Source organism: Peromyscus maniculatus, chromosome 21 (genome assembly GCF_049852395.1).
Source record: "Peromyscus maniculatus bairdii isolate BWxNUB_F1_BW_parent chromosome 21, HU_Pman_BW_mat_3.1, whole genome shotgun sequence".
NCBI classification, from domain to species: Eukaryota; Metazoa; Chordata; class Mammalia; order Rodentia; family Cricetidae; genus Peromyscus; species Peromyscus maniculatus.
Window position 1 is genome coordinate 11,188,816 of NC_134872.1, and position 57,537 is coordinate 11,246,352.

Sequence of the window (57,537 nt, forward strand, 5' to 3'; positions counted from 1 at the left end):
CGACAACCCAACTCTCCACGTGACCCTGGAGGCAAGCCCTGGTCTGCAGCTTTCCCCGAGAGATGCTCTGCTGGAGGCCCTCTCCCTGATCTGGACCCCTAATCCTCCTGCCCTGCTCAGCCCTCTGCTTCCAACACTGCCCCCCAGACAGCCCTTCTACACTCTGTCATTGGCCCCTCAGGCTCTTCCCCTGGACTCTGCCTTTACCTTCCTTTCCTTATTTATAGCCCCCCTCTGCCCCCCGCTGCCACCCCAAACCCAAGAGTGTTTGTTACCCTTGCACCAGGCACAGTGCCTGGCACCTGGTGAGGGATGTGCTAAAAGAATGAGAAAATGAGGAGTCTTCCATCTTCCCCATTTGATTGTTGCATGAAGGTGTGACGAGCTCCTGCATGCATCGAGGACATGGGCATTCACAAGGCTTAATAGTCACAACAGCCCTAACTTTCCCTGCGGCACCATGCAGGGGCTGGAACATGTGTGTGCACCTGTGCATATGGATGAGTGTGTAGTCAGCATGTATGTAAGGTCTGTGCATGCACATAAGTGCATACGCATGCTTGCGTATGTGCATGTCTGCAAGTGTGGGAGTGTGCCTATATATCTGTAAGTGGGCTCGCATGAGGTGTATACATGTATGAGTGTACGTGTATGTGTATAAGCCTACATGTGTGGGGGTATGTGTATGCATGAGTATAGGTGCAGGAGTGTGAATATATGTGGTATGTGTATGTACGTGTCTATATGTATAAGAGCATGTGTTGCATTTGTGTATGTGTATGGCTACATGCACACACTTATCTATATGTGTGAGTGTACATGTGTACATGTACATGTCTATATGTGTAAGAATATGTGTATGTGTGTGTACATGGCTGCATGTGGGGGGTATGTGTACAAGTCTATATATGTATGAATGTGTAGTGCATGTATACGTGTATGGTGTGTATGTACTTATGTACATATCTATATGTGACTGTGTATATGGGTATGTATGCATGACTGCATGTATGTTGCATGTGTACTTATACATGTCCACAAATACAAGTGTGTGGAGGTGGGGTGTCTGCACGTGTGTGGTATGTGTGCACAAACGTGGGCTGTTTAAGCAGCAGGGCAATGGCCTCATTAGACCCCGGGCCCCATGAGTCACCTCCCCACAGGTAATTAATTCGGGGAGCCCCCAAATGGGAAGATATGATCTCGCCAGATCAGTCAGTGATTGCATCTCCAGGTGGCTGAAGGGGAGGAAGCTGGAGAGGTTCCGAGTGTGACTCCTGGGTTTTCGAGTGTGCAACAGCGAGGTGACGCCAGTGGTGTGGTTGCTAATGAGGCAGCTGGTGACTGGTCTCAACCTGCATCTTGGCCCATAAAAGATGAAAGCAGAGATGGAGCGTTGCACCCTGTGCCTGGCTCCCCTGGGTGCTGCATCTGAGGCCGGGCCTGTGCACTCTGCAAAGAGGCTCATGCACCCCAACCGCAGGGCCTCCTGGGACAGCTGTAGGCTGGTAAAGATGAAGCTGCTAAACGGAGTATGCTACTGAGGGACGGTCCTGTGTCAAATCCGCCCATGTGACACATTCGGGGTCTCAGGCAGGTCTACCTGACCCCAAACCCCAAAGTGTTCAGCCAGCCCCCCAGCTACCCTGGTGCCAAGCGAGGGTCAGTACTTAGTCACCTATGTTTACCGTTGTCACTTCTGCAGCGGCTTCTAGGGGAATGAGTGCACGTGGAAACTGAAAGCCTGCCACCCTAGTAGAAGGACACAGCCTCTGCATGCCAGCGGGGCACTGAATCAGAGAGGCAACATGAACAATGTCCCTCTGGGTCTGAGCGCAGGCCAGTTATCCCCTGCCCACGGATTGGAAAGCACACTTCTGAAACTCATTAGCGTCATCAAAGCGAGCTGTAAGTGTGACAGAAGACAGAAGGTAAGGACCCGAGCAGCACTGGAAGCCACCTATGCCTGGAGGGGGTGGGCACCTGCCAGCCTGAGGGGTGTGCAGTAGCTGAGCCGAGTCTCCCCAGACCTGGCTGGCAGGAGCTAGCTAGGGTCTACCCCACAGAGGTGGGCATCCTGGACAGGATGCTTGGCATCAGACCCAGGCAGGATGAGCTCTAGGGGCAGGGTGGGAAGAGCCAGCAAGCTCTGTGCAGCCCCGCTGCAGCCCGCGAGCCAGACAGCCTGGAAGTTACTAAGAGCGGGGAATATCTCCAAATGCTAGTGCCCGCAGACCCTAGCAAAAGTGATTGTGCCGGGCGGGGGTGGCGCACGCCTTTAATCCCAGCACTCGGGAGGCAGAGATGGGCGGATCTCTGTGAGTTCGAGGCCAGCCTGGTCTACAGAGTGAGTTCCAGGACAGGCGCAAAGCTACACAGAGAAACCCTGTCTCAAAAAACAAAAAAACAAAACAAACAAAAAAAGTGATTGTTACTTCCTAACACTGCGATCCTTTAACACAGTTCCTCGTGCAACCATAAAATCTTTTTTGTTGCTGCTTAGTAACTATAATTTTGCTACTGAGATGAGTCATAATGTAAATATCTGGTATGTGACACCCCTCAAAGGGGTCACAACCTACAGGTTGAGAACCACTGCTCTACGGCCTCCAGGGCAGATGCCTAGCATACATAGGCTTTGCTGCTTTGATTCAGGTCTTGAGGAAGAACCAGCCCTTACCAGTTCCCATGTACTCTTGCGCTCCTTGGCTTCTGGTGTGTCTCTGAATCTCCTAGCAAAGGCGAGCCTCCCCATCCAGTGTCCCGATCACACCTGCAGAACGCTTTTTGCCACATGATGTAGCCTGACCCCAGAGTCCGGGTCAGGATGTGGACATCTTTGGGGGCCACTGTTCTGCCTGCTCTAACCACCATGGCTGATGGATTTAATAGACCTAAGCCAAAGCTAATAAAGAGACGCGATGCCATGGGGAAGATGAGAACTGAACATCTATGTCCAGAAAGGCGCAAGAGTGAGAAAGGAACGGGACACACAGGAGAAAGAGGGACAAGCCCAGAGGACACCGTGAGAGAGTCCTGGAGGGAGAGGGACAGAGAAGCAGGGATCGGGTTAGAGGACCTGTCTCCTGGGCCTTTCCTCAAACTGTTCCAAAGTGTCAATACACAGGTTCAAGACCAGCAAAGACAAGCGGGATGGATCAACAGAAACACCCAGGGGAACGAACACACAGGGGACCCACAGAACCTCCATGAAGGGAAGACAGTGGGTGTTGCCCTTGGGGGTCCCAGAGTCCAGTACAGCCACGAGTCAGCTCTTTGGTTCACAGCAAAAGATCTGCCATCCCAGTGCCCATTGCACACGCCCTTAGGTGCCCTTCAGGGGTTAGCACATAAAGGAACCCTGAGTCCTGCACCAGAAGGTCCTGTGAACCCCACAGTTGTCCAAGGCGGGCCAGTTGGCACTAGGTTGAATCTCTCTGTGGGCAGAAAGACAGAAGGACTTGAGGAGGGTCTGGTTCAGGAGCAGATATTAGGCCCAGCGGTGAGTGTTAGTACAGTGCTTGCCTAGCGTGTTCTAGACTGGAGGTTCAATGGTCAGCATCCCAAGTGGACCCTGGAGAGGCCTGAAAGAGACAAGGGAAGGAGCCATCGAGTATTTGAAGAGAAGACAACCAGTGCAAAGGTCCTGGGGCATGAAGGCCCCTGAGGAGGATGCTGAGAAACTTGGAAGGCCCCTCAATCAAAATTCAAATTATGTTGAAGTTTTTAAATGTACTGAAGAAGTAGTGGAGGAGGGGGCCTGCCTACTAAGGCTCAGGAATGTGAGAAGGTTCTGGAAGACCGATAATGAGAACACTGAATCTAGACCTTTTCTTTGTTCTATTATTATTATTATTATTATTATTATTATTATTATTATCATTGTTGTTGTTGTTGTTATTATTAGTTTTTCAAGACAGGGTTTCTCTGTGTAGCTTTGGTGCCTGTCCTGGATCTCACTCTGTAGACCAGGCTGGCCTCGAACTCACAGTGATCCCCCTGGCTTTGCCTCCCAAGTGCTGGGATTAAATGCGTGTGCCACCACCACCCTCATTCTATTACTTATGTATGTGCTGTTTGCATGTTATATGTGTGTCTTAGTTTGAGTTCCTACTGCTTGAAGAGACACCATGACCCCAGCAACTCTTATAAAGGAAAACATTTCATTGGGGTGGCTTACAGCTTCAGAAGTTTAGTCCATTACCATCATGGTGGGACCTGGTGGTGTGCAGGCAGACCTGGTGCTAGAGAAGGAGCTGAGGCAACTGTGTCACGGAGCATAGCTTGAGCACAGGAGACCTCAAAGCCCACCCCCACAGTGACACACTTCCTCCAACAAGGCCACACCTCTTAACAGTGTCACTCCCTATGGGGGCCATTTTCTTTCAAACCATCACATTGTGAGTGGTGCTGCATGTATGTAGGTCCGTACACTCTTACGCAGAAGCTAGAGGAGGCTGTCGGGTGTCTTGCTCTATCACACTTCACTTTATTCCTTTGAGTCAGAGGCTCTCGCTGGACCTGGAGCAAGGCTGGTTGACGGCCAGCAAGCCCCAGCAATCCTCTTCCCCACACAGTGCTGGTGTCATAGGCATGCACAGCCACAGCCAGCATTTTGCATAGGTACTGAGGATTTGAACTCAGATCCTCATGCTTACAAAGAAAGCGCATGGCACTACCTCCCCAATCCCTAATCTTGATCCTTTCTGATTCTCCCAAAATGATCACAACCTAATGTTTGCACTAAGGTTTGAATAACTTTCATATTTTTTTTCTTAGTGGCCATCGATATGATCCAGGCAAAAGCAAGCTGGGATGGGGGGGGGCAATGAGTCTCAGTGGAACATGGGGCACATGCTCAGGAGATGACCTATAGATGGCACGGTTACCCCAGATCTGATGGTGTGTCTGGACTACCAGCATAAGGAATTAGAGGTCTATCCACAGCAACAGCTGAGCCCACAGGTCTTGAACAGGATGTGGGTGCAGAGTCCATGGAGGCAGATGCCCTGGAGAAAGCCATAGGAGGATTAAGCCCAAGAGAGGGCTAACAAAACAGATTCCTAAAGGTGCTTCACACCTAAGAGACAGCTGGGTCAGACATCCAAGGAAGAGACAAAAAAAAAAAAAAAAATCACAGAAAACTAGTTCTGTAGTAGAATCACAGGCCTCTAGATGGGCTGGTGGGAGACTGGATACAACCTGAAAAAAATCTGCCCACAAAGCAACAGCCACCCACCCTGGCCAGGTCCTCCAAGTACCACCTGCAGGTAGCTGACAGAAACACCTTGGACAGCCCCTAGGTGATGGCTGTGGTCTGATGGGTAGCACCCACACACCATGTCTTCAGCCTCCAGGGCTGGTAGAATAGATAGAGACAAATCTGCAGGGCTCTGCTCTCTGCTTCAAGTGTGCTGGCAACGGCTTCAGCCACCAAGGACAGCTGGCTGCCGCTGGCTGACAAAGTTACTTCCCATATCATGGGCACTGAACCGGACCATGCAAGCCCATGAAGATGCTGCTGCCCCCTGATGTGCAATCCAGGGACCCCAGAGCTCCCCTGGGGGACGTTCACCTGGTAGCCAAACGTGTGTAGGCTGGCAGATCACAGGTGATTCATGCGGCTAATTTATTTATGACAATCAGGCTAAATTTAGGTTAATTACTTTTTAATCATTGTCTCGAGGGTACATGAAAATACTTGAAGCTAGCCCACGAACATGGAGCTGCTGGGTAAGCGAAACACTATCTGATAGACCAGCTGCCAACCCTGCTGGGAGAGGCTTGGGGCGGGCGGCTCAGGGGCTGGGGGTTGTGAGCCCGCACTGAGGACCCAGCAGGAGGGCTCAGCTGTTCTAACTCCACCATCTGCAAGCTGAGGGCCACCTTGTATGGCCTGCTGTCCTGCATTGGTCACTTAGGCTGGACTAAGGTAGCTCCTTCTCAATCTCCCCACATGCACTGTTCTTTCCCCCATAATAGGACGATGAACTTTCCAGAAGGTAAATTGGAACTCTGGGCGGCAGGGCCCTCCCCAGCCCTATCCTTGGAATCCTGTCCTACTCCCAGAAGCCTCTGCACCCTACCCCAGAAACCCACCTGCTCTTCTGCTAAGATCCAGAGTTCTCTGCATCATCTAGCCTGGTACTCGCCCCCCAGGACACCCTATTCATTTGGTCATCATATTGGTGGCAGGTCCTCCACTAGGAATGTTCCTGATGCCACATCAGCCCTGCTGCCCCTTGTGTACCATAGTAGTCAGGGGTCCCTGAAAACCCCACCAGGCTCTACAGGATTGTGGCTCCCGGGTGGGCTTGTCCCCAGGGACAGTGCATACCCAGTAGCCATCCTCAGCTTCAGATCCAGCATGGAGGCTCCTATTCTCCTGATGCTTTAAAGGCTGAGTGCTAAGTCTACATATGCAAACAAGGCTCCCAGCCCCAGTGAGACCTAGAACAGAGCACAGCTGGACCAGGTGGTGCCACAGCTGTCTGCAAAGGCGAAGACCTGAAGTATTTGTTTTCACATCCCCTTCCTACAGCTCCACCTTGCCATCACAAGGGTCCGAGCTGGAAGAATACTTTCCACTTGGCAGGCTGAGTGAGGACCATCGGCTCAATGCCCTAAGCAAGGTTTGCTTCTTATCTGCAAAGGCCAGGGTCTGACCTTGGTTTCACAATATAAAACATAACACATGTTGGTTTCACAAGGGGATCTGTGCAAAAGACAAAGGGCAGTTACTCCTGGTTTCTACCAGTCCGGGAACTCAGTATCTGGATGCACACAGGCTTGTGTCCACAGGAAGCTAAGGATTGCTAGAGATAACGCAGCTGGAAGAACATGGCAAGAAGATGTCCCAAGAACCCAGCTCCCTGCTCGGGGAGATTCCCACTTTTGGGCAGTGCAAGAGAGCAGGACCCTATGCCTAGAGTTGGAGACCAGGGCCAGACAGCTGAAGCCCCTGCACAGGGCAGCCTCAGAAGCTCAGAGATAGGGCCCCATGTCCCAGGTTAGGGCTGTCTGCACTCGCCCCATGGGAGTATGTGGGAAATGATGGGGAGAAGCTGCCCTGGACACAGGGGGAACAAACGGACATGGGGCTTCCCGCTGAGCAAGTGTGGAAGCTCCTACAGGCACCAGCTGAGGATACCGATGGAAGAGGTGATGGTGGCCCCTTAAGAGGGGTCTGGCTGGATCCATGTGGCCAAGCCACACCCCCACCCCCAGTCAGGTCCCGACAGGAGCGATCACGATGGGAACTCCAGCTGCAGGGGCCTGAGAGGCACTGCTGACATCTCTCAGCTCCAACCTGAGAGCCCGAAACAAGAGGTTCTGTTCAGAATGGCTGGTTCAACTCTTGATAGCCAGCTGGACGAAAAACAGATATTCCAGCCACGAGTTTAATGTACACTAAAGAACTGCTCAGTCTGAGCCAAGAGAGGGAAACCAGCTCCCCTCGGACAAAGGTAAGAAAGAGACAATCCCCCAGTGGCCCTGATGTTAGATTTATCAAGGACCCTGATGCAGAAACTGCAACAGGATAAATGAAGGAAGGGGAATACAAGGATTAAAAACAAACATGGGGACTAGCGGCAGGGATGAGCTAGGGATGCAGCTCCGTGTCAGTGTTTACTCGGTGTGCACGAGGTCCCAGGCTCAAGCCCCCAGAACTGCAAAAAGAAAAAAAACGGAAACAGACGGAGCATCAGATAATCAGTCGCAACCAGGGGAATCCCAACCACAACCTGATGCCACCTGCAGCGCACGGCCCATCAGATGTGTTCACCTTGTAAACTGATCAATAGAAACTAATATATCTGAAGGGGGACTGGGGAGGACAATGGCACCCGGGGACAGTTATCTGCTCTGACTCACATGCAGCTGGTGTCCTTGACAGACGATCAATGAGGGGGGACAGACAGAAGACTTCGCACCCAAACCTCATACAAGGACACCACGTGTCCTTGTTAAACTGCAGAGAACCCAGCAGAGAAAATCCTAAAAGCAAACAGAGCTACACAGCTCTGTGCAAAGAGATAGAAGCCAGACGCCGGGGTAAGACACCAGCTTCTCTAAAAGAAAAGGACAGCTTTCCATGTATCACACTATGGACTGTGAGTGTGAACATGTAGAATACATGTGCAACCATATAGCCAGGGGGAGGTGTGAGCACATGCAGGTACATGAGCGTGTGTGTGTGTGTGTGTGTGTGTGTGTGTGTGTGTGTGTTTGGGCTGGTGTGTGGACACGCCGTTGTGTGAAGTACGTTATTGTGCAGAATGTCACCACTTGCAAGTGTGGAAACCCAGCTAGCCTAGAAAAGTGGGGGGAGGGAGCCACATCACAAGGAGCTCCTGGACCCCTCTAGGCTTCATTGTCCCCAAAGCACCCGAGTCTCACATAAAGCCCAGCTCTGGCTCTCCTGGAGCAACATAACAGGGGACCCTGAGTTAGCACAGAGGAGGCCTGCTATGGGGGTGCTATGGCCCGGAGGTGACTGGCCCGCGCACCGCAGACAGCAGCGCACATACACCCTCCTGTCAGTGGACAGTGCCCAGTCTGGGGCAGGGTAGCCTTGGGGTGAGGACAGTTGAGATACATACAGTTCTGAGGCTGGACTGGGGGCAGGAACTCTAAGAGAGGTACAGGCGCTGGCCAAGCTGACTCGAGATTCCTGACTAGAATTCCATCCCGGCCCTGCCACACGGCACTATCAACCTTAACCAGGCCTCGACCTGTTGTCAAGGGCCAGTTTCAGGTTCCCTTGCCAAGCTTCTCGGATGTTAGCAAAAGCCCTCTTGCACAGACTGTCACGGAGGGGCCACACAGTGGGCAGGGGGCAGGGAGGAATGCCCAGAGCTGCGGAGGCAGAGCTGCTAACCACCGTTCTGCGACTCACTGGGGACCTAGCTCCAAGGACAGGCACCCCAACCAGGCCCTGGAGGCTTTAGAGGCTCGCTCAGGAGTGACCTGCTTAGGCCATGCCTGTCTTGGCCCGATCCCCATTGTTTACAGTGGTTGGGGTCATACCACACACACACACACACACACACACACACACACACACACACACACACACACATCCCAGCAGCCCTTGAGGGAGGAAAGAGCTGCATGCTCCCACAGTGGGCTCTGCACATGCTATGGGGAAGGGGGTCAGAGGAGGGTGCGCCGCACTCGCCAGAGCACCTGCTGGCCCTGCTTTGGTCACATCTCTGCCATTGACACTTGTGAGCCAGGCCCTGGGCCCCAGGCTGAGGGTGAGGATGACTCCATTGCTTCCTCTGGATTCCACCTCCAGAGTGGAATCGGAACGTGCAGCTGGGTCCCTGGAGTAGCCCAGATGTATGAGGAGATGGAGCCAGAAGAGACAGAGCAAGCTGCACACAACAGGCTCTTTTCCTGGGACATCCCACCAAACATCCCCACAGCACACGTTCACATATGCAAGTGCTCGCTCACACGTGTGCTCACACGCCACACTTGGGTACTCAGTGCTCAGAGGACCCGTGTTGATGCTTGGCGAGGAGAGCCTGGGCTGGAGCAGGAAGGGCCAGTGGAGCATCTGGGATCAGGCTGCTGCCAGAAGCTCTACCAGCTGGGAACCAGTCCAAGAGGGAGAACCCATGAGAACCCCAAGTCGGCTCTGTCGGAGCTGCAGCCGTTTCATGTGGTTCCAACTCGCTGGTGTGATCCAGGATTTCAAAGGTGCACTAGCAAAGGACGGTCCTGCGTGTCTCTGCCTCCACCTGAGCCAGCTCCAATGTCAGGTCCTCTGCCAGAAAGCTAAAGGCGCATGCACACACACAACTTGAAAGGAGCTGCCACTACTGTTTCTCACCAGCCCTCAGCAAGACAGAGGAGTTCTAGGGCCACAGAGAATGCCATCCTACCCCCTAAGCACAGCTGGGCTGTGCCCATTGTGGGTTGTCCAGGTTATCCCAGGAGTTCCATGGGCCCCACCCCTGAGGGGCTTTTGGACAGGCCCTAGGAGGATACACAGGAACCTCACGGCTGACTGCTGCCCACAAGCCTCAGGTGGCCGGGGGATGGAATGCCATGAGATGCCCTTATGCCCCTTGGAGACATGCACAGGTCCACTGCCACCCAGGGTGTTCAGAGAATAAGACAGTGGAAGGTTCAGGCCCAGAATAGGCCCAGAAAGTCCTGAGCCAGGAGATGGTTCTTGATCAGAGGAGATGGCCTCTTGATCTGAGGAAGGCAGCTGCTAGCCCCTTCCTCCTGACCAGACAGTGAGTGGCCACTGAGTACTGGATGGCACAGCTGTCCCAGAAAGGCTGCCCTCCAGCAGCTAGAGTCTGAGCCAGGCCAAGTGCCAGAGCCACCCCAGCCACCCTGCACTGGGCCAGCAGCATGGGACTTGACGTCTCATCTACAGCCACTGAAAAGCAGGGGACCCCAACAAGAGGCTACACCTTGGCATCTGCCCAGCAGAGGCAGATCACAAAGGTGTGCCTGTCCTTCCTCCTGTCTTCCCTGAGGCCCTCCTCATGACCATAAGCAGGTTCCATGTGCTCCCACGGAGTAAGGCTTTGTAGGACTGTCTGGAAGTGTCCAGATCCGTGGTATCCGCACAACAGGGCCCCCGGCCCCAAACCTTTGTCCTTAGGCAGCACCTTGGTGGGGCTTCCAGCTTCAAGCATGTCGTCCCCTCTACCACTTGCCTTGCCTGAACCCAATGCAAGCCAAGCAGCGGCAGTGAGAGCCATTCAATATGATGTCTGTACCAACCTTTGCTTGGAGTGTGCCAACTTGTCAACCAACGTTTGCTTGGAGTGTGCCAACTTGTCAGGCATGCCAGCAGCCAGACACAGCAGGCCCATCACACCTCCCATCTGGCTGGTGCCGCCATCATCCTTCCTACCCTCTGCAAAAATGTTCCTTTTCAGGCACCCTGCCCTCAGGTGGTGACGCTCCGCCCTCCCACCGTCATGGAGCCCGGCGAGGGAGTTGCACAGACTGGAGCCTGAGCAGAGATGAGGACCGTGCCCTCACCACCGCTCTGGACACCCCTCTCCATACCTATCTATTGCTCTGTCACCGTCCACGCTGCAGAAGCTCCCAGCCAGAGGCCTTCACCTTTGTGAGCTAAGGATCCGGGTGGGCGCCCACAGCAGAGCCACAGTGGTGCTGACCCCCAGGCTCCTCCTGCAGTCTTCACCCCGACTCTGTTCCAGGGCAGAGGATGCCATGGCAGACCTGACTCAGGGACTGGTCTGCCACACCCATCCACTGACGGTCACCTGGCACTGGGAATCCATATAGCTGGTTCTTTAGCCTGGTGGTCCTCACTGCCCTGGGTCAGTTCAGCCAGAGGAAACAATGGCAGAAGAGATCTGCTGTGTATGTCCAAGCTCCTCCAAGGAAACAATTCAGGATTAGGTGTGGTAAATCACACTTCTGATCCCAGCAATCAGGAGGCTGAAGCAGGATTGCTGAGAGTTCAAGGCTAGCCAGGAATATACAGGAAAATCGTGTCTCAGAAAAAAAAAAATTTTTTTTTTTTTTTTTGGTTTTTTGAGACAGTGTTTCTCTGTGTAATGGCCCTGGTTGTCCTGGAACTCACTCTGTAGATCAGGCTAGCTTCAAACTCACAGAAAATCCATCTGCCTCTGCCTCCCAATTGCTGGTATTAAAGGCGTGCGCCACCACCATCTCCCAAAAAGAGCAAAGTAACTTTCAACAGCCACCACCCACAAGCTGTTATCCCCAGAATTCACAGGTGGGAATCCTGACAGCCCACACCGGAAGGCGGCATCACAGCCACCCAGTCACCCAGATGAGAAAACAGGAATGGAGTGGAACGGGTGAGCAGGCCCCTTCCGACCTGGTGACAGAGCTATCTGGGAAGACAGGCCCGGGCAGGCAGAGGAAGGTCCCAGAATCAATGATCAGGCCCTGCACATAGTACTCTTCCCCAAGCCACTAGAAGGGAGCTGGCAGCCTCAGACTCCCAGGTACAGAAGGGAGGTAGCAGAGGCTAGACACTGGCCCTATCCCAGACACATGGTAGGCTAGCCTTTGCCAAGAGCAGCCAGTCACCTAAGCTGCCGAGGCTGGGGTCAGGGGGCCTAGCAGGGTCCGTGTGGGCCGTGCTGTGTGGGGAACGGGGAAGGATCATACAGTGTGGATGAGCGTCAGCACATGGAAAGGTATGCATCCCCTGGGCAGCGGCCCAGATGTCAAGCACATGGGAAATAAGCAAACAAGTGACAGACAGCCTCCAAAGGGGGACATAACAGAGGGCCTGGGGGCTGTAGCTTCTCTCATATGGGGTGAGCTTGCAGGGTTTTCTTCCTCTTGACATATGCTGGCCCCTCCTGATACCACCAGATAGCCAGCACAGGACAACAGTGGTGCAAGGTCTGGGTGGTGGATGGGTGGAGATGTGACTGCATAGGTTCCTGCCTCTGTAAGGGGGCCCACAGTGTGTGAACCCTTGATGAGTGTGAACCCTGCCCAGTGTCTGGACACAGTGGCCTCTGGCTCCACACCACTCAGCCAGAACCACATCTAACACCTGTCCATGTGACGGGGCTACCATCCTGCCAGCACAAAGGGCCCACCTTCTAAGAACAAGTCCAGGCTGCCAGACCACATCACCACAACCATGCTAATTCATGTGCCCCACCCCACCAGACAGGGTTTCCAGAACTGTACCGTCTCAGCCCTTTTAGGCAGCCTCCAAGGCCTCTGATGCATAGATGTGGGCATCTACGGGCCAGTTATGTACTGCAGGTAGCCTGTGTCTGTGACAGGTTCTGACCACATCACCAATGAGCACTCACGTCTCCACAAACATCACTCTGGAATATGACATATCTGCTGTTGGTGGCCCTGCCTGGGGAGCTCAGTAGGAATACCTGAAGCCACTGGGAGTCATGGGGGTGTGCAGGGCAGATGGAGAAGGGATAAGGACACCCCAACCACCCAGGAAAGGGATGGCAGCGCCACCTGGAGCCAAACCCAGGCTCAGTCAGTGGTTGGGAGCTACCTCCCCCAGGTAGCAACAGGGTGCAAGCCTCTACCCACAGCATCACTGTCCCAGGAACCAGAGCAACAGGGAAATGAAGGCTGCCCCTTAGCGGGGTTACCAGAGAACCAAGGCTCATTGCATAGCTTGATTCTGAGGCAGGTTCACAGCGACTGCACCTTGGCAGCACTGCTTCTAGAATAAGCTCAACGCCAGGTGTAGTGACGAGGGGTGGAGGGACGAGTGCCTTCAACCCCAGTATTTAAGAGGCAGATCTAGTTCACGGCCAGCCTGCTAGTGACCACTGTGGACCCCTTGCTCTCAAGACTGCTCACACAGTTGAGATTAGCACACACTCAAATCCCTCAGATCCAAGTTTGCAGGCTCCTGAACGCTCCCCCTCCCCCCCCCCCCCCCGGCCCAGACCCGAGCGAAGAACCTCCAGTCCTGGAGAGGAGCAGAGAGAGGAGGAAAGGGCACAGGAGACAGGAGGAAGCGGGAGCCTGAAGAGAGCACGTGGTACCCACAGAGCTGCCTCCAACCAACTCGGGAAGGTGACCCAGGCTCAGGTTCCCAAATTCTATGAGAACACCACAGGACAATGCTGTGGACATGGGATATACAGTTTTATTTAACAGCAATTAAAGTCCACCACACAAGAGGGACACCAGAGGATTCTTTTTTTCATTTAATAAATACAAATGAATAAAAATACTTTTGTTTTGTAAAGAGACTGCCTGTCTTCCCCCACTTGCCAGGGAAGCCTGAGGGTGGTGACATGCCCTGGGGACACTCTGCGGGGGTTCATGTCCCCACACAGGCCACTTCTTTGCAGAAAGGGCTTCATCTCAATGGCCTACAAATACTATTTCGGTACAATTCCCTTCTCCTGCACCTCCCAACACCAGACTCTGCTGCACTTCAAATAGAAACGGACTCCCTTGGGAGAAGGAAAGTATGAGGTTCCCATAGGTACCCAGTCGGAGCCCCAGAGCTGGGAACTACTAACACCATGAAACATGCACAGCGCTGGCCGCTGACATGTGAGCAAGGAAAAGCAGATCCTATGCAGCGAGATCTGCTGCACCCCCCACAGATGAGCTGCACTTTAAAAATAGAAACTCATGTTCAAATGGAACCTGGTTAGAAAAGGCCAAGCATCCGCTTACACTGAAGATCTGTTATTGCTTGTGGGGTCTGCTCGGGCACTGCTGCTCAGCATGGTCCTGCTGTTTGAGACCCTCCACCCCCGGCCTGCACCACAGCCACTTCCCAGCTGTCCGGATCAAAGTGGGCACCTCTGCTGAGCACCTAGTGGCAGATTCCCTTCCAACTCTGACAGTGAAGAACAATTTGATCCTAGAGCTAAACCCGGTGCGACCACATGTATATATACAGAACCCCCGGGCGAGACCCCCGCTAAAGCCCTGGCCATCCCCACCTGCTCTAGTGTGCACCAGTAACTCAGACATGGATGTAACCAGGAAGAGCAGCAGCCTTGGTGACCCATGTCCCCTCTTCTCATGAACCCATTTACCAGACAGCCCCTGGAGGGGGCTACGGTGACATCTGTGATGCACACAGCAAGCCTCTGTCACCACGCCAAAGGCAGCCCAGGCTGGTAAGTGCAGAGTGTCAAAAGAAGCTCAGAAGGCCTCCTGGGACACCTAGGAACTGAGAGGCGGGGACACCAGGCCCACACTGCTTTCTCCAAGGCCCCACGTCCTCAGAAGGGGCAGCACTGGTACACCCAGCCCCTGTGGATGTCAGAGGCAGGTCCTCAGCACTGCAGGAGGGAGCCGAGCTGAGGACCCCGTGGCTGGGAGAGGTAGTGAGGACAGCCTGGACCCTCCCTGAGGCGCAGCAGGAGGAGTCCTTTGGAGCACAGCAGCTGGCATTACTCCAGTCATGATTTCAGGGGAGCTGCCCGGCTGGGGTGGAAAGGAAGGAACCATAGGTGCTGTGGCTCTGCAGAGGCCTGTGTTGGTGTCGGCATGGCAGCTCTGTTGCCAAGTGTTCTGGAGGACGGCGCTGGACTGCGCAGTGTGCCCACGGTGTGGCCTCAGAGCCCCAGAGACTTCTGGACGATCTGCTTGGCGATCTTGTAGAACTGTTCCCGGTCATCCCTCCACATCTTGGAAGCATCTACATTCGCTCCACTCTCGTCATTGGGCTCTGTAGAGAAAGGGAGCTGTGAGTAAAGGGTGAGGAGCGCCTGGCCACAGCCTCCTTTTCCTCTCTAGAGCGCCACAGAGCTCTCGCGGGTCATTCTGGGTAGCAAGGGGACTTCCAACACAAACCAGGGCCTTCCGCCTGAGGAAGGGAGGCTGGAGGCTGGCACAAGCAGGGGACTGACCCTCAAGTCAGCAGCCCCTCACTTCCAGCAACCTGCAGCAGCTCCTTTAGGGGACAGGAACCCCCTTTCCCCACACACCCCAAACTCCCCTTGACGGGATCCTGCTCCCTTTGTACCTCCCTGGCCACTGCACCCTGGTGCCCAGGTAGCAACAGAAGTCCTCACAGCCCACCTGAGGGAGTCTGAGGGCCTGCCTCCTCCAGCCCCTCCAAATCCACCCATTCTCTTGGCCATGAGTGTCCACGTGTCTGAATACCAGACTGAGAAGTCAAACGCTCTGCTCCCATCCCAATCCCTCACCCGCCAGCTCCACACAGACAGACAGTCCTGCTAAGGTAAAACTGCAGGATGTGGCAACCAATGCAACTCCCAGGGCTCCCCACCAAGTTCAGTGTCAGGGCCCCTGCCCTGTCCAGCTGACCCTCAGCCCCCAATGTCTTTCCTTCCCACCTCCCTTGTCAACTCCTGGTGTCCCAACTCACTCCAAACAGGCCAGAGAAGTATTTCTGCAGTCGGGTTTACCACACTGGCCAGCAACTGCTGATAGGTTTGCAAGTTCCTTGAAAATACAGGGACCTCACACTGGGGTGTCTGTTGTACTAAGCATTAAACCACACAGTGGGGCCCCCAAAAATGAAAATGCCAAAGATCAGAGAATAGCAAACTGGTCAACAATCCGGCATGTCCTATATAATCTGTAATCATGGAAGTATGTGTGGTGATATTTTGTGTACCCTAATAAAATTTGGAGAACAGAACAAGCCACTAGATTAAACATAGAGGCCAGGCAGGGGTGGCCACACCTTTAATCCTCGCCCTCAGGAGGCAGAGATCGGTCTGGATCTCTGTGAGTTCAAAGCCCCTGGACTACATGAGATTGATTCAGTCACAGCGCCAGGCAGTGGTGGCACAGAGAAGGCTTTTCAGCTGGAGAGCTTTCGGCTGTGGACTGAAGAGACATTCAGTCACAGGATTCATGGAGCTGGCGAGGTGAGACGTGGCTGTGGCCTGTTCCTTTGTCTCTCTGGTCTTTCAGCATTTACCCCAATATCTGGTTCTGGGATTTTTATTAAAAGACCTTTTAAAAAAGTGAGCAACACCTGGCGCCCACCTTTGGGGACACGGATTCAGGAAAAGGCTGCTTGCCTGGGGTCTGGCAGCCACCAGCTCAGGCCGACACGCAGCCGGAGTCCCTACGCTGCCGGCTACCCTGCCTCTCTGCTGCAAACTCCATAGGTTTGGGGCTCTAGAGACCACAGGAGTCGGCCGCTTTCGCACACTTCCCTGTGAAGACAGCTAGGCCGTGTGCTGCAGACAGACAGCTAGGCCGTGTGCTGCTGCCCCCCTCTCCCGGTGGGTTCCGGCTTTCCTTGGCCCTCCTTGGGCTGCTGCCACGCCGTCATCTGAATTGTCACCATCAGCAGATGTGCTGAGTTAATTGGGATTTCTTTTCTTTTCTTTCTTTCTTTCTTTTTTCTTTCTTCGAAACAGGGTTTCTCTGTGTAGCTTTGGAGCCTGTCCTTGATCTTGCTCTGTAGACCAGGCTGGTCTCGAACTCACAGAGACCCACCTACCTCTGCCTCCTGAGTGCTGGGATTAAAGGCATGTGCTACCACTGCCCAGCTCAACTGGGACTTCTTAAAGGGAGGAATTAGTTAAAAGAAAGTTTTTTCCCACATTAAAATATGGGAAACATTTTTACAATGGAGGTAGTTTAGTCTCTGTTTGATAATACTATTGATGGCCTGAAAATGGAACAATTAAATGAGAGGATAATTAATGTTGATGGGATTTATGTAATTTCAATTATAAATATTATTTGATCTCTTCTGTTTCATCATTTAAAAAGCTGGTTAATATGAGTATCAAGATAAAAGTTTTTAGAAAAACCTGTTAAAACAGATCATAAAGACATTCAGACCCAGACAGAAGAATTTAAAGAAGAACCAATGTCAGCATTGCATTATAAGGTTACAGAGAAACAGCCTAAGGCTTTCAAACAGCCGATTTTAATTTATCCAGTAGCCTTACAGGAACTGCCAAATGATAGCTACCACCGACTGTGCAAGAGCTGAATGGACTCCTGTGCAAATGTTAGATTTGAGGAGATTCAAAGAAGCAATAGTCTCATATGGCACCCACTCATCTTTCATAAAGCAGATGTTAAACTCATGCTCAACTTGTAATAGGATTATTCCTCAAGACTGGACAGATTTGGTTACAACCATCTTAGATGGCTGGTCCCCAATTACAATGGAGGACCTAGTGGAAGGATGAGGCTAAGACCATTGAACAATTGAGTAGGGCTAGAGGTATCGAAATTCCCCAAGATAAACTTCTTGGAGAAGGCGATTATGCTGATATGCAAAGACAATCTTTATATGATGACCACACCCTGGCTTTATGCCACATGGCAGCCTTGAATGCTTGAGACAGAATTGAAGAAGTAGGAAAGAAAACTGAGTCATTTACTAAAGTTATACAGGGCCCAAAAGAAACTTTCACTGATTTTTTACAAAGATTGACTTCAGCAGTAAATAGAATGATACCAAATTCTGAATCTAGACAGATAATAATTGAATCTCTGGCTTTTGAAAATGCTAATGAACAATGCAAAAGGGTAATTAGGCCGTTAAAGGCAAGATCAGCACCCTTGGCAGAATGGATCTGAGATACAATAAATTTTGAATCTCATGACCATGACCATGGTTGGATAGGTAATTTCCAGAGGTCTGAAGAAAAATCATAATGTCAAATGTTTCAATTGTGGTAAACAAGGTCACCTAAAAAGGGACTATAAGCAAGATGTTCCTAGAAACAATGTTTTTTCAAGGAACAATAGCAACAGCACGCCCCTCCCTTCTGGATTATGTAGAAGGTGTGGCAAAGGCAGATATTGGACTGATAAATGTAGATCAACAAGGGACAGACAAGGTAATCCCTTGCCTTTGCCACCAGGAAACTCCCTGAGGGACCTCTCAAAGGCCCCCATGTCAATTCCATTCAGTCCTTTCCAGTCATCATGGAAGAAACTCCTTCCCAGAGCAATTAAAGAAACTAATGTCTATTGTAAAAACCATACTGCTCTGGATGATAGAACTATAGAAGAGAGAACAAAAAATTCAGGAGAAACCATAAATCACAATAGATAAAGGTTAGATTTGGAACCTTTCCAAAGTTAGGGTTGGGGAAGGGTTTTGTTTTTGTCTTTCCAGGAGAATAAAGGCATCCAGCTAAGGAATCTGAAGACCACTGGACAAATGAGACATCTGAAGAAAAAGGACAAATCATCCAGAAAACTTGTCCTACAAAAAAGATTTTCTGCAGTGAACCATGACCACACCTAACAGAGACTTTGAAGTCTCCAAAAAGAAGATGGGACCCTACAACTGCAATTCCATCAGGACAACGACAACACCATTAAGCTGACAAACACCACCCAAAGATCAGTTTGGACTACAAACTGCTCAGGACAATACAGAGATGGATAGCTGAGATGATATAGCCTCACAGACTACTCCAATCAGTACTTCACCATAATCCTAAATTTTCTTTGTGTCCCCATAAGACTACCAGTGCCCCCAATCAGCAGGAAGTAGCCTAGAAAACTATGCCCACATTCCCAAAAAATGGATTATGGATGTTTGTTTTGTTTAGAGGTTGGTTAAAAATTGTTATTGGTCATAGTCAATCTCTTTCTAAATGAAGAAAGAGGGATATGATATAGAAATGTATTATATAGAAATGACAGGATAAAAAGGTAGATTATTGAATCTACTCTTAAAAAAGAGAGAGATTTAGAAATGACAGGATAAAAGGGTAGATTATTGAATCTATTCTGAAAAGAAAAAAGGGAGAATATGGATATGGTAAGATAAAAAGGTAATTGCTGAATCTACTTTTAAGAAGTAACTACTTGTTTTAAATATTTTACATTGGATTGGATTTTTGTATATTATATACAAATTATGTATATTGATACAAATTTGAGGTTAATTTTGTTAGAATATACTGTACATATATTTCTACTCTTGTTCAAGGTATTGTACCTATACAGTAATTTAGCAATGTAATGTAAATTGCTAGTCCTTGAAAATTATCATTACCAACTATTTAGGATAATAAAGAAATGCAGATTAGCAGTTAGTCACATATTACAATGGAACTTGTCAGGTTAGGTATGTTTTCAAAGTCAAACAGATATATTTTAGATAGATCGTCTTCAGACACTTCAGAGATCTATAGAATATGGCATTTAAGATATTTTAATAACATAGTTTTTTTTTTTTTAATGACAATGAGACATGTCTGCTCCTGACAGTACCAATCTACTTCAGAGATGATGGATGTTGAAAAAACTCTTTATGGAGTTTACTTTCTTTGTGGCAAGTTAGCCACAGGGCAAGAAAATGTCGTTGCCTCGACTGCTGACAGTGTGCTGTCCAAATGGACAAGCAGGACACAAAAGAAAAAACTGCTGAATTTTGCCAAGATAAAGTAGGACAGCCCTTCAGAAAATCCTGCTTCACAGATAAGTCTGTCAGATATGCTAGGCCTGTAGGCAGAAGATGGATGCCCCAATATTGCAGAAGAACCTTGGGGGACTGTCCAGGTAGCCAGCTGTTTCTGTCATTTCTCACATTTTTTGGAAGTCGCTTGTTTGCACTTCCTGTTTACTTAGGTAATTGTATTTCCTTCTTGGGTCTCTGAGGGAGTTGAAGACTAGGTAGTTATAGTTTTTCTTGTTAACAAATTCAGAAAAGAAACTAACTGAAGAGGTATAAAGTGTATAAGTTCCAAAAACATCAAAAAATAGTTTTGGGTTGGTAATACAAGTTAGAATAGAATTTGAATTAGGTACAACATTTTGGACTCACCAAAATAGGATAAATAGTGGAATATTTTCTCTGAATCTGTCAAATGTTAATGGATTAGACATTATTAATGTAATTCTTGACTGTATATATTGTATATAGTTATTGTACTTACTGTATATTGTTTTTCTTATATTAGTTATAACCTTCTTTTATTATTTTAGACAAAAAAGGGGGAACGTGATAATATATTGTATATTCTAATAAAATGTGCCTGAAAGTATGCTCACACTCGGGAAAGTACAGACCTGATTCAGTAACAGAAAATGGAATGCACAAACTCACCTGCCAGCATGCTCACCACGGAAAGCAGGATCTTCTCTACACTCTGCACAGGGCTCCACCGCTCAGCACTGCTCTCATAGCCCATGGGATCATCGCCTGGGGCATGCAAGATGGAGATGCAGACTCTCCCGTCGGGATAGACTGCAAAATTCAGAGGCAGCCATGTGAGCCCAGACACGGTGCCACTGTGCTGGGGAAGCTCTTCAGAGGCCCAGCTGTTTGTACAGCAGTAACAGGACACTTCCTGTTGGCACAAATCCCAGAGAGGCCTACCAGCAGCAGGCCAGACCTTCTGGGGACTGATCAGGTCCTGTGGTCACTGGCTGACAAGGGCGCTTGGGACCAGGTCTACCTAGCACTAACTAGTCACAAATGGACTCCACCTTGTTATAGATTTCTCTGAGCATTATCACCAAAAGGAGTAAGTGAAAAGTGAGTGGATAAATATTCCAAAATTCAAGTACCCAGAAATCAAGATTCTTCACAGGGCTCTGCAGCACAGGTTTCAGACATCCCTAACTCAGCTGGCAGGACCACCCCCACCCCACCCCAAATCGATGTCCATGTAGCCAGAGTAGAGGCAAGGCACTGAATTACTTAAGTGCAGAGAAGGGGTGGGCATTTAACAACACACCCAGTTCAAAATTATTTTTTACAAAATAAAAAGACATCAATTTGGGTTGGAGAAGCAGTTCAGTGGTTAAGAGGGTTGACTGCTTTTCCAAAGGACCAGGGTTCGACCAGCACCCACATAATGGCTCAGAACCATCCTTAACTCTAATTCCAGCGGATTAAAGTCTTCTGGCTTCTGTGAGTACCATGAACATGTAAAACAGATATACATGCAGCTAAAATACCCGTACACATAAAATAAAATTGAAATCAATTTTAAAAAACTAGTGACAAATAAGTAAATGTCTTATTTTTACAAAATAGAATATCCTACTTGAATTTCTGTCCCAGGATCGGATTTTTAATATCAGGATTGTTAGTGGCAATAAAAATCCTTTATAAGCAGAAGCATTGCTCTAAATACCATCATTCAAAATACAACACACTGTCCCATTTCTCCTGTGTCTGCCGGGCATGTTGACATATGTGTGGACTCTAGCACCTGGGAGATGTAGTCAGGAAAATCAGGAGTTCAAGACCATCCTGGGCAATATGAACCCTATATCAAACACTTCACCCCTCAAATTTCTCTTATCTATAATACCTACTTGTAAAAGGAAGAAGTTAAATAAATAAATAATCCCAATCAGAGAAGAGTCACTGGCAGTATTATTATACCCATTTCCAGACACTTGCACAGATTGTTTTCTGAAGATAAAACTCAGAGCACTATTGAGTACTGGCTTACTTCCCAGTCAACACTAAACTTGAGTGCATCACCATGCCACTTCTATGGATTCTTAACATCCCGTCTAACTAGAGCATTCCTTAACTCTGCTGTAGGAAGGCTGGGCTGACTCCAGTTTACCATGCATGAGTGTTTTGCTGTATGTATGTCTGTGCAAACACAAGAGAGTCTGGTTACAGAGAGGCCAGCAGAGGGTATCAGATTCCCTGGAGCCTTGGTTGTGAGCAACTATGTGTGTACTGGGAACCAAATCTGAGTCCTCTGCAAGAGCAGCAAGTGCTTTTAACCACTAAAATAATTCCAATTTTCCACCATTAAAAATATATTGCGACAAAGGCCAATGCAGGCCACAAAGCACTCAAGGCCTGAAAGTTCTAGTAAGCCCATTAATGCAGGATGGCTGGGCCAAATAGCTAGTGTTAAGTTCATACATTTTTTTTTCCTCCTCTACATTAAGCTGATCTTCAAAATAGAAATCCTGGTGCTCACACCATAACCGATTTGCCCCAGTTTAAGAGCTGGCAGCCATTGGAGACATGTGCGTACAGTACTGGTGTGCTGCATCCCATGTACCTGCAGGACCCCCTGCCTCTTATTAACAACGCAGCATCCTGCTGCCTTGTCAACCACATTTGGACTCACTTACTGTTGGGATGGAACATCTCGCAGGTGAATCTCATCTTTGGAGGACTCAAGGGGTAGTCAAGTGGGAAACTCAGGATGGCAGGAAAAACACCAAACTCAAAGCAAGTGTCTTCAGGGCCCCTGCAAATTAGGAGATAGACGTCGTCATCACAGTGCCTGCCCCGACTCAGACATGGGAGAAGGAACCAGGAGCTCTGTTCCAGCTGTTTTAGACCCGAGGCACCGGCGGCAGAGCTCTGCACAGTAACTGCACCAGAGAGACACTCCAGCATACTGCGGCCCTCGGGAGGTGGCTGTCGCTGAGGTCCAGCTCCCGTGAGGATTGAGGTGTGAACTGTAGCAGAGAATAATCAAGAGCCTCTGCAGAGGCGGGTGAGGAGCTAAGGAATGTATTTCAAAGGATATTTTGACTTTTTCAGTGTGCCTAAGATGTGATTTTATACCCATCAAACAGAAAGGGTACACATGTGATCCTCAACTCATGCTCAGTGTGAAAGAAGCCTAGGCCACTGGGCGGTGGTGGCACACTCCTTTAACCCCAGCACTTGGGAGGCAGAGGCAGGCTGATCTCTGAGTTCAAGACCGGCCTGGTCTACAGAGTAAGTTCCAGGACAGCCAGGGAGACACAGAGAAACCCTGTCTCAAAAGAACAAAAATCAATAAATAAAAAATAAACAGCTCTGCCTCCCTGTGACAGCAGGTCTAACACAGAAAGAACCCTCTTAACACAGGGATAAGGACCTGGACTTCCACAGACAGGGGGAGAATTAGGAGATGTAAAAGCCGTCTTTACTTACTAGAAAAGAATTTCTCAAAATCCAAACTTAGCTGGGTGTAGTGGTGCCTGATGTCTAGGGCAACTGGTCTACACAAGCTCTTGTCTCAAGACAACAACAAGGGGCGGGTGGGAAGGGGTGGCTCCGCAGTTAAGAACACATACTGCTCCTCCAAAGGACCCGAGTTTGATTCTCAGCACTACAAGGGGCAGCTCGCAATCACCTCTAACTCCAGCTACAGGGGGATCCAACTCCTCTGATTTCTGTGGGCACTTGTACTTATGACTCAAGCACCACCACCACCACCACCCCACACACACACACACACTTAAAATAACAAAAATCAATCTGGGGGTAAAAAGCTCAGTCTGTAAAGTCTCATGCAAGCCTGAGAGCCAGGGTTCAAGCTCCAGAGCTCATGTAAACAGGCAGGTGTGAAGGTACACGCTTTTGACCCAAGCACCGGGGAGGTGGAGCTAGGGGAACCCCCTAGGCTCACTGGTCAGTTATCCTCACCAAATCAGCAAATCCCAGGCCAATAGGAGACCCTGTCTCAAAAAGCAAGTGGTCCTGATGAACATCTGAGGTTGATTTCATCCCCACACACATGTGGCACAGATAACCATCTGCATGCACATATGTATGCATCACACATACATATTGTTCCCGGATAAAACACCACAAAAAACCAACAACATGAATATGTTTAAAGTTTTGATAAAGTTATTTTCGATCAGTGATACATAGATCTGTAAAATACTTGCTGCACTATTTATCTCCACAATTAAGAGAGCAAAGAAAAAATTTTAATTTCGTTCACAGTCACACCCAGGGCTTCGAAAGAACAATGCAGTGTCTTGTTAAGCCAAGTTTTTTTCTCAGTGACAAGCCTTGACTCTGGAAAGCGATCCTGTGCTACTTCAAAAACAAGATGAATAGCTTTTCTGCTTGGAGGGATGACATGCTGCCTGACAGTGCCCTGGGGTCCTGGCACCAGGCCGAGGCAGAGGATGCCCTGAGAAGCAGCAGCACAGTCACCTTCACAGGTGTGGTCCAGCTGAGTTTTCCTCTCTCCCCCACAGGGGCCTGGATGGAGCCCTGAGCCCCCCGTTCTCTCCTAAGTCCATCTGTCCAGCACTGTGGAGGTAACTCCCCTATCAGCACTTCCCATCCTCCTGAACTAAGGAGGTCAAGGGGACTGCTGCTATTTTACTACTGGCCAAAGCTGGGAGATGCACAATGCAGTCTTTAAAACTGCAGTCAGAAGGTTGGACAAACAAAGACACTGCCTCAGAAGTAATCCTGCTGGCCAGGCCTGGTGGTACATGCTATTAGTCCCAGCACTTGGGAGGCAGAGGCAGGTGGATCTCTGTGAGCTCAAGCCCAGCCTGATCTATATGGAGAGTTCCAGGCCAGTCAAGGGTACATAACAGAGATTAATCTTGTCTCAAAAGGAGAGAGACAGACAGACAGACACAGACAGAAAAGACTGAGACAAAACACCCTGTAGGGCCTCACTACGGCTGGCACCAATGAGTCTAGAGTGAGAAAAAAATGGGTAGTGTCCTTGGAATGAGCTACATGGCATTTGCTCAATGCTTTGATAACAGGTCTTTGTTTCTCATAATGGGGCTTTCTTTAAAAAAAAAAAAAAAAAAGTCTACTGGGTTGTTCATAGCATCAGAAGCATGACCCAACATTTCCTCAAGTGCGCCCACATCTTAAATAGCAAAGCTGTTTGCGCATACTCAGGCTCACTGCCGGTTTAAACTGGGGTTTCCTTCTCTCTTCCAGCACGCCTGCCCCTTGAGCAGGTATGCAGGTGGCAAACTGCAGGGACGTGCCTGCCAAGGTGGGAAACGCCACAGAGAAGCTTCCTGCCCGGGACGGGGAAACAAACAATAGCTTTAGACAAGTTTCACTCCCCACTTCTGGAAGTGAGGACCCTCACCTCACAGAACAGGAAAGGAAATGAAACAGCCAAGGCACACACAATCTCTTGCGCCAACAAACAACCTTCCATCGACTGATTGCAAACACTGCCTAACTTCCTATTCCCCAGCACACCATTAGAGTATTGTGTTATAACTGCTGTCTTTGGGGAATGCCTCCTTAAAGGCCTCCCTGGCTTCTCGTCTGCAAGAGAACAGACGTGGAAGAATGACCAACGGCTGCCATTCCTGCCCCGGCTGACTGCCTAACTCAGCCTGTCCTCCAGAGCTGCCTCAGACCACATCAGCAGCACACCTGTAACCACGGAACTCCAGCCAGAAGCTTGCCTTTCATTTTTGGATGCTGCAAGGTGGAGAAGCCAACCTGTGCCTGGAAGGCAGAGGGTCAGAGCAGCTCCCGAAGCCACAGTTGTTTGGCCCCGCCTGCCACTGATCCCAGGGAGGCGAATGTTCGAGAAGCCACTTTGCTGTTCTCTTTAGGAAGTGTCTAAATGGATGAAAGACTGTCTTACACCACTGTAATTGATGAGGTGTTAAAATAACAGACTGCCCCTCTCTTTGGAACTCAGAACCAGAGATGAATTACTAGGGATTGCTAATCTCCGCAGTAAGGCTGGCTAGAATACACAGCATACAAACAAAGTGGGCAAACGCACAAACACCCTCCCTACAGCCCGAAGGTCCCTCAGCAACACCCAGCAGGAGTGTTCCACTCCAGACTTCAATGAAGTTTTCTCCAGCAGCTCCTACCTCACCAGGGCCCAGATCTGGCCACACTCTGGGCTGATGGGAGTTGCTGGCTAGGCAGCAGAGATCACCAGAGACTTGTCTACTCCCAGGATATAACACCTTGTTGGCAACAGGACACCATGGTAGGAAGCTGTACCTTGGAAAAGGGTCCACATGCACCTTTGCTGTCCCAGCAACTTGGATAGACAGGGATACCCTGATTCTTCTGTGTTATTCAAAAAGATCCTTCCACTGCCAGAACCAGGGTAGTAACACAAGGGTTTGTTCCACGTTGTAATTTCAGGTCAACTCTGTCCAAAGGAGTCACAGCCACATCCTAATGTGTTTGCATTAGAGACACTGCTAGGAAACTTAAATACACCCCCCCATCTTGAAGGGCACAGAGTGCTCCGAGAACTGCATGGTGAATTCTAACACAGAGGATCCCTTGTCTACATAAATGCTAACCTTACTCATGTTGGAAAATATCCAAATACAGAAATGTGTAAGCAAAAACGCTAACACTCCTCCTTCACCCTGCCTGTGTCCTTCCCTGAGAAGACAGCAGCGAGGGTCTGCGGGCTGTCCTGTGTGTGTGTAGGGACACACACCCTAGCAACGAGAGCGGACTACTTTAGAGTTAAAATTGTATCATGGTAATGAGCGATGGGAATGACGTTCTCAAGGATGAGAGTTTGAAAACCCTGAATAAAGGAACACCCCACACTTCCAGACTGGAGCACTGTAAAACTAAAGCTCCACCAGCCAGACAGTGTGGTGTGCGGCAGACGGACGAAGCCCCTGAATGACGGTTTGTGTTATTTTGACAGATGCTGAGAGTACTCAATGGGCAAGTGGGTGGCCACAGGCAGAGCGAAGGCCGACTCCTACACTTCATTCCTTACATAAAACTAACCGAAAAGAACCAAGGGTGGAAGTGTAGAGAGCTACAAGCTACTGGGATACTACCACTGCTGGCCAACCACCAGGCAGGGCGATGGCAAAGCCAGCAGTATCAGGCTGCCAGGAGACAAGCAGTGGCCAAAAGTACCAGGGACAGAAGAGGCCCTAGAAACCAGCTATCTGAGGGAGGAGAGGCCCCCAGTCACCAAGGAATAAAAGCCCAGCCTGCTCTCTGCCAAAACAGCAGGGTGAGACAAAGCCACAGGAGGACAGTTAATTCCTTGATAGATGTTTTAAGAACATTTGTAAACGGCCTCTTGTTTGTGAAGGGTCTGGAACAAGACCAAAACCCACAAAGTCACTAGATCTTGGAGCAGGGGAATTCCACACTAACGCAAAAGCCTTATTCAAACACAAACGTGCTCTCCTGAAAATCAGTTGTAATTACTTTTTAAGACAGGTTTTCAAAATATTTGTTTAACTTTATACTGTTTATCTAAAATTAGTAATAGTTAATTCAACAGACTTTTAACAATGCACTTTTTAAAATCCACACTAGAGAGCTCAACTGTTCTTTAATGAGCTTCTCAACCCATCTGTGGACACATACGAGCCAACATCTTCCAAATATGACAGGCTCATCAGGTGCCCTGACCTCTGCAGGCTTCCTAACAACCGCTGCTCCTACAGCTGGCGAGCTGCTGTGATGGCATGTGAGCGAGTGCAGGTGTGTCTGTGTTGACACAGGACATGGCAGATGAAACAAACAGGTCACACATCAGTTCACACACATGATCATCTGCTTCTTTAAAAGCAAACAATGCCTGGGGAAATGGCTGCAGGCCAGGAGTTTGATCCCCCAGCTCTGTAAAGTGAGTGAAAGAAAAGTAAACAGAGCTCCACCTGACATGGCCCCCAGCAATGACCTGGCTAGGGGCAGCAATGGTCACAGGCCTGTATCATCTCACCGAAAAGCAAGAGAACCCTCCCTCTTATGCCGATTCACCAATGTCTGATGCTAACAATCAGCAAGTTCCAGAAATGATTCCTAAGTTTTAAATAACTTGCATTATAGAATACTGTCAATTTTTCTGTTTTGTTTGTTTGGTTTTGGTTATTGTCTGGTTGGTATTTCAAGATGAGGTTTCTCTATATAACAACCCTGGCTGTCCTGGAACTCATTCTGTAGATTGTAGTTGTTTTTTTTTTTTTTTTTACTCTTTGGGGGCCCACCCAGCCCCCAAATAAATACACAGAGACTTATTCTTACTTATGAATGCCCAGCATTAGCTTGGCTCGTTTCTAGCCAGCTTTTCTAACTTAAATATCCTGTTTCTCTTTAACCGCCTCTTGCCTCTGGGCTCTTACCTTTCTTTATTCTGTATCTCTTGCTTTCCTTCTTACTCCACAGTTGACTGTGTGGCTGGGCAGCTGACCCCTGGCATCCTCCTCTTCTCCTTTTCTTGTTCCTCCCTCTTCTCTACTCTTCTAGATTTCTCCTTTTTGTCTTTCTGCCTGTTTCTCTCTCCTGCCTAGCTATTGGCCATTCAGCTCTTTATTGACCAATCAGGTGTTTTAGGCAGGCTTTACACACAGCTTTACAGAGTTAAACAAATGCAACATACAAGAATGCAACACATCTTTGCATCATTAAACAAATATTACCCAGCATAAATGAATGTAACACATCTTAATCTAATATTCCACAACAGTAGACCAGGCTGGCTTTGAACTCAGAGATCTGCCTGCCTCTGCCTCCTAAGTGCTGGGATTAAAGGCATGTGCCACCACCATGCCGGTCAATTTCTTTTACTAGCTCTTGTTATTATGGTTACAGCCCAAAGTTTCCAGCATCCACCAGAAACTCAGAATAGATCCCTCAAGTACGCAAGGCTCAAGTGTACCACAGTACACACAGACTCCAGAAAACTTAGAAAAAAATGTGATGCAGCTCAAGCAATGAAGGTCTGATAAACATCAGGTCTGGGGCACTTTCTCTAGACAGTGTTTATGGGTGACTTAAAAAATAAAATCAAAACCCCTCACTTTCACTCAGCCTTCATGCATGGCCTAACCTTCACAGGCAAAACTTACCAGTAATTTTCCCAGGCCAACTTGTAGATCTTTAGGAACTAATGTGCCAGGCCTATAATACTAGCAACTCAGCAAGCTGAGGAAAAGGGTTCAAAAGTTCAAGGCCTTTTCTGAGCCACAAGAGTGAGTTCAAGACCAACCTGGTGAATTTAGCAAAACCTTGTCTCAAACTTAAAAATAAAAAGGGCTTGGGCATAGGTGATGCAGTGTTCTGACAGCATGTACAAGGCTCTGGGTATTGAGGGTGGGGTGGGGATGAACACACGGGTAGGGATGGACACATGGATAGGACACAGCACCAATGTGCTGTAAGCACAGACATAAACAAATCCTGCCTTGCTCAGAGCTCACACCTGGATGGGTAGCCAAACCTCTTTCCCTACCTTGCCCCCCAGAGAACTTCTCAACCAACAAAATCCAGCCTGAAACACAGGAGTTAATTGAAATTTTTTATTGACTGAGAAACTGACCACAGAGTGCAGCTTACTCAGTTCAACATAACCTCATTTTCTTGCACATCGAAGGTAGAAAGAAGAATGCTAAACAGGCTGAGTATGGACTAGAGAAGAGGACACTCCAGACTCAGGGTCCCCTGTTTCTCTTCTAAGCAACATGACTGTAAGTTAAATATCACAAAATCCAGACTGGGGTTAGGAGCCTCAAGCTCACTCTGGAATAAACCGCATCATATTCAGAGCCACCAACAGTGAAGGGCTGTATGCCAGAGAAGGCAAACAGAGAAACAGGAAGCAGAATTGGGGTGGGGAGGAGAAAAGGGGAAGAAACAGAGGCCCTGGCTTTTCCGGTCTAATGCTGCTCCAGGAGGTCTGTTTGGTCACCTACTACTTTATTCCTACTAGAAAAGCCACCCACACTATTTGAGGCAAATCCACCAGAACTACTGCATATTATGGGATATAAATATTGAAGGGACACTACCACACTGAGCATGTGGCTCTGGCAGGCCTCGCCCTTCTGCCCCATTCCCTCGGCCTTGGTAAAAACCGTTAGATTACACTCCTAAAGCTAGCCACCAAGGTCCGTTTCCTTATTTGGCCACTTCCTCCTCCTGAGGCTGACTACCAAGGTCCAGCTGTCAAAGTATTGAAGTCCAGCATCAAAAGCCCCTAACTTAATTTAGCTCCCCTAATTAACATGCCAATTAAAATGAAGCACTCATCCTAACATGGAGTTTCCCCTTGTACCTTCATAAACCGCCATTTGCCTATGGGCCATGTCTGTCTCCTCTCTATCCAGAGGCCGTCCTCTGTCCTCCAGGACAAATACCCTGCCCTTTCCTCGCTCCCTTCCCTTCTCCCTCGTCCTCTATCTCCTATCTTTGTCCCTTATCCCTGCCCTCTGTCCCTCTGGTAAAATAAATCTCCTTTGTGCTGAGAACTTGGTCTTGGGGGCCCTGAGCCAACACTTTCCTTTCAGATATATATTGATAAATACACTCACACGTTGTTTTCTTTAGCTTCTGGCCATGGCTCCTGGTTTCTAAGTCATTCCTCCGAGTCAAGCCTTTACACAGACTGCCCAACCGTGCCACAAGGAAATTCTCTGACTGAACTTTCCCCATGACAAATGCCAAGACCTTCCTCCTTCCAGAAGGGGCTGGGCTCACGACCTTGAGGAAGTAATGCACACAGAGAGGTCAAGAAACTGACTAGACAGGCCCAGCTGGGCTTCCATGCTGGGTATCAGGGTTACATGTGCCGTGAGTCGGCACCAGAGAAAGGAGACAGGGGCATTACAGGATGGGGTTGGAGCCTGTTGCCAGCCCACGTGTGGCAGCTCACAGGAGCAACAAGAACTCACCACGTGCTACAAAGTACCTGTGCTCACAACTGTCTAAACTCTAGTTCCAGAGACTCTGAGACACCAGGCACACATGTAGGCAAAACACTCACACTTCAAAAGCACCCTACAAGAAACTGTAAATGTGAGTCAAGTGTTTCCCTTTCAGGGAGCGGCCACAATGCTGGAGTCATATGAACCCCAACTTCTAGCTAGTCACAAGTTCCAGAGACTCAGACTTAAGACTAGGCCTGCAGAAAGATTGTCCTGGAGACAGAAACCTCAGCCTGTGGGACCTGCCGCTCTCCAGACAGACAGTGTCCTGACTGCATTGGATCAGAGCACACTGGATACTCAAGAGCTGGATGGAGCTCTGGTGAGGAGACCCCACAGCTCAGGGGACACAGAAGCTTTCTGTGTTGTCTGTGATGTAAAAGCAAAGGACTAAGTAAGGTATTGTTTCTTCCTAACATAACCACACATTAAAAACCGCCACTGAAACTACCCAGAGCTGCTCATATTCACAACTAAATCTTTACTGGGTCTAAGGCACCACTGTCATCTCCTTTGGATCCACGTTCACCTGGATTCTGCCCAGAGAACAGCTGAAAGCTACAAGTCCACTTGGGCCCAGTCAACATTTCAGAGTAGAGATTCTTAGACCTAGTTTCCAGTAAAGCATGGGGAAAAAAATAGTAACCCACACAATTAACTTACATGATCAATGCCTCCCATTCAAAAAAATTCTCTTCATTCATGGGGCCTGCAGGGAAAGAAAAGATTCCACATCTTACTTAGAAGGCAGCTTTGGCAACTGGAAGAAAATGATAATGAAGTCACTCAAGCCCCTTACCTGCCACAATTCCTTCTGGAGGATTCAGGGTTAATTCTGTAAAGGTAAAGAACAGAGCCATTACCAGACAGAACGTGTTACACTGTCATCGCTTAGCAAAGCACTTTCATGAGTCATATGAACTAGATTACAGTGTACATTTCTCCCGAGAGGGCAGCTCTCTGTGTCCAAAGGAAGGCCCAGCCCCGAAACCAACACTGGCTCTGAGCAGCCCTTTACATCAGTAAGAGGTGAAAACAAAGGGGGACAGACTACGCCTGCCATGTCCCCCCATGTCCCCCCTAGTCCCCATGTGCCCTGTCCATGCTCCCGCCAGCTCCTCTGACAAACGCTCACCATCTAAAATGGGCTATTTTCTAATTAAATGCCATTTCCTATCAATTTAAGAGTTAGCACAAACCTTTCTGAATGTGACAGAAAGATGAGGCCAAGCTGAGGTTGCAGGGAGTGACCTAATCAGACCGACCACTCTCTGGGTCAGCGATCTCGGCCACCACCCTGCAGAAGCCCAGATGGTCACCCTTATGACAAATGGCAGCGGGTAAGCCTACTGCAGAGTCTCAGCTACTCAAGGCCGGTAGCTGCCGAAGACCAGGTGTCCAGCTCTGCCACCAGGTGGTGGGTCAACTCTTGCATTATGATTTTTATCTAGGTCATGTTCCGGTCTGGGGTGTGTCCCTAAGAGTCAAGTGTTGGAAGCAGAGTAGGGGTGCTGGGGTGGGGAAGAACGTGACCGTTAGGAGGTGGGGGCATGAGGTAGTGTATGTGACACTGGGCATACGACACCAGAGTGGTTCCAGAAGCGGCCAGCTGTGAGCACTGTCTCATGTACAATCCTGCACTCAGGTCACTACAGTCGCCACAATGTTGGCCACCCATCGTCATCCCACAGACCCTCATCTTCTACTCTGAACTCCAAAAACGTGAGCTAAAAAAAATAAATTTAGGACAAGAGTGTCCCTGTGTAAAACCTGGACTGTGTCCAAGGTTGGCCTCAAACCTGCAGTCACCTTCTGGCCTCTGCCTCACAAGTGAGAGATTTATATGTGCCCCACTGGGCTCAGATGAACACTTTTGCTCAATAAAGCTACTCATATTAGGTACTACTGTGGTAACGACCAACAGATGACTATAACCTGTGTGAACAAACACCGCACCTGTGGACACACTTGGAAAAATGGTGACTGGCAAGAGAAGGCAGCAGCCATAGGACAAGGCAAACCCAGTAAGAAAGTCAGGACAGGGCGTTCTCTGCCATCTGAGGGCCAGGGAGGTCAAGATGACCAACGGCAAGTACACCCAAGACTTACAGGGCCAAATGGTGGACTCGGGAAAACACAGAAGTTAATAAATCTCTGCCAAACAAATACGGCAAAAGGGCCAGACACAAAGAATGGAAACCGATCATCCAAAGAAATCTACAGCCAGTAAGAAAGGGAGACCTGCTCCAAGTTGCTCTGAGGTCAACATCTACAGGTGAACGGGCTTCCTTCCTTCTGCACACGTGCAGTTAAGGAAGTGAGTCCCGTGAGAGAACCCATGGACAGAGACCCGGAACTCCCGGGATCACAGCAGACAGTGAGGGGTCTTTGTTCTCACAGAACCAACCTCACTTTCCCTCTGAAAAGCTTCAGGGCAGGGAACACTGTTACTGCCTGCCCTGCTGCCCTCGAGGCGGCCCCTGCCACCACCGCCGCCGTCTATTACACCTAAGAAGCCGACGGAAGGGGAGAGGAAGGAGGAGAAAGAGGAAAGAGAAAAGGACGGGGAGGGGAGGGAGGAATGCCCAGTATCACACGCACAGCCTGTCGTGGACACATTCCCCACATGGACAGCACAGCAGACCCTGCCAAAGCTTCCTTTGGTCAGGGCCGTACGCAATCTCCAAAGGGACCTGAGGCCCCACAGCACGGACCTCTCCTGTCCACCCAGGACTGCACACCGTGCAGACTGTGTTTTTTGTGCAGACTGTGTTCACGCAGCGGTAAGCAATCCCGGTTGGGATGGCCTCGTTTCCTACAGGCTGTACTGTAGGAAACCCTACAAAGGTAAAGCTCAACACTAGACCATCTTGAGGGCCTCTGGCTATCACCCCAGGAAAGGAAAAGGGGCTAAGTTGAAAGACACACAACAGAGGACATTATTAAGGAGACGTTCAGCTGGTGACACCTCTAGCTGCCAAGTCTGAGGACCTGAGTTTGAAGGCAAGGACCCACATGATAGAAAGAGAGAACGGATTCCCACAAGTTGTCCCCTGACATCCACATGAATGTCAGAGTATGTGCACACCCACCCCCAACACACACAAGTAAATGTAATTAAAAATATTGGTGGGGGAAGCGGATGGGGACTGAAGAGATGGCTCAGTGGTTACGAGAATTCACTACTCAGCCGGGCGGTGGTGGCGCACGCCTTTAATCCCAGCACTCGGGAGGCAGAGCCAGGCGGATCTCTGTGAGTTCGAGGCCAGCCTGGGCTACCAAGTGAGTTCCAGGAAAGGCGCAAAGCTACACAGAGAAACCCTGTCTCGAAAAACCAAAAAAAAAAAAAAAAAAAAAAGAGAATTCACTACTCTTACAGGGACACAGGAATGGTTCCGGACCCACCAGAACTGTCAGTAACTCCAGTTTCAGGGGATTCAACACCCTCTTTGTAGCGTCTGCAGCACTGTATATATGTGGTGCACTTTAATACATACAGGCAAACACTCATGAGCATGGGGTAACAATAAGGGTTTTTGTTTTTTTTACAGTGAATGAGAGAGACAGGGAGATAATAAGAAGAGGCCAAGCAAGAAGAAGGAATGGGAGGCTGTGCAGTCAGATGTGTGCACACAAGGAAGGAAGGAGGCAGACATGAAGAGGCCAAGTACCAGGAAGGCAGGAGCACACCGGGGCCACATACCTCTACAGTCTCTCTCTGTATCTCCTCACAGGAACGAAGTGGGATCCGTAACAGAACCAGCCTGCCAAGCCTTTACATGCTAAGTCATCTGAAATCTAGTCCAGTCACCCCCGATTATAAGAAAACACTTAACAAAGCAGGCAGATGACTGTGAGCTGCTAAAGTCTGGGGCTAAGGAATGCTGTGAGACGTACAAATTGCAGCAGAGCTGTATTCTGTATAGGAGTCCCCTATGGAACGTCCCTGGGACACCACCTTTCCCTGCCAGAGAGAAGGGGAGGTCAAGCCTGGGCTGGGGACCAGCTCTGCCGAGACCCAGGCTCTGCGCAGCCAGCACCATCCCACCCACTTCGCTATCCAGCACTGCCACCTGCTGGTCAGTGATGAACTGCAGTCAATGGCAGAAAGGCTTCAAGACAGGTAACACATACAAAACCACACAGTTCCATGTTTACTGATAAGGAAATCCCAGAAGAGAAACAACTACTAATCATATCAGAAATTTTCAAAGACTATTCCCTGAAAATGATAATTTGTTAAAAACTACTTTAGTAGCTTAAGAAATAGCCACTTCACCAATGAAATACAAATTTGTTCTCGAATTCAATGACTCCATTTCTAGAAGCCAATCACACTGATACACTGGTAAAAACAAGGAAGGTGGCTGCAGAGGCCACTCCTTCAAGAAACTGAGGAGATACAAAAGCCCCAAAGTCGACAACAGAAAACCAGGGAAATCCAGGGGTCACATGGGCAGGTTCTACACACTACACAGGACATGCTGAACAGAGACAATCAGGTGGAGTGTTACTACAGTTCAAGTGAGGTCACTGTAGTTAGACCAGGTCCTAATCCAACCTGCCTGTGTCCTCGCTGAGGCCTCAGGTAAACAGGCCTGTCCCACACCCTAACTCTGGGGAGCTTGCCTTCAGGGTTGCAAGAAAATCAGTTTCTCTTGCCTACCTAGTCGAAGGCACAGCCACTCCAGCAACTAACACAGCTGGAACACTCCCAGATAATGTGTAAAGGAACCCTGGCTTCTCCCACAAAACTCTGAAATGGATTACAGATATTAACTGTGGAACACCTAGAAGAAATCCTAAGAGAAATCCTCAACAGTTTCTCAAACAGACACAAAAGCAAGAATGTTTTCAAAGTCTTTTTTTTTTTTTTTAAATCTGCCATTTAAAAGGCAGGATTAGGAGCTGGATAGACAGCTATGCAGTTCAGAGCATTTGCTGCCCTTTCAGAAGACTAAAGCAGTGCCCAGCACCAACATCCCAGCTCCAAGGGGATCCCACGCCCTCTTCTGGCCTCCATGGGGTCTGCACACACGTGCACATACACACTGAGATTTGCATGTAAATAAACATAAAATAAACCTAAAAAAGTTTTAAATTAAGGGAACCCCTGGACTGGGGAAATGACACATGGAGTCAAGCCAAGAAGGAAAAATATTTGCAAGGCAAATAGCCAATAAAAGGCAATGTTAAAGAAATGTACATCCTAAGGAAACAACACAATTTAAAAATAAGCACTCTATACATTTCATCAACACAGACAGGTCGCTAAGCTTGCAGTGACTCAACACTGTCAGTTACAAGAGAATTTCATGTTAAGCCACCGGAGACACAAACACAGCCGAACAGGAAGGAGGAACAGCTACAAAGTCAGCAGAGCTGTGGAGCCTCTGTGCCAGTGAGGGCAGACGGTGACGTCAGACCACTGGGCAGTGCTTTCGGAAAGTAAACAGGCGTTTATGTAAGAGGAATGAAGACAAGCACACGATGTTCACAGCGGTCTCCTTGCAGCCCAGAGCTGGGCACATCCCAATGACCACCAGGAAGCAAATGTTTAAACAGCGGGCCATGCAATGGATTACCACTCTACATTAAAAGGGAACAGCATCGGGCTAGGAAATGACTCAGCAGTTAAAAGCACTGGCTGCTCTTCCAGAGGACCCAGGTTCAGTTCCCAACACTCACATGGCAGCTCACAACTGTCTGTAACTCCAGTTCCAGGAGCTCCAACTCCCTCTTCTGGCTTCTGCAGACACCAGGCATGCACCTGGTACACAGACATACATACAGGCAAAAGACTACACACATAGAATAAAAATCAAACCGTTAAAAAAAGAAAAGAAACAATCACTGCTCCCTTATGAGTGGATGGATATTCAGGTCAACAGTGGTGTCTGAAAATATCAAAATATCAGTGGAAACTCCCAGAAATAAACGAGTCCTACACAGTTTAAGTGGCTGTTCAGAGAACTCCAGTACAATCTCACTCCACCCTGGCAAGCCCTGCCAGGGCTTCTACTCAACAGCTGAACCGCCTGCCCCACTTCATCACTTGCTTCTGTAAGGGTGAGGGGACACTGCCCCAAGCCCAGCAGCACGGATAAATCTCCACACAAGTGTGCTGAGTGCAGAGAAGCACCAACACTGCAGTGAGCGAAAGAAGACCAGTGCTGTCTGGGAGGGGCAGACCGGATCCAGCGCAGGGCAGTCTGAGGATGCGATTATTCACAGCTTAGATGTGACACACACACACACACACACACACACACACACACACACACACACACACGCGCGCGCGCAGGAGCAAGCCAGAAAAAGACAGCCCTGTGTAAAGTCTGCCAGAGACAGACATTCACCAAAAGAGGCAGAGAGGGCTTGTGTACATGAAGGAATGCTGCCACCTCTCTCATAATCATTGATATACCAATTAAAGCCCCAGGGTACCATGCAACACCTGCCAGACAAGATGAAGACCCAAAAGGTAAAGTCTAAGTGAAAAGCCTAAGCAGCAGGCCTCTGCTGTGGCGGACCAGGACACACACTGGAAAGGCCACCGTGAAACAGTTTAGTACAGCCAGAAAAACTGGCTGGTCATTCAAATGCTCCCTGGGTCTGAATTATCCTCCAATTGCAAACCTGCACATGGGCACCAAGAGATTTTCAAAACTGCTGCTCACGGCTGCAGTGCTTACAAAATCAAATGCAAATTAACTTCAGTGTTCTGTAGCAGAACAGATGGATTCCGGTTTATTCACAAAAAGAAATCCACTCAGCAAGGAGAGTGAACCACAGCCACAAGCTCCAAGAGAAAGGAAACTGAGACACAATGCTGGGCAAGAAGTTCCAAAGCAAAAGCAAACAAACAAAAACATACACTGTATAATTTCTATTACGTTCACAGACAAAGAAAACCATCCATGTCTAGAGACAGAGTGACAAGCAGGAAGAAAAGGAAAAGAATGGGAATTCAGGTGGTGCTGGGAAGACACGTGAAGAATCTAAGTCACTGTTCATGCTCTTTTGCAAGCACGGTATCATGGACACCATGTTACTCAGCTGGCCATTACTATAACAAAACGCCTGAGACAATCACCTTACAAAGAGGAAAGTTTTAGCTCACAGTCTTGGGAATTCTGGTGTTGCTGTCTGAGTGCCTGAGTGAAAAGGCAGTAGTACATCACAGCAAGGAGCACCAGGCATGGCCAGGAAACAAAGAGGAGGGGAAGCCTAGTCTCTGAGAGCAGATCCTTAAGGGGTGTATAGGGACCCAGGCTTTCGGCTTCTTTTCTTTGTGTTCTGGCCTCTAGGTAAACAGCTTTGCTCTACTTCATGCTCCTACTATGATGTACTGCCTCACAGCCGAGCCCAGGGATGACTCATGGGTAGACACACTTGCTGCCAAGTATGACAACCCAAGCTCAAGCTTCCCAGGAGCCACACAGTCGAAGGGGAGAACCGACTCCGGCCAGCTGTCCTAACTTCTGCACACGCACAGGTACTCACGTGCCCACACATACATAAATCCATAAAAATAACTGCAATTTTAAAACAGTTTCAATTCTACCCAGAAGTGGGAACAGTGGCATTGTCTGGAAATGGGGTCTCAGCAGATGTACCAGAGTTAAATAGAGAGCCTACTAACTAGACTGGGTCCTAAACCAATGACTGCTAACTTGTCAAGTGGGAGATCTGAATACACATACCCAGGATAAGATGGCCACAGGGAGGGACAGGAGAGAAGGAATTATACTAACATCCTCAGGAACCCAAGGAAGCCAGCACCACAGAAGCTGAGAGGCTGAAAAGATCTTCCCCCAGAGCCTACCCTGCCAAGGATCACAGCCCAGCCCGCACCTGGATGTTTAATCCTAATGGCTTCTGTTATGGTAAGCCATCCAGGCGGACAATGTTACAGCAGCCCTGGGCCACTGCTCCCTGTGTCTGTCATGGAAGAAAAGCACTGGGAATACATAACACAAGAGCACACAATGCTCCTGCAGAGGGACCAAGTTTGAGTCCCAGCACCCATATGAAAAAGAGGCAGGCTTTATTTACTGTGTGTGCCTGTAACCCCAGATCTGGAGGCAAGGGTGGGAACAGGAGGATTTCTGGGGCTAACTGGCCAGCCGTTCTAGCTGAATTGATGAGCTCCAGGTTCAGGGACAGACCCGGTCTCAAGGGAAGAGGGTGGAGGAGCGTGACAAAGCAGGACGTTCAATATCCTCAGCACGCACAGCTGAGTGAATGCACTTGTACCAGAAAGAGGGCAGTCTAAGCTCTTTGCTTGGCTCTTTTTGGTAGTGAGCACAGGCAAATCATTTTGTATCTGTTATTCAACTTCTACAAATTTAAATTATAGTTACAAATTTAAATAATACAAAATTAGGGAGCCTAAAAAATGGGGGACTGGACAGATGACTCAGAGGTTAAGAGCACTTGTTGCTCTTTTTTTTTTTTAAAAAAGATTTATTTACTTATTATGTATACAGAAGAGGGTGCCAGATCTCATTACAGATGGTTGTGAGCCACCATGTGGGTGCTGGGAATTGAACTGAGGACCTTTCGAAGAGCAGTCAGTGCTCTTAACCTCTGAGCCATCTCTCCAGCCCAGCGCTTGTTGCTCTTACAGAAGACCCAGGTTCCAGTTCAGCACCCACACCAAGGCTCACAAGCAGCTGTTACTCCAGTCCCAGGGGATCTAATGTCCTCTTCTGACATCCACTGGCACAGGGCAAGCATGTGGTATACTTACATGCATGCAATCAAAACACTCAAACACATAAAGTAATAAAATTTAAACAATAAACTACACCCAGAGCCACATCACCTCTCAATCCACAGTACAATCAGGTACGTTGCAACACCTACCCAAATCTGACTACACTGGTCCACCCATAGCTGTTCCTGGGCCTCCCTGACACTGGAGTTCACGGTCTTAAACACGAGGACGAACCACATGCTAAGCCATCAAAGAAGGGACACACTCAGAGGAACTTTATAAAATTACACAGATGTCGTCACGCGCGCGGGGTGGGGGGGTATCCTCACTTCTCATGCTGGTACTGATGGATGCATTTCCTGCCACTGTTGCCCCAGTCTTAAACAATATCCATTGATGACCTCATGGTTTCCATGTGTCAGTGGGTCTGGGTCCAGCCAGGACAGCTGGGGTGTTTTCAGGGCTGCAACCCAAGTCCATTAGAGTCGCTGGCACAACTCAGTTCCATATGGCCGACGTCAGCCCGAGGCCACCTTAGCTCCCCGCCCTTTTTCCTCTCCCAGCAGCCACCGCGGGTGGAGTTGTCTCCCCTGTGAACCCCCTGACCTCCTCTCCAACCTTCCTGTTTTAGGGTCCACTCTCGTAAGCAAATTCTTTCCCTCTCCCAAACTTAGATGATCCATGACCTTAACTGCAAACTAATTGACAATATGGTTGAAATAATGGTTGAGGCTTTTTTGAGGACAGAAGATGAGGACTAAAAATTTCTCTAATGTGAACACCCTTGGGAAATTAAGTTCAACAAGCAGTACAAACTGCCGGAACTTGGATCCCTGTCCCAGAGCCTGACTGCTGTTTTCTTTTCTTTCTTTCTTTTTCTTTCTTTCTTTCTTTTATTTTTATTTTTTCATAAAAGATGATGTTTCTAAGCCTAGAAACGGGGTTGAAAAAGTAAAACAGAGAAACACAGATCCGGATGAAAGGACATGGTCTTCCCAAGTCCCCGAACCCTTGCCTGCGAAACTCTGGTTCGCTGCAGCCCAGCTGCTGCAACTCTCCCCGGCAGCGTGGCCGGAGGTTTCAGGCGTTCATTTGCTGACTTTCAACTTTCTCCCCAAACTCTCCTCCTCTACCTCATGACCACCTTACAGGGACTACCGGGTCCTCGCTGAGCACCGCCCCGCAGCATCAACTGTCGGGAGGGAGGACAGATGCGCAAGCCCACAGTGACTCGGGGACCAGGTCCGGGTCGCAGGGCTATGGCCGGGCTGGCCGAACCCGATCTGCGCCCAGGGCCTGCCCCGCTGCAGCCGGCCGGGGCGCGCAGGCGACAGCGACAGCCCGGCCCTCCGCGCGCGGGCTCCTTCAGGCCGGCCCGGCATGCCCACACCGCGCCCGGGCCGGCTCGGGCCGGGGGACATCGCGGTAGGCTACGGGGAAGCGGACGGGGAGGCGGGAGGCGCCCGACTCACGCTTATACTCGGCCATCAGCCTCTTCAGCGCTGTCCCCGCCATACCGCGGAACCTGGGTTCAGCAGCCTCGCCACATCCGCGCCGGTCCCGCCCGCCTGCTCCGACCTCCACGGCTGCTTCCGGGGCGCTGCCTCGGGCCAGAAGTGCGTCCGGGGCGCGCGCGGGTGACGTGGCGTGCCGACGTGGTGTCAGGCAGAGGCCCGAGGAGGTTCGCCTTGGGCTCGCCGCGTCAGGGCCCGGGATGGCGGAGCCCAGGTTCCGGAACCTTGTCGGCCGGCGTCACCCTCTGCGCCGCCCGCTCCGGCTGGCCTTTGGGAGCCTCTCCACGCCGCGTGGTGGCGCTCCAAAGCGCGCGGCTCATCCCGGGGTCCTTCTTTGAAAAGTCCTGCCAGGGCCAGGATGTGTTCCATGGATTGTTCCCGAAACACACACACACACACACACGTAACTCTTGACTGTCCTAGAACTCATTCTATAGACCAAGCTGGCCTCGAACTCACAGAGATCCGCCTGCCTCTGCCTCCCAAGTGCTGGGATTAAAGGCCTGTGCCACCACCACCCGGCTTTTCAAGTGGCCAGGGTGATTTGAAAAGATGACACTTTGCGAGAGTGTCATCCTCTCTTGGTTTCTCAAAGGGAGGATGAAGTCCCCATCCTGGGCTATATCCCACCCTTTCTGTGACCAAACCAATCGGACTCGCTGCCAAGAAATCTGTTCTTATCACACGCAGCTACCGGGTAGACGTTCAGCATCTTCTAGGTTGCACAACTGCTTTCCCATGAGGGGTTACAGCTCAAGACACGGGCTCCCCCGGAACAAAGGGGACATGTTCCTGCTGGGACCCTGAGTACAGATTTGTGGCTGTTATCTCCTCACATGTCCATTGAACTCAAAGATCTGAGGCATTAGGTTCATGTCATTTAACATTATAAAAAAGAATATCGAAGGATCTGCCATTCCAGTTACACATAGCATAAACAATCACATAAGCATAGCCACCACCACCCCCCCACACACACATAAAAGCTGGCCTCCAGGCCACACTGCCCTCCTGCTGTTGGGTGTGGGAGAAACAAGCTCTTCTGTTCTAACACATCCAAACATTCGAATGGCAGCTACGATTCCCTGGGACAGTTTACGCGTGAAATGTGTGCCCCAACAGTCCATGTTTGAACACTGGTCACAGTTTTGGAAGACTGGAACCTGTAGCAGATGAGGCCTAGCAGGAACAAGTGGGTCATTTGGGGATGGAGGGCTGAGAAACGCAGGTACTAAAGACTGCTCACAAAGTTTTATTTCGGGGGGAAGAAGAGGATCATTATCAGAAGCTGGGCTGGCAACCATTCATGACACTTTTGGTGACAGGGCGAGACAGTGGAGTTTCCTCCATCTTATAGTTTTGCTGAGGCCATTTTAGGGTTAACTAGAATCTGACCTCCCTGTTGGGAAGCCACATGGACAATTACTCAACTCTATTCTAGGAACTCAAGGTCAAGATGGCCCAGCTAACTTAGTTTCTGTTAACACCTGTGTAGAACCTCCTCCCAGCTAACTGCTTTTAAACTGCTTGCCTGCACAAAACTTTCCTCTGTAGCTGCTGGCTGAGATGCCAGGATGTGGTTTTTGTCTTTAAAAACATCTTACTCCACTCGGGAGGCACAAGCAGGTGAATCTCTGAGTTCGAGGCCAGCCTGGTCTATAAAATGATGAGTTTCAGAACAACAGCTAGAGCTGTTAAACAGAGAAATCCTGTTGTGGAATGTCTTTCTGTATGCTGTGAATATGTGTTGCTCCCATTGGCTAATAAATAAAGCAGCTTTGGCCTATGGCAAGGCAGCTTAGAGGCAAGCGAGGAAATCCAAGCGGAGATAGAGAAGGGCGGAGTCAGGGGAGACTCCAGCCTGCCATCCAATGAACAACATGTAATGGGACACAGGCAAAAGCCACGGAATACGTGGCGATACATAGATGAATAGAAATGGGTTAAGTTATAAGAGCTAGCTAGCAACAAGCTTGAGCCATAGGCCATACAGTTTGTAATTAATATTAAGTCTCTGAGTGATTATTCTCTAAGTGGCCGTGGGACCACGGGTGGGAGAGATTCGTCTGGACCATGGGGCCAGACAGGACTGAAGAAACTTCCAGCAACAAAATTATGTCCCCCAAAAGCAGAAAAACAAAACAAAAACACCCTAAACCAGTGGCTCTCAACCTTCCTAATGCTGAGACCCATTCATACAGTTCCTCATGTTGTGGTGGCCCCCAACCATAAAATTATTTTTGTTGATACTTCATTAACTATAATTTTGCTACTGTTCTGAGTCGTAATGTAAATATCTGATATGCAGGATACCTGATATATGACCCCTGTGAAAGAGTTTTTCAACCCCCAAAGGGGTCATGATTCACAGGTTGAGAACCACTGCTCTAAACACTCAGTACTACATCTGAGTCCCAAATACCTGAGTGTAGTCCCAGCCGGATGGAATAAAGGCCTTCAGTTGGCTATAGACCATGTCTGAGTGGTCTTCTCCAGTGGACTCCCGGTAACAATTCTAGCAGAGTTTTATCTGCATCCTGAAAACTTGAGTGAGGCTGAGTATCAAAATAAATGGGTTGTTAGGCCGAGGAAATCTCAAGGCAGCCTAACGTCCAGGCTGTGACGCAGTTATTGTTCACTGCATTCATCCACATTTACAATGAAAACAAGCAGAAGTGTACAAAGAAATGCGGGAAATGTCGTCTGGTGGGTAGAGATTGGACCAAGTTGAGGGCAGGGCAGATCTGGGATAAACTGGCTGTAGTTGTTAAAGGAATCTAGGGCCGTTGATGTCTGAGACCGTGCACTGGGATAATAGGTAAGGCTCCTAGAAGGCAATGCCTCACTGATTCAAATGAGAACTCCAGTATATAAAAATGCAAATTCCATTTGAAAGGAGAACGCTTAAAAAGATGGAAAACAGCACATAGGGAGATGTTTTCCCAGGTTCGGCCACAAGGGCACGCAGAGGTGGCTGCAACCATGGTGGAAGTGTGCCAGGCTTCATCTGGAGCTGGCAGCCAAATTTGGTGATGTGGCATCCACATTTGCCAGACGTACGAGGGAAGAAATAATGGAAATTTGTGCCAAGATTCCAGAAAGCCACTGAAACAAAGCAGTGAATGGCAATGTCATTCCCTGTACGGAGGCCTCGAGAAGCCACTGTGTGAAGCGAAGGCGGAGGCTACATTGTAAAAGACCCCCAGATATTAGAGATGCCAGCAAGGTGGGAGGCTGGATGCTCACCCAGGAAAGCTGCAGGAACCAAGTACTGGCCCAACAGAGACCACAGGCACCAGAGGCACCAGAACCGTGGGCTGGGACTACCTGAGGCCACCAGGGCCCAAATGATGTGAAGAACCTCAGACACCAGACGTGGAGCAGAGGGTTTGTTTTCTACTCTGCTGGATTTCATTCATCTTGCTTTGGCCTAATCTTTCTTTGCTATGCTCCAATTCCTCCCTTTTGAAATAGGTTTGTTAACTCTGTATGTTGGAAGTTTATTTTACAGGGGCTCACGAATCAGAAATTGTCTTGAGTCTCAGAGCAAACGTTGAACTTAAGACATTAAACTGTGAGGGCTGGGGGAGGGGGGACAAAGATGACATAGGGATAAACTAAATGCATTTTGTATCATGATGTAAATGATTTCAAATGCCAGATAGAATGTTATAAAGTGATGCCTTTGGGTGTTTAGTTGACAAGGAGTGGGTCTGTAATAGTTAACTGGAAAGAAGAAATAGCTAGGGTCTTAATGAGTTCACCCTTGAGATGCCTTAAGGATTGTTTTTGGGGGCAGGGGTGGGGGTCACGATACAACTCACCCTAAATACGGGCCACACTATTTCCAGGGCTGGAGTCTGGACTAAATAAAAAGTAGAACAGTGGAGGCCAAGTCCCAGTGCTCATCTCTCTGCTTCCTTCTTCAGGTTGCTTCTTGCCAGGGATTTTGTGACAGTATTGAGAAAGGAACTAACATGGCCCCCCAGATGTCGCCCTCCCCTTAGGAGCTCTTCTGCATTTTAACCACCCCTTCCTCTGGGCCATCTTAGGGACCTAGGAAACGTCTGACTCTGTACTATGCTTTATCTGCACACTCCTGCTGCTGGATGAATTAAGTGTGTGGTGTTTCTGCTCAACTGAAGGACAACTCTGGTTTTGTCTCAACTAAGTACTGAACCCCCTCACAGCCAAATTAGCATCAACTCATTTTCAAAACAGATTAGGAGGTCATCAACTTCACAAATGGATGACCTAGTCAAACAACAGAAAGACTGAGACACCCCAGAACTAACACCCTGCCCCTAAAGCCCACCTTGTCTTCACACAGGACACCTACTAGGGCAGGCAACATGGAGCAGCATGGGGCACATGCTGCAGAGTGAGCGATCAGGACCTACAAGTGTGCAGCAACTGGCTTCCCTGTCTGTGTCTGAGTGGCCCCACTGGACAGACTGTCAGTACTGAGTTGTGACATATGCAGTCTCCAAATACAGTGTTTAACAGAAGCCAAGAGACAGAATACCAAACTATATTTACTGTTTACAGTAGTAAAGGACAACAAATAATGTACAAACTGGTGAATAAACACAACAGAGCCAACAGACATCCCACCCAAGCCCACGCAGCAAAACAGGAAACAAGAACATTTTCCTCAGGATTTTAAGCAAGCGAGAGATGGTAGGTCAGTGTCAGGTGACTATAAAAGGCAGAGATGGCCATCAAGCAGCAATGGATCCTTACAGAAGGATGACAGGCAGAACTATGAACATTTAACTGGTCTAGACCCCACAATGCAGGACTGACGTCACCCACTGATGCATCATTTGAATACACATTTGTAAAGCGGCAGAGCACAGTCCATGAGAATGAGGCCACCTTCCCCTGGCTTTCTTTTGCAGCCACACTTTAGAGCAAGTCTCTTACACAACATCACTGTAAACTTGATACTTAACCAATTACCTTCTTAAACAGAAACCATAATTATGTATCAGAACCAAGTACTAGAAAGAATCTGAGGCCACATTCAATTTCCAAATGAGATAGGGCAAGTACTTTCTTCTACATCATGAAAAGGGAAGAGAGTGGGCTTCACTGTACCAGCCTTGCCCAGGTACCCACTCCCAGATACCAAGTAGAAAGGGGCGTGTGCAGGAATAGTTGGGTCACAGTACTTAAGGACTCCTTACATTTTTAAAAAGCATTGGTCTTTTCCCTTGAACTTCACCATATGTTTGACAAAGCTCAAATTTATAGTATTTCACATTTTTATATTCTTTGCCTACAACACATAGGTGGACTTCTGTCCCTCTCCCCCCTTTCAACATCCCATAGGCATGCCCACTGGGGAATGTGCCCACAAGCTCTCTATTTGATTAGGACAAGTCAAACTAGAGGTAACCACAGTTCTGGGGGGCAGAGTTGGGCCACAGGCTGAGAGTCTACATCCAGCCCCAAGTTTGGGGAGGAAAATATTTTAGGGATGGGAGGAAACAGAAACAAAAACAAAAACAAAAAACAAATCCCAAAACCTCACATCTCATTTCCCTAAACCAAACACTCTTGTTGGCCAAGTTACATAATACTCGCGTCCCTGCATTATGGTCTGTAGTTCACTCCAAGCGGTGACTCTGGCTTCTGCTGACTCTTCTGTGATTGGCGTGGCTGCATGGTCACCATTCAATAGCAAATGTCAGGACAATGGTTGGGTATGGGGGCGGTCCCTCGGGGAGCTGTTCCTCCTGTCTGCTGCTGGAATACGTCAATGGTGTCCTCATCCTCCATCTCCAGCTGTCCAAGTTGCCAAGGCAGGGCCAGGCAGAGGGGACAGGAAACGTCAGAGGTGAATACACAATGATACCATGCTCCCAAACAGCTTCCCTACAGTAGACACGGCCCAGTCACCTTGGCTGGAGTGCAGCATGCAGGGAAAAAGGGTCACTGGTGGGGTCACAGTAACTATTTATCCACCTGACTGCTGACAAATTCATAGAATTCACAGAAATTCAAAGAATAATCACAGCTAAGAACTGAAGGAAAAACAGGGTCATTAAAAACAGACTCATCAGCCCACAGAATGCACTATGTGTTCTTATCCCATCTACTGTATATATTGCAATGTCAGCACTTTAAAGTGTTTTTTATGCATTTTTAATGAGGGGCACTCACGTGAACTTAGATCACCAGGCTTGGTGACACATCTCACCCACTAAGCCATCTCGCCACCCCAGCATTTGTAGATAAACATTTGACATTCACAAAAACCTTGCCTATCATTCATTCATCTTTTATTTTTATGTGTCTGTTTGTGTGGTTGTGTGAGCTTATGTGCCCCACCCACATGCATGAAGGATTCTGCAGAGCAGAAGAGGATGTCAGATCTCCTGGCACTGGAGTTACAGCTGTGAGCTGCCCTGTGGGTGCTGGGAATTGAACCCAGGTCCTCTGGAAGACCAGCTGGTGCTCTTAACCCCTAAACTACCTCTCTGGCGCCCCCCCCAAAAGAAAAAAAATTTGGTCTTTTTTTTGAGACATGGCTCACTCTATAGCCCTGGCTGTCCTAGAACTGGCTAGCCTTGAACTCACGGATCTGCATGCCTCTGCCTCCTGAGTGCTAGGATTCAAGTCCTGCATCACTAATGCCAAGCCCGAAATTTTTCTTAAATTTATTTATTTTTATGTGCCTGTATATCTATGTACCACATGTGTGTCTGATGCCCAGAGTCCAGAAGAGGGTATCAGATTCCCTGGAACTAGAGTTACAGGCAGTTGTAAGCTGCCATGTGGGTGCTGGGAATCAAGCCCGGGTCTTCTGAAAGAGCAGCCTGTATTCGTAACTCTCTCCAGTCCCCACAAAAATATTTTTAATTAAAAATTTTAAAAATAAGACAAATACCTAGGTTCTGACTCCAGTTCCAACTCCAATAAAGAGCAAGTGGCTGGCACTAAGCCCTCAGGACCCCAGGAGCTGTGGATTCGTGGGCAGCCGTCAGCGATGGTCATGGCCCCCCGAGGGTATGGGTCCTACACCTGGACTCTCATCTCGATATGATGAGAGCACCAAACAGCCAAGGTATGTTTCCAGTCCCACTTCTTCAGCTGAGAAACTAATCTCCAAATGTCAGACCGTGAAGTCTAATCATCAAAATCATTGCAGAAACAAGTCCTTTTGTGTGCACCTATCTTATTCTCAAATGACAGTGTTCCAACTGCGCAGACCCTGGCACACACGGCTACATCATACCTGGGCTGGAGTGTCTGTTTCGTTGATTGGTTGTCCATCAAACCGGAATCGAATCTGCCTCATTGACAAGCCCTGGGGAAAAGGAAGGACGTGCATTAGATGTTCCCAGACAACACAGATGAACCTGAAGATATCCAGAACCAGCAACAATATGAGCATCTGCATATGCACACAACCCAGCTGAGTAGAAAGAGCCCTGGTGGCCCACAATCTACAGCATCTGCTGCCCCAAACCGACCCCTTCAGAAGTCTCCGTCCCATTCCGACACCTGGCCTGCCCTAATTCTGCCCCTCCCTTCCTCTCAGAAGCTAAACTAAGCCAAATCCCCCCAGAACTTCTGTACTGCGGTACCGTTTCCTCCTCCGGAAAGTTCCCGAGAGAAACAGGTCAGGTGACCACGAGGGCCACAGTCAGGAAGGCTGTGAGGAGCACAGCAGAGATGAAAGGCCGCTTCACTCCTGAAAGGAAGGCAGCGGCCACCTTGGCCTGTCTAGGGAGCAGGTGAACAACCCCCACAGAAACACACTCCTCTACCTCAGCAGCTCTGCTGTCCTGGAACAGGACAGATGGATAAACTGAGACTGTTTCCTCAATCCTGGAGCCTCCTTGAAACGCCATGAATGAAAAGGCAAGGCCTCAAGGAAGAGCCGGTGGACAGCTGGTCTCTGCAGCCAGAACTAGAACCCCCACCCCGCCCCCCAACTCCTCCCACCCTACCCCACCCCCAGGCCTGGGGAAGCTGGTGAACTTTTTGAAAGTTCACATGCAGGGGCCAAAGAAATAGCTCAAAGGTCAAGTGCATTTGATGTTCTTACAGAGGACCAGGTTCAATTCTCAGCACCCATATGCTGGCTTATAATCACCTGTAATTCCAGTTCCAGGGGATTCAATGTCCTCTTTTGGCCTTTGTAAACACTAATCATGCATATGGTACACAGACATACATGCAGGCAAAAACACCCATACACATAAAATTTTGAAAAAATGAAAAAAAAGTTCACATGTAAATCTCCAAGGATTCCAAGTCCCCTACAACCCTCAGAGGCCAAGTAAGTATCTCTCCCACATCAGGAATTTCTAGAGATATGGACTCAGAGCTCTGTCAAGACCCGTATGGTGCCAGATGGTGGTGGTGCATGCCTTTAATCCCAGCATTTGAAGGCAGAAGCAGGCAGATCGCTGTGAGTTTCAGGCCAGCCTGTTTTACAGAGTTCTAGGATAGCCAGAGCTACACAGAGAAACCCTGCCTCAAAAACAAAAAACAAAACAAAACAAAAACAAAAACAAAAAGACACATAAGCAAATGGGTGTTCAGGAAGGCTAATAAAAGCCAGCATCTCCCATGCGCCTCAGAGACCCCTCAGTCTTCCAGCTGCACCCCCGAGTGCTGGGTGGAGCCTAGAGGTATTCTTTCCTAGGAAACCTAGTGCCTTTCAGATCAGCATCTGGGACCCTCCAGAGCCCCTACTTCTAAATACCACCCTGTGCGCCCACCCAAACACACAGCACTTCTCTCTCCTGCGGTGGTTCATGCTTCTCTCCTAAATACAAGCAGGAAAGACTCAAATATGTGAAAACAGGCCAGGGGGAGAAGAAAGCACCGTGTGTGCTACAGAAATGACATGCCTCCCCAGTGAGAAATCACTCCACAGTGATAAGAGATAAGGAGAAAGCTCTTTAATAAGACAGTGTGTGTCGGGCTTACAGCCTCAGATAGATTTTACTAACTTATATACAGCCGAGGCTTATGGATTCCACATATGATGTCATCCTTAAATCTCTTCCAGGTCGCAGCCCCAGGTTCCACTTTGAACAATGTTAAAAGAGACAGGAGACTCAGGTCTGGCCATTTAGGCAGATGTGAGCTTTACACAGCAAAGGTATTGCATATTGCCAGAATTATTTTAAGTATGCCAGTGGGGTTCTCTTTCAAATAGTTGCTGCCTGGGGTAGTTTTGTCCACCTGACAGATTATACATTTCTCAGTGAGAGAACTGAGGGCTTTATGGCCGACTAAGACTTAACACTGGTTTTGAGCCTGCCCCGGCCCCTTGTGCTGCATGTCCGAAGCATGTCATTTGATATGGGGATGGGTCTCACAGCTGGTTGTAGGTCAGGGTTGTCTCCTTTGTTGTGGGAAGAGAGCCTAAGGTCAGTCCTGATGAATACACATTTACATCCTAGCTTCCTAACTCTGTCTTCTAACAGGCCTGGTTAGAGGTCCTCTTACCTTTGGGGATTGTGGAGGAGTGCTCCTCCACCTGAATTCTACTTTGTATGACTTCATGTCTCCTAAGCAAATCTATTAGTAAAGCTTCAAGCCTACTGTTTGAGCTTCTTCAATGCCATGAGGCAGAAAAAAGGAAGGGGACAGCGCAGTTAAAACACATGTACACACTTAAAGCTTCGGGGAAGGTTAAAAATACACACCAAGAAAACACTAGAAAGTTGCTACTAGGGGAAAAAAAGAAACACAAAACAGGAAAAGGCAGAACTTCTGGAAACTAAAAATCATGGTGAGCAAGACTGGCCTATAAAGTGGGAAGATAAAGAAAGGGAAAACTCAAAAGGGAAAGTCACAGTAAAACCCAGTGCAAAAGGAGGAAGATGGCCAGAGGCAAGCACGGAGAATGGCTGACGGCGGCGGACTGTGTACTCCAAACATGAGACAGAGCAGAGGACACAGGAGCGAGGACAGTTAAGAGTCAAGTTTAGTTAGAGTCAAGTTTACAGATGCACAGGGCCCAGAAATCACCTCCCCAGAGGGTAACAATCTCCTCCAGAGCCCCTGCTGAGATCTCACATCAGAAGCTGACAGTGAATTACGGCAACATCCAAAATAGTGCACCTCAGCCCAGAACACTGCAGCCAGATATGCAAGTTCCTATCAGATACAAGAGATGATGCTCCATGCAAAAGGGGGGAGTTAACACAAAAAAGATGCAGGAAGGAGACAAAGGAAGCTTCCAGAATGACTCTCAAAGGCTATGCGGGATGGCAGTGCTGCAGACGCCCTCACCTCCAAAGCAATGAATGGTTCAGGTGGGGCTAGCAGGAGGCTCCCCAACATTGAGGTAGCAGATCTAGTGTGTGCCCCCCCCCCAATGTGGGGTCTCAGCAGGAGAAGACCGGGGTGCAACAGAAACACAAGAGCAAGCAGACTGAGCACAGCACAGGCCAAGAAGGACCCTGCACACAGCGCAGTCCAGAGTGGCACCCAGCACCTGCAGCTGACTCAGCCGGGAGGGCCCAAGGGGGACAGTGTCAGCACCTGTCACAGGTGAGAAAGCACCTAAGGTCAGAGCCTAGAAGACAGGAGGTCAAGTGCTCTATCTGCAGGGCTCGAGAGGCAGGAAGGAGAAAGCATGGCACTGCCTTGCAGAGTACTTAGAACAAAATTCCCAGGCGGGAACTGTGCAAGTCAGGGCAGTGAAATCAAAGGGCAGCAAACAGCTGTGTTTGCAAGCACTTAAGGGCAACCTTGAACCACCATGCTGAGATGCCACTGCCCACACCAAAGGGCAAGACCCCCTATGAGAGCCACCAGATGGCAGGGCTCAGACAGGAACCGGCACCTAGGTCTGTGTGTAACAAGCCAGGCAGCCACTGAGGCAGACAGCAGAGGAGCAGGAGCAGGAGTCCAAGGCCTCCCAGGTGGGCTGGAGCGTACCCACCTGCCAAAAGGTCCTTAGTAAGAACGAACTAGGTGGATAGGCCTGGGCATAATGTGTGCAAGTTCACAAGGACACCAACAACAGCGAGCAGAAAGGACCAACCCAGCTGGTCACTGTTGCGGACAAAGGTCAGTCAGCATGCTATTCTGAAATGGTAATGAAGGAACAAGAGCAAGTGTTTCCTCACTTTCCAAAGGAAGATAGAAAATCAAATTGCCAACGAGGACGGCATACACAGGCATTAATGGATGGATATAAGAGGGAGGACTTGGAACCAGCACTGATCCTACATCTGCGCACACTACAGGGCATTACCACCAGACCCATGTGCTGGCTGATGGGACTGGACCATCACCGTGATGGGGTCGATCGGGAAGCAAATCCACACTGGAGTCTACTCAAGCCTTAAACTCCACCCTTCCATCTGCAGGAACCCGGGGAGAAGACACATTATGAGGGACATGCAGATAGCAAGACCCAGGGCAGCAAGGGCAAGTCTGCAGCAACACAAGTCGCCCCCGCAGGACTCCTTCAGGGAGGGAGGCCGTGAGCACGCACGGGGCTCTGCCTACCTGCCTCTCGCAGTAGGCCTTCATCAGCTTGCTCAGTGGAGTGTGCCGCTTGATCTTGAACTGCACCACTGAGCCATCCTGCCCCGCCACTTTCAGGTTGATGTGGTCATTCTCTGTCTTCACTCCCTCCTGTAAGACACGGGAACTGGATCTCAAAAGCCAGCTCAGAATCACCGGGGCTTAAAGCGCAGGTCCTAGGGTAATGGTGATTTTTTCAAGTCATCAAAACCAACCTACTTCTTAAAACTCCCCCAGCAGCTCGTGTGAGTTATTCCCCCGAGTGACTCGTGTGACTGTCTTATTTTTACACAGAATTTATTTTTAACCTACATTTGTTAAGCACCGTGAAAGAAACAGCCGTAGAAAGCCAGTGTCCTCACAGACTACCAATTCAAAGACAAAAATCTACTCATTAAATCCAGGAAGCCAAAGAAAACCCATCTTTGTTTTAAAAATTATTTATGAGGCTAGTAAAAACATGTTTGCAGGCTATACATGGCTCTATATGATTGGTAAGAAAAGCCAACATAAAACCAAGAATGGGAGACCAGAGGGACACTGGGGGCTCTGAGGGATCCGCTAGAGTTAGCAGGGTGAAGGCTGTGGTCCCCTGGGACCCTCCAGTCTCAGACTGTGCTCTTCTGGGGCTGGGTATGGACCCAAGGAATACCATGTACTCGGCCTGCACAAGGCCCTGGGTTCCATTCCCCACAGTGGATGAAAAATTCCTATTAAACAGCAGTAGTTTTTATATAATCATGATATACACAAGTCACTGGCAAAGGCGAAGTCAGTTACTTCTTGTTGCCTGGAAACACACTTTGAATAAAAAGTTTATGTTATGGGCCAGCCACAGAGCTACACTTTGAGGCCGTTCAGTCCGAAAAGGAACTACTTTTGTTGTTCAGAGCATGCATGAAACACACAATGTATCAAGAGCCCACGGGGACTTTTTAACCTTTATTATTTTTTGAATGTGTATGAGTATTTTGCCTGCATGTATGTCTGTGCATAATATGCAGGCAGTGGCCATGGAGGCCAGAAGAGGGCGTCAGATCCTCTAGGACTGGAGTTACAGATGTTTGTCAGCAGTCATGTGGCTGCTGGGAACTGAACTGGGTCCTCTGAAAGAGCAGGACTGCTCCTACCACTGAGCCATCTCACCAGCCTTGGAAACCATTTATTTGTTAAGGACATAGATCCTTGGTCCACTTGCAGACCAAGTCTCCTCCCTGTCAACACACCAGTTTTTTCCCACAGCTCAGGCTCAGCCAAGGAACTCCACTGAAGTGCCCTACTTCCCTTGGATGTCCTGGGCCACTTCTTATTCCTGGAGAAAGGGGTAGGACAGTGTCAGGAAGGGACCTGACCGGCACTGGGTCCCTAAAGGCCTCGGGTAAGAGCTCTTTCCAGCCTGAGAAATGGTCCCCAGGTGAGAGGATCTTGCAAGGCCCTGAGAGAACACCTGTTCTCCCATTCCCTCCCCTCCTACGTGAGACTTCTCAGGACTCACTCACAAGACACCAAGGACACAGTAGCACTGCTCAGATAGAGAGCTTGGCTCCTGCTCCAGAGTGTGGGATCCACCACGAGAAAAAGTGAACAACTCCAGGCCCCAAGACGCACTGACTTCTATCAGGGGGAAAAAAAAAAAAAAGTATGCTGTGGTCAAAACAGGCAGCAACCAGGACTTAAGTAAACAGAAATGCCAGCAGAGGTGAAGAGGCCTGACGCACTCTCCTCTAACAGCAGGACGCTGGCACAGTCCAGGAGTTCTCTAATTAGCAAACAAACTCACAAGTTAAGAAAAATGAGGCTTAGCATGACGACTGCTAAGACCTGTAACCCCAGCACTCCTGGGTACAGGTCAAGGCCAGCTTGAGCTACAGGGGGAGACCCTGTCTCAAAACAAAGGCTGGAGGATCTCTGTGAGTTCAAGACCAGCCTGGTCTACATAGAGACCTTGTCTTAAAAAAAAAAGAAGGTATGAGGGGATGGGGGAAGGAAGTAGCTCACTGGCAGAGTACCTACCTAGCGTACAAAAGTCCCTAGGTTAGATCACCAGCACTGCAAAATATAAATAAAAATGTAACGCTCTGCCTCCACTAACCTAAGGAGGCAGAAGGTGTGAGCTTTCCAGTACCACACCAGGCATTCACTTCCTGCCCAACCTCATAAAGAGGAAACCAACTACAAAATATACAGTGTTTACTCTTGGCCCAGGACTAACAGGTCATTCAACATCCATGATGGTGCAGGCGGCACCCAAGGCTGAGTTGGAATTAAAGGTAAGGCCCCGCAGGCAAGATGTTGTGGGTTCAGCTGCTGACTTTACAGCAGGGTACCATAGCATTCCAGTGGCTTGCCCTGCTCCTGGGGTCTCCCATCTGAACCAAGAGAGTGGTCACCTCCAGGCCCAGGCCGGTGAACAGCACAGAATGCCAGGCTCCGACGTTTATCTCCCAGCAGGGCAGGGGAGGTGGAAAGGCTGTTTAACTGGGATTGGGCAACCCTGTCCTGTCCACGCACCAATTGCCAAGACTAAGTGAGGGGCCTGCCCCGCAGGACCGCAATGGCGAGGGAGAGCACCCGAGCACCCGGCCCGACCCACAGTGATAAGCTCGGAGCGGCCAGCTCCACTCCTGCCCCGGGGCAGCTCTCAGAGCGCCCAGGGTCTCACGTACGGCCTCACGCGTGGACCTCTGCACACGGCGCAAGCGGGATGGCCACGTCGACGAGTGAGGACCGAGAGGGAGACCTGCTAACCAAGGACCAGCGCCCCGTGGGACCTCCAAGTTCCGGGTTCTCGGGCCGTGGGGCGTGGCCAGACTCGGGGCGGGACTACACCTGAGGCGGGGCGACACCGGGGGCGGAGCCCTGGCGTGGCGGGAGGCACGGCCGGGGGGTGGGACTAAGGGGCGGGGCGGGGCCAGGGTGAAGCTCGGGGCGGGGTGCGACGCCGGTGGGGGAGGGGCGCGGGCCGCGGTGGGGGAGGGGCGCGGAGGCCCGGGCGCGGGCCCGCGGGCCCGGTTTGCGCGCGGCCCGGCCTGCGTCCTGCGGACTCTGCAGCGGCTTGCGGCCCGGCCTTACCTTGGGCTTCTCTTCCGACATGGTTGCGCGTCGGCGGCGACGGCGGGAAGCGCAGCGGGAACCGGTGGCACTGGAGCGGGCGAGTCACGCTCTCTGCCCCGCCGCTCTCCCGCCGCAACTGTCGCGGGGCCGCGCTTTATCCCTAAATCCCGGCGCGCCGGTTGGCCGCGCCGGGTCACGTGGCGGCGCGCGTGCACGATGCGCGTGCCCTGCGCCTCGGGTGCGCGCTGGCCGGCCGCGATTCCGGACGGTTGGGAATGCGTCACGGGGCGGGTCAGGCACCCGGGCGCGCGCGCAGAGCCCCGGGGACGCGCGACCCAAGGTCCTGGGCACCGAGACCCCCACGATATGGGTACAAGTCTGCGGGGCCACGCAGGGCGCAAGGGCTGCGAGGCATGGGAGCGAGACTGGGGGCGTGTGTGTTAAAACAGGAGCCAAAGAAACGCTTTGGCCCAACCGACCCCAGTGTCTTCAAGCAACCTCTTTGCCACCCACGTTTGGCTACTTTTCCTGTATGCAGGCTGTATTTGGGGAAGAAAGGGCGAAGAAAATCAGGCTAACCCCTTCAGGTAGTCCAGGAAGACCAATAAGAGGTTACCAGGCATGCTTTATGGGCCACACACTCCCGGAACAGGCCTGTGGCCTTGAATTTGAATGTCACAGGGGGAGGGGGAGCACTCATGTCTGGAAAAGGCATCCCTTGAGGACACGCAGGATGACTTCTGTTGGCCCAGAATGTCAGCACATATTCCTGATTCATCTTTTCCCATCTGACCTTCCAGGTGGGGTGGGTCAACCTCCACAAGGGCATTCCCAAGATGGCTCCAGGACGTACCTGCCTCTTCCCCAGCCTTCTTTGTATCTATCTACCCTTCTTCCTTACCTGGTCCCAAAGTAACCACCAGGTGACTGGGGTAGGCAATAGTGGCATGCACAGGAGGCCTCCCTTTTGACCTACCATTTGCCCAGTTTTCTGGAATTCTGTCATAGACACTAATAACCCATATTTTACACAGGAGGACACTAAGATACCTACAGGTTTGATAACATGCCCAAGGAGTCAGCTTGGTAATTACTGCAGGACAAGCGAAGAAGCTTGGAGCACTAGCAGGGAGCACTGACTGGGTAGTCAGGAGTCCTTTGCTGTATCCTGGAATGTGTGTTCTTAGAATGCAGTCCACCTGCTCTGTGTCTGTATGCCAACACCCTCAAAACAGACCAGTCAAGACTGCCACAGTCACTCACAGTAGTCCCAAGAGGATGTTGGTGGCCATGTTCCAGAAACAGACAGCAGCCTCCAGAGAACTGGCAGTCTGGATTTGACAGAAGTATGTTTCTGTTTCAAGAAAGGGCTGGCAGACTAGTATCTCCATTTCCTGGTAACCCTGCAAAGCCAACAAGCCAAGTGTCTGTGAGCCCAGCCTTTCCAACCTCCTTCCCCTGTACACATGGCCAGGAAGTCTGTCCAAGGTCATTCCATAAAGATCCTTCTGGAATTTACCCCTCACCCCAACCAGACAAACCAGCTTGGCCCCATTCCAAACCACGCCTCTCTCAGAAAGACCGCCAAAAACCCAGGCTCCTCCCCTCAAGCTGCTACCTGCTCAAGAAGACACATACCAGGTATTTAAGCCCCCTCCTCAAGAACGGCCATGTGGGCCGGGCGGTGGTGGCACGTGTCTTTAATCCCAGCACTCGGGAGGCAGAGCCAGGCAGGTCTCTGTGAATTCAAGGCCAGCCTGGTCTACAGAGCGAGATCCAAAATAGGCACCAAAAAATAAAAAAGAATAGCCATGTGATTACTCCTGCTCCCTTCCCCTGCCTGCCTCATCTCTGGGGGCTTGAAAGTCACCCAGGAATGCTTGGCCCAATAAACCTGGTCTTTTTTATTCCATTTAA

The 57,537-nt window shown here is 49.6% G+C and overlaps 3 protein-coding genes across 5 annotated transcripts; 1 reads left to right on the forward strand and 2 right to left on the reverse strand.

Annotated features, from left to right (window-relative positions):
* Positions 1-13,601: 13,601 nt before the first annotated feature.
* Positions 13,602-41,124, reverse strand: Ube2g2 (ubiquitin conjugating enzyme E2 G2). Of its 3 annotated transcripts, none has more exons than XM_006989397.4 (6): positions 41,017-41,124; positions 31,622-31,657; positions 31,486-31,531; positions 22,516-22,634; positions 20,510-20,650; positions 13,602-15,169 (listed from the first exon to the last, which is right to left on the reverse strand). In XM_006989397.4, the coding sequence occupies exons 1-6, from the start codon at positions 41,057-41,059 to the stop codon at positions 15,057-15,059; spliced, it is 498 nt and encodes a 165-aa protein (XP_006989459.1). In that variant the 5' UTR covers positions 41,060-41,124; the 3' UTR covers positions 13,602-15,056. The 3 variants fall into 3 exon arrangements, with proteins under 3 accessions (XP_006989459.1, XP_076414660.1, XP_076414661.1); XM_076558545.1 differs by lacking the exon at positions 41,017-41,124 and adding an exon at positions 39,874-40,040; XM_076558546.1 differs by lacking the exon at positions 41,017-41,124 and adding an exon at positions 36,511-36,848.
* Positions 39,998-46,580, forward strand: LOC143270042 (uncharacterized). Its single transcript, XM_076558544.1, has 2 exons — positions 39,998-40,119; positions 40,696-46,580. The coding sequence occupies exon 2, from the start codon at positions 40,756-40,758 to the stop codon at positions 41,470-41,472; it is 717 nt and encodes a 238-aa protein (XP_076414659.1). The 5' UTR covers positions 39,998-40,119; positions 40,696-40,755; the 3' UTR covers positions 41,473-46,580.
* Positions 45,574-55,814, reverse strand: Sumo3 (small ubiquitin like modifier 3). Its single transcript, XM_076558547.1, has 4 exons — positions 55,639-55,814; positions 52,549-52,677; positions 48,302-48,373; positions 45,574-46,848 (listed from the first exon to the last, which is right to left on the reverse strand). Exons 1-4 carry the CDS (start codon positions 55,657-55,659, stop codon positions 46,738-46,740), a joined length of 333 nt encoding a protein of 110 aa, XP_076414662.1. The 5' UTR covers positions 55,660-55,814; the 3' UTR covers positions 45,574-46,737.
* Between the last annotated feature and the right edge of the window lie 1,723 nt (positions 55,815-57,537).

Coding starts and splice junctions, on each gene's coding strand:
- Sumo3 (XM_076558547.1), bottom strand. CDS start 55,659: ATGTCGGAAGAGAAGCCCAAG. Junction 52,678..55,638: donor TGTCGGAAGAGAAGCCCAAG/GTAAGGCCGGGC, acceptor CGTGTCTTACAG/GAGGGAGTGAAGACAGAGAA. Junction 46,849..48,301: donor AAACAGACACTCCAGCCCAG/GTATGATGTAGC, acceptor CAACTTGGACAG/CTGGAGATGGAGGATGAGGA.
- Ube2g2 (XM_006989397.4), bottom strand. CDS start 41,059: ATGGCGGGGACAGCGCTGAAGAGGCTGATGGCCGAGTATAAGC. Junction 31,532..31,621: donor TCCAGAAGGAATTGTGGCAG/GTAAGGGGCTTG, acceptor CTTTCCCTGCAG/GCCCCATGAATGAAGAGAAT. Junction 20,651..22,515: donor CGAGATGTTCCATCCCAACA/GTAAGTGAGTCC, acceptor TGAATTTTGCAG/TCTATCCCGACGGGAGAGTC.
- LOC143270042 (XM_076558544.1), top strand. CDS start 40,756: ATGCGCAAGCCCACAGTGACTCGGGGACCAGGTCCGGGTCGCAGGGCT.